This window comes from Pseudorca crassidens, chromosome 3, assembly GCF_039906515.1.
Source record: "Pseudorca crassidens isolate mPseCra1 chromosome 3, mPseCra1.hap1, whole genome shotgun sequence".
Classification (NCBI taxonomy): Eukaryota; Metazoa; Chordata; class Mammalia; order Artiodactyla; family Delphinidae; genus Pseudorca; species Pseudorca crassidens.
The window spans coordinates 108512443-108584531 of NC_090298.1; the positions used below are offsets into that span (position 1 = coordinate 108512443).

General features: G+C 37.8%; 1 long non-coding RNA gene across 1 annotated transcript; it reads right to left on the reverse strand.

Annotated features, from left to right (window-relative positions):
- Window positions 1-23931: 23931 nt before the first annotated feature.
- LOC137220793 (uncharacterized) lies at window positions 23932-47825 on the reverse strand. The gene is made up of 2 exons (XR_010941798.1): window positions 47598-47825; window positions 23932-24215 (listed from the first exon to the last, which is right to left on the reverse strand). It is a non-coding gene; the product is annotated as an uncharacterized lncRNA (long non-coding RNA).
- Between the last annotated feature and the right edge of the window lie 24264 nt (window positions 47826-72089).

Sequence of the window (72089 nt, forward strand, 5' to 3'; positions counted from 1 at the left end):
TTTGCCTCCTTAGGTAGGTTTATTCCTAGGTATTTTATTTTTTTTTGATGCATGGTAAATGGGATTGTTTCTTTAATTTCTCTTTCTGATAGTTTGTTCTTAGTGTATAGAAATGCAACAGATATCTGTATATTAATTTTGTATCCTGCAAATTTACTAAATTCATTGATGAGCTCTAGTAGTTTTCTGGTTGCATCTTTAGGATTTTTTCATGTCATCTGCACACAGGGACAGTTTTACTTCTTCCTTTCCAACTTGAATTCCTTTTCTTTCTTTTTCTTCTGTAATTGCTATGGCTAGCTCTTCTAAAACTCTGATGAATAAAATTGGCAAGAATGGGCACCCTGTCTTGTTCCTGATCTTAGAAGGAATGTTTTCCACTTTTCACCATTGAGTATGATGTTAGCTGTGATTTTGTCATATATGGCCTTTATTATGTTGATGTATGTTCCTTCTATGCCTGCTTTCTGAAGAGTTTTTATCATAAATGGGTGCTGAATTTTATCAAAAGCTTTTTCTGCTTATATTGAGTTGATCATATGGTTTTTATTATTCAGTTTTTGGGGGTTTTTTTTACATCTTTATTGGAGTATAATTGCTTTACAATGTTGTGTTAGTTTCTGCTATATAACAAAGTGAATATTCTTCAATTTGTTAATATGGTGCATCACATTGATTGATTTGCAGATATTGAAAAATCCTTCATCCCTGGGATAAATCCCATTTGATCATGGTGTATGATCCTTTTAGTGTATTGTTGGATTTGGTTTGCTAGTATTTTGTTGGGGATTTTTGCATCTATATTCATCAGTGAGATTGGTCTCTAATTTTCTTTTTTTGTGATCTCTTTATCTGGTTTTGGTATCAGGGTGATGGTGGCCTAATAGAATGAGTTCAGAAGTGTTCCTTCCTCTACAATTTTTTGGAATAGTTTCAGAAGGATAGCTGTTAACTCTTTTCTAAATTTTCTAAATTTTTGGTAGACTTCACTTGTGAAGCTGTTGGTCCTGGATTTTTGTTTGTTGGGAGTTTTTTAAATTACAGATTCAATTTCAGTACTGATAATTGGTCTGTCCCTATTTTCTGTTTCTTCCTGGTTTAGTCCTGGGAGGTTGTATCTTTCTAAGAATTTGTCCATTTCTTCTAGGTTGCCAATTTTATTGGCATATAGTTGCTCATAGTAATCTATTGTGAGCTTTGTATTTCAATGATGTTGGTTGTAACTTTCATTTTTCCTTTTTTATTTTATTGATTTGGGCCCTCTCCCTTTTTCTCGTGATGAGACTGGTTAAAGGTTTATCAATTTTGTTTATCTTTCCGAAGAACCAGCTTTTAGCTTCACTGATCTTTTCTATTGTTTTTTTAGTCTCTATTTCACTTATTTCTGCTCTGATCTTTATGATTTCTTGCCTTCTGTTAACTTTGGGTTTTGTTTGTTCTTCTTTCTTTAGTTCCTGTAGATGTAAGGTTAACTTTTTTATTTGAGATTTTTCTTGTTTCCTGAGGTAAGCTAGTATCACTGTAAACTTCCCTCTTAGAACTGTTTTTGATGCATCCAGTAGGTTTTGGATCATCGTGTTTTCGTTTTCATTTCTCTCTAGGCATTTTTTTTTTCTTTCTGACTTCTTCAGTTACCCCATGGTTGTTTAGTAGCGTATTGTTTAGCCTCTTCATGTTTGTGGTTTTTGCATGTTTTTTTCTTGTAGTTGATTTCTAGTCTCATAACATTGTATCCAGAAAAGATGCTGGATATGATTTCAGTTTTCTTAAATTTACCAAGGCTTGTTTTGTGGACTAACATGTGATCTATCCTGGAGAATGTTCCATGTGAACTTGAAGAGAATGTGTATTCTGCTTTTTTCAGATGGAATGCTCTCTCTTGTCTCTATGTATATATCAATTAAGTCCATTTTGTCTAATGTGTTATTTAAGGCCTGTGTTTCCTTGTTGATTCTCTGTCTGGATGATCTGTTAAAAGTTCCCTACTATTGTTGTGTTACTGTCAATTTCTCCTTTTATGTACCTTAATATTTGCTTTATATATTAAGGTGCTCCTATGTTGGGTGCATATATATTTACAATTGTTGTATCTTCTTCCTGGATTGATCCCTTGATCATTATGTAGTGTCCTTCTTAGTCTCTTGTAACAGTCTTTATTTTAAAGTCTATTTTGTCTGATATGAGTATTGCTACTCCAGCTTTCTTTTGATTTCTACTTGCATGGAATACCTTTCCCCAGCCCCTCACTTTCAGTCTGTATGTGTCTCTAGATCTAAATTGAGTCTCTTGTAGGCAGCATATATACAGGTCTTGCTTTTGTATCCATTTAGCCACTGTGTCTTTTGGTTGGAGCATTTAGTCTGTTTACATTTAAGGTAATTATCAATATGTATGTTCTTATTGCCATTTTGTTCATTGTTTTAGATTTGCTTTTGTAGGTTTTTTTTCCCCTTTCTTCTTTTGTTCTCTTCTCTTGTGATTTGATGACTATCTTTAGTGTTGTGCTTGGATTCCTTTTTCCTTTTTGTGTGTATATCTATTACAGATTTTTGATTTGCAGTTACCATGAGGTTTTTAGATAGTAGTCTAATATCTATCTATCTAGATAGATAGATAGATATGATTTTAAGTTGCTGATCTTTTAACTTCAAATGCATTTAAAAACCCTGTATTTTACTCTCTTCCCCTCATGATTACTGTTTTTTATATCATACTTTACATCTAATTGTTTTGTATATCCCTAAACTGCTTATTGTGGGTAGAAATGATTTTACTACTTTTATCTTTTAACCTCCCTACTAGCTTTTTGTGTGGATGATTTCCAAACTTTACTGTATGTTTGCCTTTACCAGTGAGTTTTTTTCATTTTGTAATTTTCTTATTTCTAGTTGTGGCTTTTTTTTTTTCACCTAGAGAAGTTCTCTTAACCTTTATTATAAAGCTTTTTTGGTGATGCTGAACTCTGTTAGCTTTTGCTTGTCTGTAAAGCTTTTTTTGATTTCTCTATCAGATCTGAATGAGAGCCTTGCTGGGTGGAGTATTCATGGTTGTAGGTTTTTCCCTTTCATCATTTTAAATATATTGTGCTACTCCCTTCTGGCCTGCAGAGTTTCTGCTGAAAAATCAGCTGATAGCCTTATGAGAGTTCCCTTGTATGTTATATGTTGCTTTTCCCTTGCTGCTTTTAATATTCTCTCTTTATCTTTATTTTTTGTCAGTTTTAATTGCAGTGTGTCTTGATGTATTCCTCTTTGAGTTAATTCTGTATGGGACTCTCTGTGCTTCCTGGACTTGGTTGACTGTTTCCTTTCCCAGGTTAGGTAAGTTTTCACCTTTTATGTCTTCAAATATTTTCTCAGGTCCTTTCTCTCTCTTTTTTCTGAGACATCTATAACATGAATATTAGTGTGCTTGCTGTTGTCCCAGAGGTCTCTTAAACTGTCCTCATTGCTTTTCATTCTTTTTTCTGTTCAGCAGCAGTGATTTCCACTACTCTGTTCTCCAGCTCACTGATCCATTCCTCTGTATCATTTAGGCTACTTTTAATTCCTTCTAGTGTACTTTTCATTGTGTTTTTCATCTCTGTTTGGTTGTTCTTTATGTTTTCTAACTCTTTATTTAAAAATTCTAACTTCTTATTCTGTGCATCCATTCTTCTCCTGAGTTCTTTGATTTTCTTTATGATCATTACTCTGAACTGTTTCTTGGGTAGATTGCCTGTTTCCACATCACTTAGTCCTTCTTCTGGGGTTTATTTTGTTCTTTCATCTGGAACCTATTCCTCTGCTGCCTCATTTTGCCTACGTTGCTATTTATATTTTTATGTATGTAGTAGGTTAGTTATGTTTCTCAACTTTGGAGAAGTGGACTTCTCTAGGAAAGGTCCTTTGCATCCCAGAAGTGTCCTCCCCTTCTGTCACCCCAGGTATATGCTCTAGGGGTTCCCCTTATGAGGGCTGTGTGGGTCCCTCTATTGTGGTGGGCTGACTATGTGGGTTTTCCGGTAGGTTTGGTTGGCCCTTAGGCTGGTTGGTTGCCAGGCTCTGCCTTGTGTGGATGCTGCTGGCTGCTGTTTAGCAGGGCCTAGTCATGAGGTGGCTGGGTGCAGAACAGTCAGATCCAGTCCCTGAAGTCTGGCCGCAGGCCCCAGGGATCCCAGAGTTCATTTTAAATTGTTGGGGGGGGTAGTGTGGGGAGGGTTTCCTGACACAGTTGGGCATGAGGTCTGGGATGTCCCAAAGCTTGTGTTGGCCTGCTAGTGGACAGGACCAGGTCCCGGGTGAGCTGTGTCCACAGGCTATAGGATCATAGTTTTCCTGTGTCTAGTGTATACCCCCTGGTGTATGAGGCTGGTCTAGAGGATTCTGCAGGCTTCCTGGCAGGAAGGGCCAGTGCCTGCCCATTGATAGTTGGAGCTGGGTCTTGGTCCTCTAGTGGGCAGGGCTGTGTCTAGGGTCATGTCTAGAGGTGGCTCTGGGGTCAGGAGGTCTTTAGCCAGCCTGTCTACCAATGGGTGGGGCTGTATCCCTACCCAATTAGTTGTTCAGCTTGAGGTGTTCCAACAATTGTGCCTACAGGCTGTTGGGTGGGGCAGGTCTTGGTGCTAATGAACCAGTATGGCAGCCACCAGCAACAATGTTCACATGATAGAATGTTCCTAAGTATGGCTGCCACCAGTGTCTGTGTCCCCAGAGAGGGCCACAACTGCCCCTTGCCTCTCTGGGAGACTCTCCAAAGACTAGAAGGTAAGTCTAGCCAAGGCTTCTATCCAATTACTGCTTTTGCCCTGGGTCCCAGTGCACATGAGATTTTATGTGTTCCCTTTAAGAGTGAAGTCTTTAATTCCCCTAGTCCGGTGAGGCTCTCAAAATTAAGCCCTATTGGCCTTCAAAGCAAAATGCTCTGGGAGGCTCATCTTCCCAGTGCAAGACCGCTGAGATGGGGAGCCCAACGTAGGGTTCAGAACTCTCACTCCTTTGGAAGAACCTCTGTAATATAATTATTCACCAATTTGTGGTTCACCCACCTGGGGGTATGGGATTCGATTATATAGAGAGTCTACCCCTCCTACCTGTCTCGTTGTAGTTCCTTCTTTATGTCTTTAGTTGTAGAAAATCTTTTTTGGTAGATTCCAGTCTTTTTCATCAATGGTTTTTCTGCAGAAAGTTGTGATTTTGGTGTGCTTGTGACAGGAGGTGAGCTCAGGGTCTTTCTACTCTACCATCCTGGCCACTCTCTGTACAGTGTTAATTTGAGGCTGTGTGAATACCTGTTCCTCAACAAATTTCCATTCAATGGTTTGAGCAGTCATTAATGATGGTTTCCTGAGTCAGTTATCATATTGGTAGTTGCAAAACTGTGATTTTATCATTTCTTATACATTTATTAGTTTATATTCTTCTGTAAAGAAGAATATTCCCATCTTACTAAGACTCATGAATTTCTTTTATTCAGCATATCATAATCTATTATTAATCTTTGGTTTTTTAAAATATTCAAATTGTCAAGCAAGAGCTCTTACAGAAGAGTTCCTTTGTCCGTTTGACATCTCTTCATCAGTTTTTTGGCACTTCCTTAGTTTCTTTACAACACATTATTTCAGGCTTACTTTGAATATTTCCTATCTCATATCTGGTATTAGTTCCAAGGGATCCTGATTCCTTTTAGTGAAGAATTGTATTTAGAATCCTTTATATATATTTTTTCACATCTTTCTTACAGAAGAGGTAGAATAAAAAATCTGATCTTTTTACCTAACATGCTTTGCTTAAAAATATATCCCAGCAATTGCTTTGTATCTGTTCTTAGAGATCATTCTTATTCTTCTGTACAGCTGAATAATATTCCATGTACCATAGTTTTTCTCCTATGTTTGGGCTTCTAGGTTGTTTCCAATATTTTTCTATTGCAAAGAACACTAAAATTAGTAAATGTGTACATAAGTATTTTTATATTATTGAAGTTACATATCATGGTAGGGTCATAATAGTGGGATTTCTGGGTGAACAAATAAATACTTATATAGTTGGTTAGATATTTCCAAGTTCACCTTCATAGGGATTGCACAATTTGCACTCCCCCTAGCAATATAAGCAAGTGCTGATTCTTCACAATCTAACCAGCAAAGTGTGTAGTCAGGCTTTTGAATTTTTGCTAATTTGATAAGTGAGAAATGGTTTCAGTGTGGTTTAAATGTGCTTTTCTTTTATTATGGGTGAAGTGCAGCATTTTTTCATATATCTAAGGTCTATTTTTCTGTATTTATAATTAACTGTTAATCTTTTTCCAGTTTTCATCAAGTTTTTTTCTTTCCCTCTCTATTTTTAAGAGTTCTGCATGTATGGATATTAGTCTTTTACAGATGGTATATTTTAAATATTTCTTCTGGTTTGGCAATTGTCTTTTGACTTCCTTATAATTTTTTTCATGCAATGTATTATTTTAAAGTTTCATTCATCAATCTTTTAAAACTACATCTGGATTTCTCACATACATGTTATAAAAATGAAATCACATGTATCTCCTTCCAAGACTTATGTTTTCAGTTTTTTACTGTTAGATCTCTGATCCATTTGAAGTTTTTTCTGGTGTTTGATGCAAAGTATGCGTCCAGTTTTATCTTTTTCCAAGTGGCTATCCAGTACTTCTCATATCATTTATTAAAAAGTCTATTTTTTCTTTAGTGCTTTAAAATAATGTCTTTTTCATATGTTAAATTTCTACATGTTTTGGAGTTCATTTCTGGATTTTTCATTTGTCAGTCTATCCATGTATGAGTATTATACTGTTTTAATTACATATAATTTCTAGTTTGTTTTAATATCTTATAGAGTTAGTCCTAGAGTTTACCTTCCTTTTCTCATGTTTATTTTTACACATGAAATCACAATAAATCTGTCCAGATCTAGAAAAAAATGGTATTTTTATTTAGATCACATTAAATTCATATATAAGCTTAGAGAGTATTGCTGTTTTTATGACACTGAATTTTTCTGTCCAAGAACAAGGAATGTATTTTTTGTGTCTTTTAGAAGTGTTTCTTTCTTGGCTCCCTCATTAAGTGTTACATATTTCTTGTTAAGTATATTCCTAAAGATTTTCTGTTGATATTGTAAATGGGATTTTTTCTTCTATTGTAACTTCTGATTATTATTGTATAAGTGAAGGCTTTTAATTTTTGTATATTAATATTACACACTTCTAACTTAGTGAATTTATTGAGTAATATTTACCATTGATTCTTTGAGTTCTCCTGTTATAATGTCATATCATCTTCAAAGAGATCAGTTTACTTCTTCATTTCCAATCCTTTTTCCTCTAATTATTTTTTTCTTATTTGATTTCACTGGTCAGTGCCCCAAGTACAATGTTAAATAGTGATGGAAACAGTGGGTATGCTTACTTTGTTCCTTACTTTAGTCAGAATAACTGTTGTTTCTCCATTAAATAAGGAGCTGACATTAAATATAAGGTCTCTAGACCTAGCTCCATGTCAATCTCCACTTCCACCTCCACCTCTATTCCTATACCTATCTCTGTCCCTGTCAATATTGTTGTCATCATCTTCTTTCTAAATGGATAGATAACATCCAGAGTAGGACTGTAAAATCATGCTGTATACAAAGTGTAGAACCTACACAGTACTAAAATTATTAATAACTAAAACAATGTAGACAATAGCAAAATACAGGTTATTTTTTTGGAATGGTCTGAGACCATCAACACAATTCTCCAAATGTCCTTTCTCTCCCTTATAAGGATATCTTCTGGACTGGATTTAGCATACAAAGTTTTGGGGTTTTTTTGTTTTTTGTGGTACGCGGGCCTCTCACTGTTGTGGCCTCTCCCGTTGCGGAGCACAGGCTCTGGACGTGCAGGCTTAGCAGCCATGGCTCACAGGCCCAGCCGCTCCGCGGCATGTGGGATCCTCCCGGACCGGGGCACGAACCCGTGTCCCCTGCATCAGCAGGTGGACTCTCAACCACTACGCCACCAGCATACAAAGTTTTAATGAATGTGTATGCAACATTACTTGAACAGAGAGCCATTTCAGCAGAACATACCCATTGTGTGCCCCTTTAGGTAGCTTGTGTGACTTTTTACAATAAATCATGCCTTACAAATCCATATCTGATTTGATATATCAATAAAATGAGCAATTATTCTACTAAAATGTCTATCTTACTAAAAGTATTTTAGAGATAAGGACTCTTCTTGGTCTTTCTGCTAGTAAATAGCACTAATGTGTTTGTAGGAGGTCAGCTTGTTTGCAAGGAGATTGACTGGGTCATTTTTTCTCCTTCCTCAGAAGTCTCCAGTAAAAAAAGAAGAATATGATACAAGATTGTTACATATTTTTTTTCTTTTTTTTTTAAGGATAAGGAAGTATCAATTCCCTGTTGTTGAATGTTTCCATAAGGAATAGATGTTGAATTTTTTCAAAGGTTTTTAAGCATCTTTTGAGATAATTATCTCATTTTTCTCCTTAGATCTCTTAATTTATTATATTAGTGGATTTCTACTATTGAGCCATTGTGTTCATTATGCATTATTGTTGTTTACTGTTATGTGTGTGAGTGTATGTGTGTGTGTGTGTGAGAGAGAGAGATCTGTGTTCATTATGCATTATTGTTGTTTACTGTGATGTGTGTGAGTGTATGTGTGTGTGTGTGAGAGAGAGAGATCTTACACAAGTTTAGGTATTAGTGTTACACTTGCTTCGTAAAAGAAATTTGGGAGTTCTTCATTTTCTATCCTCTGGAACAATGTTTAAATATGTTTTTTAAAAACTAGGTGATATCTCCCTGTGAAATCATTTCTGGGCCTTGTGCTTTTTTTGTAGGGTAGAAATTTGATAACTTTATTCTGTCTATGGAAAATGGTTTGCTCAAGCTGTCTATCTTGATTGGAGTCAATTTTAGTAAATTGTGTTTTCCTAAATAATCATTGATTATTTTATATAGACATTAAATTTTTTGCATAAATTGTGTAGTCTGTTCTGATTGTTTTAATTTCTTCTGCTTCTTAAATTCTGTTTATATTATTATGTTATGTTTATATTATTATTATTCTTTAAGAAACAGAGGAATTTCAGATTGTATTTCCCCCTTTACTCAAGAATTATTTCACACAGTGCTTCCTTTAATAGATATTGAGGAATTTTCTGATTTTGTTATTAATTTTTGGTTTTACTGCATTGTCATCAAAGAATGTTTTTTCTGTTATTTTTATTTTATGGAACTTACTGAGCTTATCTTTACGACTTGATATTTGGTAAAAGTTGTACATGTTCCATTTGTGTTGAAGAAGAAGAAATATTCTCTATTTGGGCTTACAGAGGACAGTATCTATTCTGATACTTACCTTATTGGTACTGTTGTATAGGTCTTGTATATCCTTGCCTATTTACTGTCTACTTGATTTGTTTTGGACTGAGAGTTATGACAGTGTCTCCTCTTTTTAGTGGGTTTCTCTCTGTTTACCCTTTACTTCCTTTTAATTTTTGCTTTATGAATGTGATTTCTGTGTTTCTGGTACATAGATTTTCATGAATATTGTATCTTCTTTGTGAATTGTGGCTTTTAGTTTGTCAAGAGAAAATTCAGAGAGGTTTACTTGATGTGGATATTTTATTGAGCAAGAAACAAACTGCTCATGAATAGGGAGACTTCAAACCAGAAAGTGGTATGAACCTCAGAGGCTTGTTATTACAGGATGGCTTATAAAGTGAGAATGAACAAGTTGTTTAACCTCACAGTGATTGGTTGTTAGAATGGAGGTTTCCAGACAACAAGGGATTGGTTACAAGTGATTTTCTTCTATCATTTTAGGAAGATAACTTAAGTTTCCTTTGTGATTATCAGATGTCTTTACAAGAAATAATCTAAGTTTCACTTCCATTCACTTACAAGAACCTATGTAAGTTTCACATGCATAAACTAGATTGAGTTTTGCATATGTGGCTAAACTAGTTTTGTCTGCTTGGGAGACCTTCAAGCCTAATTTCCATTTTATTTTAACAAGTATTACATACTGTATGTTTTTTTTAACATCCAACGCCTTTTGGTCTGAATTCTAGTCTGTTTGATATCAGGAAATAGCTCCTGTTTTCTTATTGTTTTCATTTGTCTTTTATACCTTTGTTCATCCATTTATTTTTAGGCTTTCTGAATTACTTTATTAGAGGTAATATCTCTTGCGTACAACATAAAGTTGGCTTTTGCTTTGCAAAAATTCCATGTTTTATTAAATAGACATCTAAGCAATTGTTATTTTATCTTAAGGCAACGGGGTGTAAGGAATTACAGGAGTCAGGAGATTATCAGTTACATGCAGTAGGAAGAACACTTTATGTTACCACATTGCACTGTTTCTTTCCCTTGATATATGTTATGTAGTTGGTTTTAATTGAGTCACTTTAAGGGCAGAGTGAATTTTTTTAAGTTTGCATTTTGCAGGAAAATAAGCACCAAAAAAGAATGAAAAAAGGATTTGGAACATGTTGCTCTAAGGGCGAATCTCAAAGAATATAAAGTATTTAAAATTTGGGAGATCAGGTTCTACTTCTACAGTATATTTCCTATTTACTATCAGTAAATCTTTGGATTACCACGTTAAACTCTCTAAACCTCAGTTTCACTATAGAGAAACTAAGGATAAAATTAGCCCTGCTACCTTCCTTTCAAAAATTCTGTACCCATCAAAATGTCCATCTCCATTATCCATTTTTCATAAGGTCTCATTCCATTACCAAACTCAGGTCTGGCTGCTCGCCACTCAAAAATCAATACCCGAGAGGCAGTTATTGGTCAAAAGGAAAGTTGCTGTTAATCAGAATGCCGGCAATCTGGGGAGAAAGGCAGACTCATGTCCTCCCAAAACCCAACTCTGAAGATTCTGCTCAGCCATGAAAGTTCTTAAAGGGAAAAGGAGAAGTAATCTCAATTAATCATTGAGATAGAGGATCAAATTTGTAGCCATCTCCCACTGCGTGGAGGCTTGTCAACTCCTTGTGATCTTTCTTTAGATGCTATCTTGTTCACACAGTTTGTTCATGAGATTACTAAAGGGGAAGCTAGGGAAGAAATCTGATCATCTGATAATTACTTATTCTTCATTTCTTCTTCTTTGATCTAAGGAAAGAATCAGCAGGTTAGGCAAGGTATTGTGTGATCAAAAGATTTGAAAAGTGTGCTTGGGCCAGACATGAGTGGAGCATGGGGGTGCATGGTTTAAGGTTAGTTACAATATAGCTTTCCTAAAGTGGCAAGGGAAAAGGGATTTTCTGCTGAGAGTGGTTTCCTGCAAAGAACTGCTTACAGATTCCCCCAGTCAGATATCATTCCATTTCTATGGGATTGGGGACGAAGCTGTATCTTCTGTAATTGCTTTATGCTGAAAAATGGCGTTGAAGTCTTAGAGTGAAAGATATCGATATGGGTTTGAGGCATCTCTTTGCCGACAGTTTTAGTTGCCCCCTTACATATACGGGCAGAACAAAGTACAATTATTTTGCTGCCCACAAAGGTATAGATTATTATGAGTGATAGTGTTAATCCCATTCTCTTCAGGCCAGTTTTTAGAATTGTGCTAGCCATAGATGCAGTACTGCTCAGGATGGAGCAGCTTATGTCACGGCTCCAATCTGACCATTATGAAGTTAGCTTTTTCCCTCTGGTGGCAGTTATAGTATCTGTAAAATAACTCAGGAATGCATATCAGACCCTGAGTCTGCGACTCTGTTGTCCTAATCATTAACTGCTTGAGCCTGCTCTTCTGTAATTCAGGGAGGCCTGGGAGATTTCAGCTTTTCTACAAAGAGGCAGGGGACATAGAGGGCCTTTGTACCAGTGTTGGGGGTGGGGTGACAGGGTGTGCTGCAGGGTTCTGCTTGGTTCCAACTCCCTAACAAAAATTTGGTCATGCTACTTATCTTATATATCTCCTATAATGACTTTCCTTTCTCTTTATGTATTTAAATAATTGAAATATTTTTATAAAATAATAACTCTAAACACCTTATACTTGGTAGTATTCTGCTCTACCCTTCTTCTGAGCTCTAGTCCTCTGGAGGTAAACACTCAGAATTTTCTGGGTTTTGTTTGTGTATGTGGCAGGGGGCAGGGGGTGGTACTTATTTACCTTCATTCCTCTAAGTAATATGAACACACTACTATTTCTTGGTTTATCAATTTGAGACAGTTGCTTCCTATTGCTTCTCCACTATGAAAAATGAGGATTAACTCAAATGGAACATCATCTTTTCTTCCCTTCCCAATATTTAATAGTTGTAACATTATTTTTGATTTTTCCTACTTCTAGCTTTAAATAATGTGCTTATATCTCTCCTTACTGCTCCATCAGTTTTAGGCACAACCAAACTTATTCCTTGCACCCTACCATTCCCTCTCAGCACTCCTTCCTAATTGCATCTTGAACTCTTTCAGCTCCACCTGTCATATATATGGTTATGGTTGATACAGTTCACATTCTCCTCTGTTAACATAATTACCTGTTTATGGAAAAGTCATAGGAAGAGATTGATTTTAAAGGATGAGCTCAAATGAACAGTATTTATATTATTGTCTTATTTTTATATTGGTAATATATTCCAGTTACATCCCCTTTTCTGGGTTTTAATACTTGTGCTCCTCAAAGGAGTATGTTCCTAGGATCAAGGTTAAATAGATTACTTTCATTTAAAATCTACCTTTGTAGCTTGTTTCATTTTTGGACTGTAAGTTTCTTACATTTCTGTTTTCTTGTTGAGAGAGTTTATCATTTCCCAAATATCTTCCACCTGTTTTCAGGGGTTACCAACTGTTTGATTCCATTTCATTCTTCTTCTTGGAGATACTCTTTTAGGAGCTTCACTTTCTCTTCTAACGTGGACCCATTCAAGGCTGCTATTCAACTAGTGCCTACCAGTACAACTGTACCTGTTTGAAAACAATGAAATATTTGTATGTCAGAAGCAAAATATTTTAATAGTATCTATAACAAATAGTAAAATTAATTAGATACATAAGTTTACATACAAATGCATTAATTCAAGTATTGTCACAGGATGCTGTGATGACCACTGTAAATGGGCCTCCCTTCTATCACAGCAACTTCTGAGAAGCTACCTGCCACTTAGATCCAGGTAGGCAATATAGCATTCTTTACAAAGTACTCTGTGGTTTAGGCTAGTTGTTCATTTTTATACTCTAAATAATTTTATACTTTGTGTGTTAACACCCTAATCCTTGCACAAAGTTGTTAGTGAATTGTTTTAATATTCATAAAATCAAGAATTAATAATGAAATATTAAAACTATCTTTTCCATTAAAAAAAAAAACACTGCCTTTTCCCTTTTTTATTTTTTTTGCCTCCTGGGCAGTGCTGTCATTTCATTTAAATGTCTGATTTTCCTTTTATTTTCAGAGAGTATACCTGAGGTCTTTTCTTCATAAAAAAATGCAGAGATGATAAAATCTGAGTCCTTGCATTTCTGCAAATAAATTTATGAAACAGTCAAACTTAATTGATAGTTGGGCTGAGCACAGAATCATAAATAACATATCTATTTTTTCACACTCTGAAGATATCACTTCCTGTTTTCGCATCCATTGTTGCTGATCCTCTTAGCAGATCCAGTTTTTTTACCCACTGTATTTTAGGTGCTAATGCTAATCTGAGACTGATTGTTTTGTTGATGACATTGCTCAAAGGACCCTTTCAATATAAATATTATGACTCTGAGGTATTTTTTTATATTACTTGTTTGATAATTTCCTCCCTCTTTTTTCTCACTTCTTTCTTTTAGACTTCCTAATAGCTGAATGATGAAGTGATGTTCTCTCTCTCATGATGCTGTATTTCTCAACATTTTCGCTTTGTTTCCGTTCTTCCTTCACATGCTAAGAAATGTGTTCCATGTAATTATCCTGTTTTCTATTAAATTTTTCATTTTGGAAATCATTACTTCTAATTAATTGTTCACTTTGTCATTGTTCCCTTTCCACTGCACAATATACAGATAAGCAGTAGTCAGTCCACTTATATGATAACTGAATTTGAAACCAGGCGACAAGTATCCTAGTAAGAATGTTTCACAATTGCTTTTCTTATGCAGATTGTCTACTTTTCTCTTCCTTTTCATGCAATTCCTTCATTTACTTTCCTATTCCTTTTTAATTTTTTTTCAGTCTTCATCTAAGATCTTTAGTTTTCTTTCCGTTCTATATAGAATTCTCTTATCCATTTTTTTGTTTGTTTCTTTAATGTTTCCACATGGCAGAATATCATGAAATCTAGAGTAGTGGCTATCTTAAAATGATCATGTATTTCACATTTTATTTTCTAGCATAACTTGATGCACCCTCTTCCTTTTTCTTCTTCCTGCTTTCAGTTTGAGTGTGAGTGAATCTTTTTGTGGAATTTTAGGCTTCCAGTGTCTCCATGCTGGTTTGCAAAACAGTAAAACATGTATAAAAGATGACTAAGATAAGGACGGTTATATTTATTCTATACATAATTTAGGTAACCCAAGGAAACTTGGAAGCATTAAAAATGAGTACTGCTGACTGTAGGTTAATTGTAGATCAGGAAGGGCATTTTCTATTGAAACAACGCATTTAAGAAGTTTGAGACATTTTTAACTCTATTATCATAGCTTTGAAAAATCTGAAGAAAGATGCAGGAAGTGACTTTAATAAATTAAATTTAATAATTCTACACATAACTTTTTCTTAAAGATTTATTACTTATTTATTTAATTTATTTTTGGCTGCATCGGGACTTAGTTGGGGCAAACAGGATCTTCGTTGAGGCATGCAGGAATCTTTCATTGCATTTTGTGGGTTCTTCCTTGTGGTGCACGGCCTTCTCTCTAGTTTTGGCATGCAGGTTTTCTCTTTAGCTGTGGCATGCAGGCTCCAGAGCATGTGGGCTCTGTAGTTGCAGCAGGTGGGCTCTAGTTGAGGCGCTGGAGCTCAGTAGTTGTGGCACCCTGGGTTAGTTGCCCCGCGCACGTGGGCTCTTAGTTCCCTGACCAGGGATCGAACCTGTGTTCCCTGCGTGTAAGACATGTCTTACACGCAGTCATATAAGTGGACTGTCATATAAGTGGACTGACTACTGCTTATTTGTATATTGTGCAGTGGAAAGGGAACAATTGGACCATAAGGGAAGTTCCTATAACTTTTTTATTATTCTGGAAAAGTCATAATTGTCTACTGAATATTATGATCCTCAATTAAGAATAGTTTAAGTTTTTTTCTAGTTCTGTTTACATTAATCAGCATCACTGTTTTGCAATAAAGTAAGATCAGAGAACCACTTGGGGAGAATAATCTTTTCTAATATATGTTAGTTGAAGTTGCTTTAATTAAGTCCAAATTGCATGCTAAATACAAAATGACAGGTCCCATAGCAGGCCTAGCTGAAAGCCAAATGCAGTCCACATCTTATTATTATTATTAAATTTTGGCATTCAAACGTCTCCCTCCTTTCTTTCCCCGCAAAAGTCATTGTTCCTTTGCAAAAGGTGAAATAAGTGCACCAAAAAAATCTATTAGATGAGAAACCAACTTCTTGACTCCTCTGATTTACAGAGTGTTAGCAAGAAAATTCACAAGAAAGCAATACAATTAATCGTGGCCTCAAATGCCTCAGGACCCACCGTAGCCTGTCAAAGGTCATTGTAAAGAACATACATCACAGTGCCATCTGATATCTCTTTATAGCCAGTTAAATAGAAGCGGTTACCTATTTCAGTTGAGCCACAAATTCAATTCCCTGCAGTAATTTGAGATAAATTTCTTTAGTGTGCTCTTGTATTTTCCCCAGTCTATATGTCATTTAGGACTGAGCAAAGAGGAATAGTTTGTGTAGCTGAATGCCTGGACAAATGTAAAACGAGGCAACGTATGTGATTATTCCTCCACCAGTTGTGATATTGTCTTGCCCACAAAGGTAATAATGCTGTGCTACTTGGAACCGTGAATTCTGCTGCCAGATGGAAGCTGCACTAACCATCTAATGGACCCATCATCCAAACCTTGGAAGAGACAGAAACACCTTTCACCCCCACGGTCCTTGAAGTGTAATAGAAATACTTGCTGGAGGCATAGGTTCCTTTGCATTGTTTCAGGAAGAAAGGTGTCTTTCTTGAGGACAAAGAGGAGGGAAGTTTGTGGAACTGTGATCTTTCACACAGCAACTGAAAAACTTATTCTGGGATACAGGGAATGAGAGTAAGAGAAAACCTGACAAGAATCAGTGTCTGTGTTTCGTGACTCAAAAAACAAAATGCAGTATCTTTCATTAGATGATAAAGTGAGAGGTTAAACTGCCACTGCTCCTTTCTCTTCTCTTCATCTGGGTTCAAATTAATTACAGTTTTAGTTCAGATCTATGGTACAATGAACTAGAATTCTCTTATCTACAGAGTCACGCATTCAGGCCTATGCTCTAGTGAGGAATGCTTATCATGCTATATATTTCTTTTTAAAATCATCTGTATTGGACTTCCCTGGTGGCGCAGTGGTTAAGAATCTGCCTGCCAATGCGGGGGACGCGGGCTCGAGCCCTGGTCCGGGAAGATCCCACATGCCTTGGAGCAACTAAGCCCATGCGCCGCAATTACTGAGCTTGCTCTCTAGAGCCCGCGTGCCACAACTACTGAAGCCCACGCGCCTAAAGCCCATGCTCAGCAACAAAAGAAGCCACCGCAATGAGAAGCCCACGCACCACAACCAGAGAAAGCCCGGGTGCAGCAAAGAAGACCCAGTGAAGCGAAAATAAATTAATTAATTAAAAAAAGAAATCATCTGTATTCATTTCAAATTTAGAGATTTCCCCACCCCACAAGATTTTGCTGGTCAGGATTCTCAGGTAAACTTCAGTCAACACCTATTTGAGCACCCAATAATGATATGAAAACCTGGACACAGGAATTTTCAAACTGATGATCTGGATACATTATCGGTACAGACACATTGACCACATTGAATATTTCTACCTCATCCACACTGACCAGTCTAGGTGCCCCAATAGGCCTGACCCAATAGTTCATACCAAGCATCTAGTGTGAGTATACCCTTCATTCCCTTTACCATCTCAGCTAGATCTGACGCATTGATGTTGGGGAAGAAGTTGAGTTTGAGATGCTTAAAATTTCCAGCAGGCCAACTTCTCTCTACTTGTATTTATAAAAAAATGTGGTCCTCAGTTAATTACTCTAGGCTCTGAATGCAAAAGCTTCCAGGAATCACATAAAAACAATGCCTGTTGTTCTTTCTTTTCTTTTGTAAAGGTTGCTGCTTACTGGACGCTGGCAAGTAGTGTTTGGCTTGAGACAGGAGTACAATTCAGAGTATTTATTTACTCAATCTTTTAGAAATCAATCTTGGAAGTTCTACAAAGATGACTCCTATTTTAAACTTAACAATGCCTATGTATAAGAATTGGGCATTTTGATAGAGTCTCCTTCTGTAACTTGTTTTTAGTAATGGAAAAATATATGAGCCTATGTCAAAATTTTAATCATTGGACTCAAGTGTGATGTCTTAGAGGAATTACGTTGCCAATAGTGTTTTTAATGAAATATATTCATGTACTCATTTGATTAATAATTATAAAGATCTCTAGTATGGTATAATTTACATTTAGTACAGGTGGCTCAGGTGAACAAATTTGAGTAACAATTCCTTTCTGTTTGCTGCAGCATCTTTTCATTTCTTTGTTACAGAAGGAGTTATAGGATACCTGGCATAACTTCATCAGCCTCACCTATGGAACGTTGACTGCTTTGCCTGTAACGTGTTTGGTATCACGTTTAACATGTTTGATCAGTTTTACCTATGACAGTTATGGTTTTGTGCTCCTGTAAAACTGAAGGTCATTTTAAAAAGAAAGATGATTTGCTTTATCTGAGAAAGAACAGACAGAATCCTTTCACGAGGCCTTCTTTTTTTTTCTTCTTTTTCTCAGTGGGAATGAAAAAGAAGCTGCCTTAATGGGTGCTATTCATATTACGCTGCCACCATTACTCGGCTTGCTCTCAAATTAGGTGTGGGCATGCATGTATTCTTGGAATAAAAGAGCCAGTATCACCTGAATACTGCTTTTCACAAAATACAGAGATAAAATGACTTGTCTCCTTTACTGATTTCCTAGGCAGAAGCATAAACACATGTCATAAATACTCATTCAGAATTGACCTTCACGAAAACTTCTGTGAATTAACGCCTCACACAGATGCTCTGAATTTAAAGATTAGGTGATTTAAAGTAACACAAAAATACTAGACTCTGGTTAAACTTTAGAAAGTTATTCATCAATTCTGTTATTCTTTCCCATCCTAAGAACAAATAATTTAGTATCATGTTCTTATTCCAACTTCTTCTCTATAGCAGGATCTCTAGGGTATCTAGTTTTATTTCCACACATAACAAGACCTCTCTCACAAGGAATGAGACTTAAGCACGTCAAAAAGTATTTTCTATGAAGTTTTGTGACACTGTAATGGAAATTCTGTTACTATAATGAAGATAACAGATACCTTCTAGTTGACAACTCAGAAATATTAATGGGAAAATGAATTGTGATTTGGAGTTAAATCAGCTGTAGATTTAACTTCTGCTTGCTTTGTCACTGCATATTATTTTCAAACAGTGTAAATTACTAGGAACAACTAAAAATTTAAAAGGATTTAATATCATACAGTGACAGGAAAAATAGAGAACATGCTTAGTGGCACATTAATTAACGCTAAATTCAAATTGAATTCTATATAACAGTCTACAAATGCATTGGGGAGTTGGTTTTTAATCTTTGCAAACATAGTGAATAATATAAATTAATGATAGGGCACTGAGAATGCTGTTAGATGTGTTAGAATATCCAAAGGAAAGCAACTGCTTATTAAAAAATTTCTCTGCAGGCAAAGTACAACTCATAATTGACAGCAAAAAGGTAGAAAGAAAGGCAGTGTCATAAGCCTTATGAAGCTTTTGCTCAGAACTCTAAATTAGAAAAGCTTTCCTTCCACACTTCCACCCCGTGGAACCTATTGAAACCCTATTTTTGTGTCTGAAGTTCACTAATGGAAAGGTGCTGAAAAAAGACGGAAATATAGACAGTAAGTCCTTTCTTTAGGAGAGAATATAAACATGCGTGCACAGGCAAACAGAAAACCTTATGGAGGTACATATACCTTTAACTGCACACATGGCTTTATTTGAGGGCCATTGTGAGAGATTCTGGCTATCAGGACCCACTCTAAGGTCAGGCCCTTCCAAGGAGCAAACTCATCTCATTGACCCCAGAAGTCCTGACTTCTTTCATCTGATCCCATCAACTCTTAAGATTTGGTTAAAACTGGAAAGCCGTCTCTCCTTTCTCTGCTCAGATTCCTGGATTTTAATTTGTCATCCTGTTCTCTTTTCTCCCCTTTCTTTGTTTTCTCTTGAAAATCTTCCCTGCCCCTGACCTGACACAAGCTCATGCCCTCAGATTCTCCTTACCAAGGAACCTGTGCCTTTGGCCAGGTGTCTCTACGCAACTACATGTGTGGTTATATCCGTTGGGGGCTTCCTGTTCTCCTCTGGTGTCTCCACCTCTCTTGAACAAATTCTTCAGGCATAGTTTGATATTAACCCTAATTACACAAGGGTATGTCTGGGAATGAGAAGCAACTAATATGAAAATAAATGCTTGTGGGAAAGATGTGCAAATTCACTTGGAAATGTTAAGCAAATGTCAGTTTATTATTCTAAGCTGAAATGCAAATATACCCCATCTTGATTTCACCTTGACCACTTACTAAAACTTAGTGAAATTATTGGCATGTTAATGGATTTTCTGTCAGGTATTTCCATGAAACAACCTAGGCTGTTAAACCTTTCAATAAATAATTTTGAGTCACACAAGTTTAAATATGAATAATTAAGGCTTTTTTTATACTATACGAATTGCATGGAGATATAGATACAATTGTAAATATTCCCTGAATTGTTCCTTTATGAATTAGGATAGTGATAACATTTGAACTTTGAAATGGAAAGAAGCAAACCTCACATTCAGCCATTGTCTTTCACTAGTTTGAGTTTGTGGATTCATATGTGTTGTATTTTGTAAAAAATAAAAACAGTATGAGAAAAGAGCTTAACAGGGAGGAAAACTGAAGAAATATTTCCCTCAAGTTAGTTCTTTTCTGTAACAAATATATAAATATACATATATATATATATATTTTTAAGAAGCTTTCTCAACTTAAACTCACCACATAAAAATTGGAGAATATCATGGAAACTGATTATTTCTGGAATATCCCAGAATATTACTTATTAAATTTTTCCTAGGAAAATCCATTTTGATTTAAGCGTAAACTCTGGATCAGATACTTCTATAGGCTATGAATATATGGATTATTTACCAGGGTAGGACTTTTTAGAAGTTGTTCGTACATAAAATGTCCCATCCTTGATACATAAACCTGAACTGGAACTAAACCTGCAGGGTATTCATGACAATTCATGCAAAGTCAGAATTATGCAAAGAAGTGCACCCTTGCCTACTAAAAATGGAAAACACTGTCGCTACCAATGTCCCTGCTCACTATTAAGACAGGCAGCCTTCAGCAATTAAAAGTTTTTCTTCAAGAAACTCAATATGCTTATTAAGCATCTGCGCTTCGTGTCCCTGAGGGAAAGTTTACCTTCCTAGCCTACTCCTCCCTCTTCCTTCAGATTCTTGGCTCCCCTTGATTACTTTCCCTCCCCTTGATTACTTTTGCTGCTTTTTTCTGCCTCTATGTTTTTCTCAAACCGTATGAGTGTTTCGTCATTAAAAGACCTGCTTACGTTTTCCCTCTACCTTGAAGCTTTGGCAGATCGCCTCAGAGCTTGTTCCCCCAGCTGCACGTATGAGCTCTTGTGGTCTACACAGATCATTTATTGGGGCTTTATCATTAATGCCTAAGTATAAGTAGGTTTTTTTGGCATTAGTTTTTCTCTCCATTCAGGTGGCAAACTTCCTAAAGTGCACAAGGATCCTGATTTTTTTTTTTTTTTTTTTTTGCGATACACGGGCCTCTCACTGCTGTGGCCTCTCCCGTTGCGGAGCACAGGCTCCGGACGCACAGGCCCAGCGGCCATGGCTCACGGGCCCAGCCACTCCGCAGCATGTGGGATCTTCCCGGACCGGGGCACGAACCCGTGTCCCCTGCATCGGCAGGCGGACTCTCAACCACTGCGCCACCAGGGAAGCCCAAGGATCCTGATTTTTAAAATCACCCCCACCTTCTACTATGTGCCTTATTTGTTGTGTATACAGAATAGAAACTAGTTTTTTGATTGATTGCAAGAAGGGATTAAAAATACCCTGAACAGGGCTTCCCTGGTGGCACAGTGGTTGAGAGTCCGCCTGCCGATGCAGGGGACATGGGTTCGTGCCCCGGTCCGGGAAGATCCCACATGCCGCGGAGCGGCTGGGCCCGTGAGCCATGGCCGCTGAGCCTGCGCGTCCGGAGCACAGGCTCCGCAACGGGAGAGGCCACAACAGTGAGAGGCCCGCGTACCGCAAAAAAAAAAAAAAAAAATACCCTGAACATTTCACACAAATGTTCATGTTCTCTGAGTCCAGCTTGAACTCTGCTTAAACTGAAGTGTTAGGTGTTTATTCATACCCCATATGTACAGTGCTACTCAAAGAGTAGCCTGCAGACGCCTGGTGGGGCATGAACTGTTGGTTAGCAGTCCCTGCCCCGATAAGGAGTTGCATCACAATGTAAATAGACTATGTCACTAAGCACACTGTAGAGTTCAGCTGACTTTTTTTTGTTTTTTTATTTTTTGTTTTTAGATTTATAAGAATAATCCTTTATTTCATCATTGAGAAATATTTTCTATTTTGCAAGGTAATTTATAAAGAGGCCAAGTTTCTAGATCCGAAGAGGTTATTTTCCTAAGGATGTATTTCAGGAAATACCAGAGGATTGCTTGCTTTCATTTTACTGTAGTTGAAAACATATTTTTAATAAAATGGAGTAAAAAACAACCCACAAACTTTGTGTTCTAGAATTTCCTTTTGTATTACACTCTTTTCACAGTCTGTTCCCAATAAATGTTTATTTCAATTGGAAATTTTTAAGATCAAAAGGAAATAACAAATACTTGGTCCAGATTTACCTGTCTCTCAGAATGTTAGTTACTTTAACATCTCAGTGTGTAGAGTGTCGATCTTCTGTTTGAGTTTAGTTTGTATTTATATGACCTGTTTAGCTTATGGTGATCAAATATTTTGTTTTGTCATCACCTAGAATTAATATTATTATTTCTTCAGAATCATCTCCTATGACACTTGAAGGAGTTCAGGTCGACAGGGAGTTCATGAATTGTCTGCTTTTGAACAACTTGTTGTGGAATTGGTATGGCATGACGACAGCTGGCCTTTTTTGAAACTCATTTCTAAAATCCAGGTAATATTACTAGACTTTATGAAATGTGTTCATGTATATTATCTGATTTAGTCTGCATGGCAACTTTTTTTTTTTTTAAAGCAGGACTTTCTCAGTGAAGAAAGCAATGACAAACTGAGATAAAAATTCTGTTTTTATAATAAGGATAACAGACGCCCTCTAGTTGACAGTTCTGATATATTAATGGGAAAATGAATTGTGATTTATTTGATTTACATTCCAGAACAAGCTTATCTCATGTCAGACCGTAACAAATGGTTCACAACTGCCGCTTGGGCGGCCCTGGTCTTACTTGATGAGTACGTTAGAGTGTAAGCACATCACATATCATTTGTATAATGCTATGCATAAATTGTACTTTCTTGAACGTATAATTTTCTTAAGACTGTTTCTTCATCTACAAAATAAGGATAATCATATTGTCTTTATAGAATTTTCATAAGGATTAAAAATTTTTAATGTGTGAATAGCTTTTAGCCTAGGATCTGATATGTATTATCACTAAGTGAATGGTGCCTATGATTATTAATTAAGCTATATCTTATGTGCTACGTGCCATTCTAGCAGAAAATATGAGTTAATTATGAAATGTTAACATATTTATTATATTTAATTATTAGTATAATTAAAAGAAAACATTTAAGTCTACTAAATATACTTTTAAGAAAGCAGTGAACAGTTTCTCATGGCAAGACACAGACTGGAAGATATGAACAGGTTCTATCAAGACAAAATTGCTTTCATAAAAAGGAAATCCTGTCATATGCAACAATAAGAATGAACCTGGAGGACATTATGCTAAGTGAAATAAGCCAGCCACAGAAGGACAAATATTGCACGATTCCGCTTATATGAGGTGTCTTAAGGAGCCAAACTCATAGAAGTAGCAAGTAGAATTGTGGCTGCCGTGGGCCAGCGGGAGGGAAAGTGGGAAGCTGCTATTCAACAAGTATAAAATGTCAGTTATACAAGATGATTTAGTTCTAGAGATCTTCTGTACAACATTGTACATATAGTTTAAAAGGCTGTATTGTACACTTAAAATTTTGTTAAGAGGGTATATTTCATGTTAAGTGTTCTTACCACAATTTTTTTAAAAGGTGCATACTGCATTGTAGGCACTTTTATGCAGTACCTCAGGTTCAAAATAGGGGAAACTATGTTATGCATTGTAGAAATTCTAAAGTTAATTTCTTTTTTATTTAACTTTTATTTTTAATGAGGTTTACTTGACATATATTAGTTTCAGGTATACAGCATAATAATTCCATATTTGTAGATATCATGAAATGATCACCACAGTAAGTCTAGTTAACATCCATTGCCGTACACAGTTATAGAATTTTTTTCTTGTGATGAGAACTTTCAAGTGATTATTAGCAACTTTCAAATATGCAGTACAGTATTGTTGTTTTAAAGAAACTCTTAATGCATGTATCCATTTATTTGAAAGGCTTTGTTGAGATACAATACACATACTATACAATGGACCACTTTTTTTTTTTTTTTTTTTTTTTTGGCTGCACTGGGTCTTAGTCGCGACACGCAGGACCTTCGTTGTGGCATGTGGGATCTGTAATTGCGGCATGCAGGATCTTTTTTTAGTTGCGGCATGCAGGGTCTTTTTTTATTTGCAGCATGCAGGGTCTTCAGTTGCGGCCTGCAGGATCTAGTTCCCTGATCAGGGATCAAACCGGGGCCCCCTTCATTGCGAGCACAGAGTCAACCACTGGACCATCAGAGAAGTCCCTGCAATACAGTATTATTAACTGTAGTCGCCATGCTGAGCATTACATCCCCATGATTTATTTACTGTATAACTGGGATTTTGCACCTTTTGACTCCCATCACCTATTTGCTCCACCCCCCACCCCACCTCTAACAACCATCAGTCTGTTCTCTGTATCTATGAGCTTGATGGTTCGTTTGTTTGTTTTAGACTCCACATATAAATGAAATCATACAGTATTTGTCTTTCTCTGTCTGACTTATTTCATTTAGCACAGTGCCCTCATAATTCCATCCATGTTGTCACAAATGGCAAGATTTTGTTCTTTTTTTATGCCTGAATAATATTCCACTGTGTGTGTGTGTGTGTGTGTGTGTGTGTGTGTGTGTGTGTGTGTACATACATACCACATCTTCTTTAAACATTCATCCATTAATGGACACTTAGGTTGTTTCCAGATCTTGGCTCTTGTAAATAATGCTACAGTGAACATGGGGGTGCATATATCTTTTTGAATTTAGTGTTTTCCAGAAGTGGAATTGCTAGATTGTATGGCAGTTCTATTTCTAATTTTTTGAGGAACCTCCATACTGTTCTCCACAGTGGCTGCACCAATTTACATTCCCACCAACAGTGCAGGAGGGTTCCCTTTTCTCCACACCCTCTGCAGCATTTGTTATATCTTGTCTTTTTGATGATAGCAATTATAACAGATGTGAGGTGATATCTCATTGTGGTTTTGATTTGCATTTCTCTGATGATTAGTGATGTTGAGCATCTTTTCATATTCCTGTTTGCCACATGTATACTTTCTTTGAAAAAACTGTGTGTTCAAATCCTCTCCCCATTTTTAAATCAGATTGTTCCAGGTTTTTTTCTGAGTTGTATGTGTTCTTTATATATTTTAGATATTAGTGCCTTATCAGATATGTGATTTTAAAATATTTTTCCCATTGGGTGATATTTTTCCCATTGGTTGCCTTTTCATTTTGTTGATGGTTTCCTTTGCTGTGCAGAAGCTTTTTAGTTTGATATAGTCCCAACTTCTTTATTTTTGCTCTTTGCTTTTGGTGTCAAATCCAAAAAGTGTATCACCAAGACTATTGTCAAGGAGCTTACTGCCTATGTTTTCTTTGAGAAGTTTTATGGATTTTAATCCATTATGAGTTAATTTTTATGTATGGTGTAAGTTAGTGGTCCAGTTTCATTCTTTTGCATGTGGCTGTCCAGTTTTCCCAACAGGATTTATTGAAGGGACTGTCCTTTTCCCACTGTATTAAGGTTAATTAAAGAAACACATGTCCAGCATGTCTGTGTCTGAAATTTCTGGGTAATCATCATGTCTCAGATGTTTAGTGTACACAGACCAAACACACTGTTTATAAAGCAGACGTTGTAGAATGCCTATCAGTGTGGCCAGACTGGTTATTATGTAGAAAGTAGAGATTCATTCATCAAATATTTATTAAACACCTATTCTGTGCCAGGCACTATTCTTGGACCTGGGAATTCAACAGTGAATTAAAAAGTCCTAAGTCCCTTCCCCTTGCCGCCACACTCTCATCATTTCTGTGTCTGCAGTGGTTTACTGTGGCCACCAACGGCACTTGTGGTTAGACTCATTAAGGTCTGGAAGATTTAGCTTGGGTTCGTGAGGTTTGGGCCACACCTTTCGATTTCTGCCTGTTCTGCTACTAGGTCTGGGCGAAGGGTACTTCTCTTCGGCTGGAAGGGCTGTGGACCACCGACAGCCATTGCTGGGGTGGGGGTGGGCGTGCAAGGCTTCAGGCTCCCACAGGGACTCAGTTCCATGCCCTCCCTGGCTCAGCCCAACCCAAAACAGCCCCTTATTCCCAAGGCAAAGTCCTTTTATTCCTTTCCTTTTTTCCCTAATGAAGTTTTAAAAAAATTTTCCTGTGACCATTTGTAGACTATATCATCCCTCCTAAATGTATACACTATACTTGATGGTATAACTTCGATGCTTTAGGTACCATTTAATTTCATGCAGTAGTAATCAGCTATTTATGATTATGATTATGTGTACTAGCTCCTGAAATTTTTAAGGATCCTGCTTGGTCCCACAGAGCAGTGATTTGATGGTGTGTTAAGCCCATCAGTGAGATCAGACTAGTTATTATGTAAAAGTAAAGAGTGCTTTCTTTGCTAAGAACAGTATTTATTTTCTAAGCCAATGGAATCTCTTGGATTTTTAAATCTATTCACATGAAGTCACTAGAAGTAATATCTAGGGATATATATTTGTATCTCCATTTTATAATTTAGAAAATTGATACACATATATATATATATATACATACAAAAGTTCTCCCTCCATGCATATTACATCTTGTCCAGAACTATTGAAAAGTTTATTTTACAAGTCAACTATGAACAAATGGTAGGAGGCAAGAACCTTTTAAGTTGCTTCTGTGGTTTCTCTTTGTTTTTAATATTTAATACACTTTTTAAGATGTAAATCAATTACTCCAGTGATTTCCTGTGTTTTTCCTTTGTAATTGAAAGGTTTTGACTTGGCTAGATGTCATCCTTGCTAGTTTCCTTTTCTATTCTTATTGGAACATATGTCATACATTCAGAGTGAGAATCTCCTCAAAGAAGATGCATGAGTATCTGTGGCTTACTTCAAAACTTTTGGCAAAATTTGTGTTAATGGACATCTCTGGTGACAGTTCAGGGAAACAAAATAAGAAGAATATTGTCAGATAGTGCATTACAGTAATAATGACTGCTGTACTAATGATACTTTCAGAATTAGGTGATACCAGATTAAATGTCATAAGGCAGCGGGGAAATAACAAAGAATGAAGTATCTACTTTTTCATTTGTAAATAAATAAAATCAAATTCATTGAGGTCTTAGGTGGGGAATTGTAGGCCAGAGCCACTTGTGACTAGGTTGAAGGAACAGGATGATTAGAATTTTAAAATATCTACTTACCGGTCCTTCTCTTACACTATACACTGCTAACAACTCACATCCACTAAGTTTTAATGTTTCTTTACTACAAAGCAAAAATGTAAAAGAAATAGGAGGTTATTTACAATCTCCGTTAGGAAGCTGATGCCTAGAGATGGACTCTAAGCTCAAATGCCAGGCCCTTGACTAGGGATGTAGGTAACTACACACATTTGAGAAGTTCTGCCCGAGTGAAGGTGTGTGTTCCTGCATCATTCTAGAAACATATGTCACTCAAGGAAATCATGACATGTATGAAGATAGCTGCTGTCTGATGTGTTCAAGTATAAACAGGGGCAGAGTGAGTCACCCCTGGATGATGAGTTACTGAGGGGCCATTTGGAGGAAGGAATAAGCGCATGAATCATCTGTGGGTGTCTTGGAAAAGGAACAACACATCATATGAGGTCCTAATTTTGAGACCTGGAATTTGACCACTGCAGATGTTGGTATCTTCTAGCATTCACAGTGCACCACTGCAGTCTGCCATAAATCGAGATTGCTTTTAGTCATCAATTTTCAATCCTGAGACTCACACTCCAGCACACAGGATTTAAACCCAGTCTTCCACTGGGTCCTAGGTCCCTTATTTTTTCCACTTATGGAAAGTGCAGGGGAAAACCTGGGAATTCTTGGAATACTGCCAGAAGGGTAGCAGCAAATTTGGGAGATCAGTAATTCTTCTTTTTTTTAAACATTTTTATTTTTATTTATTTATTTGGACTGCACTGGGTCTTAGTTGCGGCATGCGGACTTCTTAGTTGCAGCATGCGAACTCTTAGTTGTGGATTGCATGCGGGATCTAGTTCCCCGACCAGGGATCGAACCCAGGCCCCCTGCATTGGGAGTGCGGAGTCCTACCCACTGGACCACCAGGGAATTCCCAAGATCAGTGATCCTTAAATATAATGTTAAAAATACTAGCCTCGCCAGATCAGTTGCAGAGTATATAACAAAATAAATTATGACTAACGTACTTAAGTGTCTCAGTAATCCCATGTATGGGTGCAAATGGCACATTATTATCCATATTTCACTGGTTTGTGCCCTATTTCCCCATCCCACATCGAAGCCCAACTGCAGAATATTTGTAACTCAGCCACAATATCTCCTCTCCTGTTCCTGGGATCTCTGGAGTACCTCACATTCCTCTCAGTGACCACCCCTCTACCTGCCTAAGGAACTTTCTCCCACTCCCCAGGTGCTGAATAATGTACTACCCTATTGCCTTCCCTCTGTGCCTGGAGATTTCTTGCATTTGATTTAGAAATGGGACAGTACCTGCCCCCAGGTATTGCTATTAAGTTGCTATTAAGCTTGATCCCCAGAGTTCCAGAGCAGCAGATGTTGGGCCCTGAGTCTGTTGTGAAAAACCCCCTTCATCTGCTTACTGCTATCTCTGTGAGAATCAGACCTAGTACTTGGGACCAAGGACACCTCAGTGCTCTTCTGCATGTGCCTGGCTTCCTTATCTGTTACCTGGCATCCACACTAATAACAGATTTTACCCAGAGGCCCTTTTACCCCATGCTTACCAACTGAAACCAAGTTGGGCCTAGGTGATACCCTACTATCAGCTCAACATTGTGAGCTGATGACACTGAGCTTACACCAAGATGTAAAAATCTACGGATCCATGTGGACCAGTAAACTTTTGTTGTGGCTGAGGTTAGGCAAGTGTGGAATGAGTGAGGAAAAAGAAATGATAAAATTAATTAATTTGGGGGCAACACTGTGAAGGCCCTTGAACACCTTGCTGTGCTTGAATATTATTTGGTAGATAAATGGAAATCATTAAAATGTTTCATACAGGTAAGTATTATGGTTAATTCTGGATTTTTTTAAAGATGATCCTTGGCAGCAGTGAGAGAACAATTAACCTGGGGACATGCAAGGAGACTAATGCAAAGACTGATGCAATAGTACAAGTAAGAAATGATGAAACTTGATAAAAGTCGTGTACTTATATTAATAAGAATGCTGATATTTATTGTTTACTGCATGGTAGATATCAAACTGAAAGCCAAAAGTAAAAAATGAAATGGTAAAAAGCATGAACTCTTCAGTCAGACTAGTTTTGAATCCTGGCTGAACATTTACTGTTTATGTGACCTTTGTTGAGTTCTTTAACCTCTGTTTTTCAGTTTTCTCATCTATAAAATGAGATCAGTAATAGCACCTATCTCATAAGTTGTAATCATTGAGTTGATATGTGTATTTAGAATAGTGCCTGGCACATAGCCTTTTTCTTATTTCTATTCTTATTTTAATTTTTACCATTATTTCACAAGATCACATAGCTAATAAACAGTGGAGCTGGGATTTAAATTGTGGTTGTCTGACTTCAAGTCTCCACTCTTAAATGCTATGCTCTATAGAAAGACAAATCAGAGAGAGGATTAAAAGAGTAGTAACATAACCAAATATAAAACATAAGGGAGGGCTTTCCTGGTGGCGCAGTGGTTGAGAGTCCGCCTGCCGATGCAGGGGACACGGGTTCGTGCCCCGGTCCGGGAAGATCCCACATGCCGCAGAGCGGCTGGGCCCGTGAGCCATGGCCACTGAGCCTGTGCGTCCGGAGCCTGTGCTCTGCAACGGGAGAGGCCACAACAGTGAGAGGCCCGTGTACCGCAAAAAACAAAACAAACAAACAAATGAAAAACATAAGGGAGAGGGAGGTGTCCAGAATGACTAAAGTTTCTTATTTGGGCAGCTTTCCAGGAGAGAAGGGAAAATAGAAAACCAAGGGGAAAAAAACTTTTTTGAAGAAGGGATTGATTAACCATGTCATATGCAGTGGTATAAGGAAAGCTCAATTAGTGCTAACAAGTGACTAGATTTCCAAAAGGATAGATGGAAAGAGAAGTAGATACCTTTTTAAAAAAAAAATAAATTTATTTATCTATTTATTTATTTTTGGCTGTCTTTGGCTGTCCTTGTTGCTATCTGTGAGCTTTCTCTAGTTGTGGAGAGTGGGGCCTACTCTTTGTTGTGGTGTGTGGGCTTCTCATTGTGGTGGCTTCTCTTGTTGTGGAGCACGGGCTCTAGGCACACGGGCTCAGTAGTTGTGGCTCGCAGGCTCTACCGTGCAGGCTCAGTAGTTGTGGCGCATGAGCTTAGTTGCTCCACGACATGTGGGATCTTTGCGGACCAGGGCTCGAACCCGTGACCCCTGCATTGGCAGGCGGATTCTTAACCACTGCGCCACCAGGGAAGCCCCAAGAAGTAGGTATCCTTGATCAAAGAATTTTACTCCTCTAACTCAGAAGTTAAAACTTCTTGGCACAGCATTGCTTTGGTCAGGGAAGAAGAAAGTTCTTACCTAGCAATGGAATGAAACATGATTCCAGTGATAATTGGAGAGATTATTATCTGCTTTCTTCTTTGTTTTTGGAGGGAAATATCTATCTTCAACTCTGTGAATTCCAATTTTGTGATTCTCTTTTTTTATATAGAACCCCAACATTTTAATATGTTTGGGATATCCCTGGATGAATAAATGGACCTAAGAAAATTTTTTACCAACACAGACTCAATGGATTTATTTATATCGTTTTTATAAATGAGCTTTAGTATCAATAGTATACTGATGCAGAACTAGAGTTTGACTTTCGCTCTTTTAAAAATGGCAAAACGTCCTTGGATTATTTGTCTACTCTTAATAAGAGGTTGTAAAAGATTTTTCTTTACCTTTTGAGTAATCCACTTACAAGGCACAACGGAATATGTGTCTTAGAATTATGTTCCCTGTGGGGCTTCCCTGGTAACACAGTGGTTAAAAATCCACCTGCCAATGCAGGGGACATGGGTTCGATCCCTGGTCTGGAAAGATCCCACATACAACAGAGCAACTAAGCCCGTGCATCACAACTACTGAGCCTGCGCTCTAGAGCCTGCGTGCCACAACTGCCGAACCCGCGTGCCACAACTACTGAAGCCCATGCACCTAGAGCCCATGCTCTGCAACAAGAGAAGCCACCGCAATGAGAAGCCCACGCACTGCAACGAGCCGCAACTAGAGAAAGCCCACACACAGCAACAAAGACCCAACGCAGCCAAAAATAAAATTAAATCTTTTAAAAAAAATAGAATTATGTTTCCTGTACACTATGTTGACATTATCATATCATTGATTATGTAAGAGAGCCAAGTCTTGTCATATTTGAAAGAGTTAAAGGTTTTTTTACAATCACATTACCTCTTATATTTACTTTTTAAATATTTTATTGTCATCTGGATTAAATAAGTAGCTATTTTTCTCAGTGACTCATGATCCTATTTAACCAAGTGTTCAAACTTGACTTCTGATATTTTTTTTCACAAAATAAAATACTAAAGGAACTTTTCTTTCTTTCTTTTTTTAAACCCATTTTATTGAGGTATGATTGACATACAAAACAGCTGTACATATTTAATATATACAACTTGATGAGTTTGGAGATAAGTATGCATCTGTGAAATCGTCACCACAATCTATGCCATAAACATATCCATCACCCCCAAAAGTTTCCCCCCATTCTCTTTATTTATTTTTCTTGTTATTATTATCACTATTATGATGATGATTATTAGAATACAACTTAAATCTACCCTCTTAGCAAATTGTTTTTAATAAATTAATTTATCTGTTTATTTATTTTTGGCGGTGTTGGGTCTTTGTTGCTGTGTGTGGGCTTTCTCTAGTTGCGGCGAGCAGGGGCTACTCTCTCTTGCATACATGGGCTGCTCATTGCGGTAGCTTCTCTTGTTGCAAAGCACGGGCTCTAGGCACGCAGGCTTCAATAGTTGTGGCACATGGGCTCAGTAGTTGTGGCTCGTGGGCTCTAGAGCTCAGGTTCAGTAGTTGTGGTGCACAGGCTTAGTTGCTTCACAGCATGTGGGATGTTCCCTGACCAGGGATGGAACCTGTGTCCGCTGCATCGGCAGACGGATTCTTAACCACTGCGCCACCAGGGAAGCCCTACCCTCTTAGCAAATTTTTAAATATATAATACAGTATTATTAACTATAGACACTATGTTGTATTATAGATCTCTGGGATTTATTCATTTCATATAACTGTAACTTTATACCCCCTCCCCTTAACCCCTGGAAACCACCATTCTATTCTCTGATTCTGTGAGTTTGACTATTTTAGATTCCTTTTATAAGTAGTATCATGTGGTATTTGTCCTTTTGTGTCTGGCTTATCTCACTTAACATAATGTCCTCTACTTTGTTTATGTATTTGCAAGTGGCAGCATTTCCTGTTTTTAATGGCTGAGTAATATTCCATTACATGTATAGACCCCATTTTCTTTATCTATTTATCTGTTGATGGACATTCAGGTTGCTTCCGTGTTTAGGCTATAGTGAATAATGCCACAGTGAACATGAAAGTGTAGATATCTCTCAGAGATCCTGATATTAATTCCTTTGGATCTATACCTAGAAGAAGGGCATGCTGGATCATATGGTAGTTCTATTTTTAATTTTTTGAGGAACCTTCATACTGTTTTCTATAGTGGCTGCACCAATTTATAGTCCCACCAAACAAATTACCTTGCCAATTGCATTATTTTTGTAATGAACTCTCATTAGATCTTTAACCACATCCATTTTAAGTCATATGTCATCCACATTTTTTTTTTTTTACTTTGATGTTTCCCTGAAACATCAGTTAGCTCTAGGTCAGAATGCACTGTCTTCAGAAAACACTATGCCAGGTACTCTAAGACACAAGCTTCTGATGACATTGCTTAAATGACTTTGAGACCATACCACCGGACTGAGTCAGAATTTCTATAACTGTAGTGGAGATGCTGATGGGTTCATGAGACTGCTAACCTGTGATCAAGCAGGAAAAGAATTAATTACATAGTACTGAATGAACTGATGAAGGATGATTATGGGTTTTGTTTGGAATGGAGTATGGGCTCTAGGCATGCAGGCTTCAGTTATTGCGACGCGTGGGCTCAGTAGTTGTGGCTCATGGGCTCTAGAGTGCAGGCTCAGTAGTTGTGGCGCATGGGCTTAGTTGATCCACGGCATGTGGGATCTTCCTGGACTAGGGATCGAACCCGTGTCCCCTGCATTAGCAGGCAGATTCTTAACCACTGCTCCACCAAGGAAGTCCCAGACTTATTTTGTGATTGAGGATAATCTTACTTTGCTTATCTTTGAGTGAAAGAGCCTAGACTGTAGAGAGAAATTTTATGTTGCAGTAGAAAACTGTAGCTCACCCTTGTGAGTTATTAGACTCTAGTCCTATTCATTGTCTTCCATCTATTATTCACCTCTCTGTAGGTAAAATAGTTCTGTTACCTACCTGTACATTACACTCAATCCTGTCATTTTGCACAAATTGTCATTTCTTATCAAATTAAAAAATTTTGCAGTTTCCTTCAATATCAGACTCCAGGTCTACAAACTAATGTTTCCAGTTTTTCTCCCACTCTCCTGACTTGGCATCACTGAGAACTCAAATCTGCCCAGATCTTTATTAGGATTCTGTATTGCTTCATAGCTGGCCTGTGCCCCCAGGATTAGAAGTAGTCCTCTTAACTAAAGCTGGATGACTTGAGGTTTATACCAGAGCAGATCATGTATGGGCAGACTTTGTGCCTGAAGCTGCTGCTGTGGGCCACTCAAGAAGTTCATAGGAACTATCGCGTCTTCCATTCTCTGCTGCAGAAAATAACCACAGTCATGGATGATCCTACCAAAACCTCTCTGATGTCTATGTCATCACCAAAAACATTCAGAGTGCAAATCAGGAAATGCATTGAATTACCACTGCTGTCCTCACTCTATAATCTAAATATGCTTCAAGCCCAGTGTCTTGGGATCTTTTGAACTATGTGAGCTCTGGTCTCCAAAACTGGGTTTAAAGTCTGCTCCAACTACTATTCTGTGTCTTTCTTTGCATTTCTATAGGAATCCACCCCCACACACACATTAAATGCCTCATTGCTTGTACCATCCAGCAAATATTCTCTACTGCCAAGGCTCAGCAGATGGTTCCAGTAGGCCTTCAACAGCAGAAATATGGTGAAATGAACTCCGTGGACTAGCTTTCCTCAGTTGTTCAGTGGAAAACTTGGATTCCCTTGAGCAAAAGAGGGCACTGCCCAAATGATCTTAACCTTCCCCTCAGCTTGGCCAGTCTTTAGACAGGGTTCTTTCTGTCTCCAGGTCTCTGACCTCTCTTTCCTTAGAGCATTCACTTCAGAAAACTTTAAATATATTTAAAGTTATAAAATAGAATTATATTTAAATAATTTTAAATTATTTTCTGTTTCTTTAAGTTGTAAATAGTTTCTAAAAGCCTCCTGTCAGTTTTACAATCCAGAACTGTCTTTCTCAAGGACCTGGAAGCCATCCCTTTGAAATATAATTGTCAGTGAAGATAGTGACCCTATCTTCCAGTTTCTTTGGGAGGGTAGGAGGCTACCTTTGGTGATGGCTTTGATACAAGTTATAAAACTACTTTCTGTCGCAAAGATGTGAGAAAGTTTATTTTTCCTTTGAGTAAAGTCAGTTAGCAAACACAGCTGGCCTGTGTTCTTCTGCTCATCCCAGCATTTAAAAACCCTCCTGCCCTTGATTTCAGTAGAGTTGAGTTCAGACAGCTTTTGGTCTCCTTTCCATATTCGTAATAACTTCTTAAATTTTCCTTTGCCTGCTTAACTTTGTCAGCTTTTGCTTTGACAATATGAAACCCACAAGACCTTTTGGTTGTCCTCAGTTGTGCTTAGATGTTATATCACACATAAAAATTATTTGGGGACTTCCCTGGTGGCACAGTGGTTAAGAATCCACCTGCCAAATTAGGGGACATGGGTTTGAGGCTTGGTCTGAGAAGATACCACATGCCATGGAGCAACTAAGCCTGTGTGCCACAACTACTGAGCCCACGCGCCTAGAGCCCGTGCTCCGCAACAAGAGAAGCCACCGCAGTGAGGAGCCCGCACACCACAACGAAAAGTAGCCCCCACTCGCCGCAGCTAGAGAAAGCCCACGAGCAGCAACGAAGACCCAACACAGCCATAAATTAATTAATTAATTAGTTAATTAATTAATTTTTAAAAAAAAGAAGTCGAGGGAGACAGGAGATAAAGGAATCCTGGCTTCGTTTTAAAAACAAAAATTTATTTTGGACCCACAAGTCTAGAATTTAAAATTTAGCAAACTACAGGCAATAAATGTTTTTAATTCAAATACAGGATATGACTCACAACGCAGGTAAAAATTTTTTCATTTACCTGTGGTTCCATATTACCAGATGGGTTGCTGTTTTTTAATCCAAGCAGGATTCTTTGTGATTTGGTCAAAAATATTTGTACTTCCTTTTTTCCTGAGATGATGGAGTTGGGATTTATGAAACCCCGAATGCTGCTCCCTCATAAGCATCAGCACCCACCTGGGTCCCTGAAAGTCCTGTTAAAGCTAGGGATTTGATCACATACCTGGACTCCTACCTTGGCTAGTTGTAATGGCATATATATGTATAAGCCCTGATTTTTTCCTTTCACTCTTGAGTTTAAAGCTTAACCTGGAGGCAGACTCAGGAAATCCGCTTCATGGTTTAACACCAGCAATATATAAAGGATAAGGGAGAGGGCAGGTGGAATGATGCAAGAGAGAGCAGCAGGGGAACATATACCGCACAGTGGAGTATCTTTGCTTCAGCTCAGTTCAATTTATAATTCATTTCTACTCTCCAGTAAAAGTTGTATGCCCCCCTTCATTTGACACCCAGGCATAAGTTCTTTTCCATAGGAGTAAAGGTTTGATTGTGTAGAATGCATCATGAATAATATTTGAACAATTTTCCATGAGGAACTACTTCTAAAACTTTTGTAATAATAATATTCATTACCTATTTTTAGTGTTTTATGTTGTTCTTTAATGCTTAATTTTCTGCCCTAGCTTATACCCTCTTAAATTTTTTACTTGCTTTACCCCATCTTCTGAATGTAAGATTTTTTTACTTTTATTTAGTTACATTAATTGAATCCTAAAATTTTAAATGCATTTTTCTTAAATGTTATCTAGTATAAATGTAAATTTTGTTTTCCTACAGGTTTTCAAATGAAAGACCACATGATCAATGCTTTATGAAAAAATTTCAGCATAATCAGACCATAAATGCCATTCTGATAAGCAGAAAGGTAGCTGCAATGATTCATTCCCCTGAGGCTGGAAATCTTCGCAGAATTTCAACACTTGCAGAGAGAGAATCCTGAGAAGTATGGTTTTGTTTTCCTTGTGGCTTTATTTCTTAAACTACACAAACTACTTAAGCAATTGTTCATTGCGTCTTTGCAGCCATTTCCTTCTTCATGAACAATTGACTTGTCTGATAATTTCATTAGTCAATACATTTTAATGACTTTTCATGGCTTATATACTAAAAAAGTAAAACTACATGTTTTAATCTTGAAATAATGGATGTGCTTTGAGAAATATTTAAAGGAAAAAGCAAAACCAAATGATTTTTCATTGATTAGCACATTGCTTTTTCCTAAACTTGTTTGATCTCCATCTCTCCTTACCACCTCTCCTATATTCTTGTAATACCTATTTATGCCCTGCAGTTATAGTACTCTAAAAAACACACTTCTGGAAACACTGAATTAGATATAGTCTAATCTAGTCTATAGTCTAGTCTAAAAATGGAATGACTTCAGGCACATTTTTTCATTAAAACTCTTTTGTTGAAAATATACAATTTAAGTTCAAAATTATATGCCACCTGACAGCATTATAGCACAGGTAGTCAAGAGAGAGAAACGCATTGCATTTGTTCTGCAACTGTGATTGAATTTTCAGGGTGTCTGTACTTTACTGGGAAACTAAAGATTCAAAATTGGATCTTCAGCTTTGCATGTTCAGCTGTTCAATTATATCAGTTGTATTCTTGTATTCAGTCTCTGTGAAAATGAGTCACATGACCAAGCTCTTGAGACCTCAATTTAGAAAATGGTTTGTTAATCATAATTAATGATATATTTTTCTAAAAATGTTTTATGTAATACATATTTTTCAAAATGTTTCTTTTATCTGTAATAACAGTATTTCTTTGTCAAGTAACCTGTTAGAGATTTGATTTCATTTACTGCACTGTGATTTTCCAGGAGGAAGATAAAATATGCAACTATAGGAGTTTTTGTGGAATAGACTAGAAAATGTCGCTGACAACATTTGGGATTTCAAGAAAGCACCAATGTAACAGCAGACCTTTCTTCTCATTTTTGTCAATGAAATTAAACCTGAAATCTGAGACCTAATTAGACAACAGAAATTATTATGGGAAATAGTGCTGTTACAACTGGCATGACATTTTGAAAGGCCTTGAGAATAAAACAAGACAGGCCCCAAATAAACTTATGGCCTTCCAGATCAAAAAGGTAGGTGACCCACTTCCTAACAGACCACCTATTAACAAGGACAATTGTAGATATTGTAAATAAAAAGAACACTAGATAAAAAACATTGATCCATCTTACAAAAGAAAACCAAGACAGAAAAATCCCTCAATTAAGATCAATGAGAACGCTCTGGGAAAGGAAAAATCTCCCAATATACTGCCTTCACCTTAAACATTTAAGGTGAATTAACTATAAATATAAATGGTCAACTACGTCAGTACCTGGTAGATACCAGCACTTCTCTTTCTACATCAAATCCTGCCACATTTGCTCAATCTCTTCCTTGGAGTAAACATACCACACAGGTGGTGGATATTTTAAATACCCACAGACCTTCCCTTTTTCTCAGTCCTTGCACAACGACTGAAAAGTATTTCTTTCTGCTTTGTGACACCAGTCCTCCAACAGGGAGAGGCTTGCTTTGCAAATGGAATTGTCACATTAAATGCACACCAAAGGGACGATTTCTAGAGGCTCCAAAGGACTCTTCTTTTCATAGTCAAGTGTGTCTGCTCTGGATATACCTTTGCCTTCTCAATTACATTTGACCCCTGTTGTTGTCCATCCATAATTACCCTATTTCTCTTTTCTTTCCTCTTTCTGATAACTGTTAGGTCAGAACAAACTTATTCTAATGCCATTCTTAGATTATCCCAAACAGTAGCCACTGCTTTTAATCTTACCGACTGCTGGATATACCATCCGTCACCAGACAAAAAAAACCTCTGCACAATTCTAGTCTCATCAAATGATAACAAAGGGAATGATAGCTAGTAGAATTTCCACTTGCACCTACATAAACAAATGACCTTAAAAACCTACCTATGACTTTGATGGTTACCCCCTCTCAGAAAAAGGACAAATTATTACAACTGATCAGTTAGAGGTAATTTTAAATCTGAATTCAGCAACCTTCATTGAATGATGGGCCAAGAAATTGTCACTTAGAACAGACTAATAGAGATTCAAATATGTAACCAAGCTAAGGTAAGGCCCTAATTCTCATCTCATGTTTTGAACAACTCCTTTTTTCCTCTGCTCCTACTGGCTACTACTTCCTTTACAGCCAGAACGTCTGGTCCAGTTTGCCTCAGACTAGACCTCATGTGTTTTAGGAATAATACTCGGAAATCTAATTCTATAAATCACCAAGGGTGAAAATTCCAGCTTAGACATGAGCTACAAAATGTGGCTACCCCTGATTATTCTGGCACTCTACCTGGAAGAATTACTGACTCAGTGTTGACGCAGTCAGAGCAGTGTTCCCAGTGGTGAGCATCTTACAAATAGAAAAGACCGAAAGAAACTTTTCACTAACTCTGGCAGAAGTTATTAATGATACCACCTCTTCTTTAGACGGACAACAAATCATTCTCAACCTATTGGCATGAGTAACTCTAGATTTCTTATTGACTAATCATGATGGCATCTATGCCATTGCTAAAATTTCTGTGAGGGTTGGTCTGTTAGGAGCTTACTCTGACATGCCAAAGAAGACACTCCTGGAATAGATATGGTATGGATTGGAGAGATCTAGGTTTATTATTTTTTCATTTGCTTGTCAATTATATATCTGAAGTTTGGGGAAAATACATTCTTTTCTCACTGCATTGGAGTGACACAACATGTAGAATAACTCTATATGTGTTTATATCTCAGTTTTTTATTCAGCTCCTTACTCTGTTCCATTGATCTATTTATCAATCCTTAATTAATATCACACTGTCGTATTTACAGTGAATGTCAGATTCATTGTATCTTTGCAATAAGTCTTGATATCTAGAAGTATAATATCTCAAGTTTTATTCTCCTTCTTCAGGGTTATCTTTGTTATTTTTGGCCCTTTGCATTTCCATATACATTTTAGGATGAACTCACTAATTTCTACCCAAAAAAAATCCTACCTGGATTTTGACTGAGATTATGCTGAATCTATAGATTTTTCATTATTGAATCTCTCAATTCATGCACCTGGTATATTCATCTAAGTCTTTGGTAGGTTGTTTTTCTGTTTGTTTGTTTGTTTGTTTTAACTACATAGCATCTGTCTCCAACAAACTACCTTTATTTTCCTCTTTATTGACTTATTTTTATATGTCCTTCCACTGAAAGCTTAAAAAGCTGATTAAAAGCCTGTAACAAATGAGTTAACTTGTTGAATTTAACCTTCTTTGGTAGAGTGATCAGGTAGGTTGTTTGTTGAGAAACTCTGGTATACAGTATTTTTAGATATTTTCTCTTGGCCTAATCAGTTTTCCTAAATATAAGCCTTTTATCTTCTCTTTGGAGGGTAAAGTACTGTCTATTAGAGTTCTAGGGAGTGAAGGAAATTGGGATCTCAGTAAACAATCTGCATAAGATCACTTAACCTATCTATTTTTGTTACTGCACCAATGCCCTTAACTTTGCCTTATGTTCCCTAGGCTAGATGCCCTGTGTTTACTCTCTCCAGTCCTGAATTATCATGGGTAGAGTGGAATCAGTTGCCCAGAAACATATAATGGTGAGTAGGTTCAGAAATATCTTTTTCATTCAATTTTCATTAAATCAGTATTATTTAGCATTCCCTTTGAACTCCATTTCAGAGGTATTTTGTACTGCCGGTTTCCAAGTCTTTGAATATTCTGCAGTGAAAATCAGATTGTTTCTCGGTTTTTGCTCTTATTGGCTTAGTATTCAGCTCTGTACTCTGCTAAGTTGCTTATTGTGTATCTCTTTTCCAGCTTCCAAAATTTTGTGTATGTTTTCTCTTTTTTTGTTCTTTTCTGAGTTTATTTTTTTAATCCCTTTTTAAAATTCCTTGCAGTTTAAAAACGTAATAAAAAAATTTTTAAGCCCTTACTGTATTTTTAGTTGCATTTGAGGAATAAAATTTGATACCTTTGTTCAGTTAGCCACCTTAATTTGGAATGTGACATCTCCATTTTCAGAATATTCCTAAAATTCCTGACTGAGATGTATTTAGCACCCTAGTTATACCAGCATCGTGCTTACAAATACATGTTTAAATTAGCTATGCTCTTTTAAAAGGGAGTTAAATATCATCCATATTTTAATGATCGTTATGCTATTTTAAAGGGAGAGTTTCTGACCTTTTTCTAAAATTTCAGATATATGATAAAGTTAGCTCTTATATTTCCCTCAGCACTGCCTACACACACACACACACACACAAACACACACACCACAGATTGTCATTTTAGCCTAACATTTACTTTTTAGTTTTTATTTATGTTATTAGCATTTTTTGGGATTACATAATAAATCATTTTAGGGGTCACATAAGTTTCAGCAGTATTAAAAACAGATATTATTTTTGAAGTAAATAAGCAATTGATCAAATTCTGATTATTTATATTATGTACACCTAACAAGAGTACATTTATCATATTGAAGATGTTAAGCTGTAATTGTCCATTAGTGATGTTGTCTTATTTAACAAGACAGCTATTATAGATGTCTGGATAAAAGACGATATAGGATGGATTACGAGGGTAGTTTGGACAAAGAAAGAAGTGGACAAATTCAAGAGGTATTTTGGAGGTAGACCCCAGAGGATTTGCTGATGGATGTAAAGGGTGATAAATGGAGAGGATACAAGGATGGCTCCTAGCTTTTGGTCCTTGCAATTGAGTGGGCTGTGCTGCCATTTATTAGGATGGAACAGACTGTGAAAAGGTAACCTGGGAAGGGAATAAGTTAACAATCTGTTGTACACATAATTACATTTAAGATGCTTTTTAGGCACTAAGCTGTATGAATAAGGATGTTAGGGGAAAGGAGCTGGAGTTTAGAGAAAATCTCCCTCTCTCTCTTTCTCTCTCTCTCTCTCCACCTATATATATAATGTATACATATATAATATATATAATATAATTTGCTAATTTTATAAGTATATTAACAGAAACAGATTTTTCATATCCTGGCACCCAAACTACATCTCCTACCTTCCCCTACACCAAAGAGACAGCTTCACAGGTGTGGTAAATCAGATGGAATGCTACCCGGGAGAGCAAAATTATATGAGCACATAAGCACAAGGAGGTTGGCAATAATATATAACAAGGCATAGTTAAAAAAAGAAAACTGGTCCAGCACACATTCACTATTTGCCTAAAACCAGTTTTCTGTATCCTTTAGTACAGAATCAATACAAAGTTAATGTGAAAACTCTAGCGGCAAATATCAGGCTGAGTTTCAAGCAAATCCTGCATCATGAGATCTGGACTGATAATGTAAAGCTCATTATTTTTCCAGGAGAGAAAAAATGAGAAATCCCCCAAATCTGCGTCCATTAGATTAATTTAGAATTGATCTTTGCCTTCTCTCTTGTTCCCCCATTTATTCCTTTTAGGAATATGTGAATCATAAAATTTGTGTTAATAACTTCAACTTGAAAGCAATTAACTTGTGATTAAGACATTACAACCGCTGGAGCTTAAAACATTAAAATAAATCCCAATCTACATGATGAAAGTGCTTTTATTCGTTCCTTTTACAGCTAAAGAATGGAAATGAGTATGATGACTTCCCTACACTTTTAGATTTTACTGCCTAGTATTTTCCTCTCTCAGTACATCCAGATTTTTATGGTCACTCACTCCAGATAATTGCATAGACTAAGAGCTCAGCACAGTTCCCTGAAAAATAGTTATAACCCAAGCCCTTCCTCCAGCCTGATTCCAACACATTAATGGGCTAGGATACTTCTGTGGAGGATTGCTGATCTAGATGATAGAGACAAGCATATAAATAATTCCAATGAAGTGTTAAAAGTTCAAGGATATTGCAACCAAAATCAGTAGACTCTCTCAGCCCAGCCCACTAAGGAACTTCTGGCATGTGCCTTCCCTCCCTGCCACCCCAACCCTGTTAGGCAGAAGCAGGTAATAAGTAAGGGCAGAGGACTAAGGAATCTGACAGGAAACTAATCCATGGAAGCATCCGTAGAGCTGTGAGGGAGATAGAGAGTGAGAAGACTGGGAAAGTGGCTAGTTTGAAAAGTAGTCCTGTGGATTATTTTTTAATACATTTATTTATGTATGTATTTATTTGGCTGCATTTGGTATTCGTTGCTGCGCATGGGCTTTTTCTAGTTGTGGCAAGTGGGGGCTACTGTTCATTGCGGTGCATGGGCTTCTCATGGCGGTGGCTTCTCCTGTTGCCGAGCACAGGCTCTAGGCGCGCAGGCTCAGTAGTTGTGACACACGGGCTCAGTAGTTGTGGCTCGCGGGCTCTAGAGCACAGGCTCAGTAGTTGTGGCGCGCAGGCTCAGTAGTTGTGGCTCGTGGGCTCTAGAGCGCAGGCTCAGTAGTTGTGGCGCACAGGCTTAGTTGCTCCGTGACATGTGGGATCTTCCCGGACCAGGGCTTGAACCCATGTCCACTGCATTGGCAGGTGGATTCTTAACCACTGCGCAACCAGGGAAGTCGCAGTCCTGTGAATTTTGAATTGAGTCTCCTCTAATATTCTTCAAGAGACATAAGTGAATATTCGAATTAATTTTAATTACTTCTGGTTGATCAATTATTTGAATGTGACAGTGCTGAGGTTGGCAACATGGAGCCTTTGGATTCACTCAGGTTATAAGGGAAGTACATACGGAAGGTCTAGGATATGATGAAGAGAAAGGGTTGAGAAGAAAAGTTAAGAGGGGCAAATCAGGTTTGCAAGCATGAGCAGTAGCAGAGACGAAGAATGCTAAGATATGACTCAGCTTCATGGTTCATGGCTCAAGCCAGACGCAGAGAAAGAGATGGGAGAGTAGCAAGTAAACAAGCCTAGCAACAGTCAGATGCTGACTGTTTTTCCCACCTTCTCTTTAGAAAACCACGTATTTGGGTGTACATGTCGTAGGGACACTCTAGACTTAGCAAGAAGCTAAGCCACTTAGAAGAACAGAGAGTGGAGACAGCATAGGTGAGATTAACCTATGCATATTTGATTGCCCTAATGTGTCTTAACTAGAGTATTTGTAAGCCTGACAGGATAAACTCAGATTTTGCTCTTCCTTTGAAGAAATAACTCTCTGTAATATACCAAAAACTCATTAGAGAATTAAGAAGCAAAATTTCTGTCTCTAAAGGAGGCTAAAACTGCTAAAATAGAATCCTGGGCATCCATCCCAGTTGCTTTTAATGGCACCAGGAAACTAAGATAATCCTCTTCCTCCTTGCTTTGGCTCATTTTACCAGCCCTGAGCCTTTCTGAAAGCCAGCCCTTTCCACTTTTGTCCAATAACATTTCTTTGTGCTCAACTGACCAGTTTAGGTTATTTTCTGCCTCTTTGGGATTTTTTTGCTCCAGGTCCCCTGTAGTTTTAAAATTACATTCTTCTAACCATTATTTATCTTTCACTTTCATAAGTCAACTTTTATTCACACTTTAATCTACAGCTAGTTACACAAATTAGAAATGAAAGGGTCATCCTTGCCCTTGCCTCTCTCTTTTACTGGCCTTATTCAGTCATGGGAATTTAACCTTCTAAGTATCTCAGGTTTATCCACCTGCCCACGCTGCCTTGGTTTAGGCCGTCATCACCCCTGGTCTGAACAGCTGCTACACCATTACTGAGTGCTCCTTCCTACAGCCGCAATCATGTCACTGCCCAGATTTAAATCCTTTAATGCCCTTCCCCGCCCTACAGGGTAAAACCCCAGCTCTTAAGCATGGTGGACAAAGTCTTTTAGGCCTGGTCCCTGTTGGCTGTCCCTGTATCTTCTTCTCCCTCTCCTAGACACACTCCCTCTGTGAGTCAGTAATACTGAGCCTCTGGAAATTCTCCAGATGCACCCAGCTCCTTCCTAAGCTCTGTGCTCTTGCACATGCTCTTCCCACACCCAAGATGCCCAACCTCAATTGTCTGCCTTCAAGTCATGACTTAAAACCGCCCTAATTACTCAGGTGGACTTGGGAATTTCCTCCTGAACTCCTCTCACTCCTTGTCTACTCTTCTGCTACAGCACTTGTCACCCAGTAGTATCATTATCTGATTGTGAACTCAAGTTCTTCTTGCACTGTGACCTTCTTAAGGGCAGAGACAGCATGGTGCCTGGCATAATTGTAAAATGAGTAAATAAACAAAGCAGAAAAGGGATCACTTAGAACACAGAAGGGCAGTTTTGTCACGGTCCCAAAGCCTCAGTTCAGAGTCCCCAGAGATCAGTGACACATCAGGGTAATGGCTTAGGGTTGTCTTTATGTCTTTAAGGAACAAAATCTAGACAGACGGTCTCTGACATGAAGTTCTATATGGTTCTTGTTCAAGTCTATTAGATCATTTTTATGGTCTCTTGTTCCATGCTCATATTTTCAAGTCACCCTTTTTTTGGAGGGAAAACTTATAATAAAAACATACCTTGTCTCTTCTACTTGCTGTAGCAATCAAACTAAAAGTTCTCAGTCACTAAGGTTGAATAGATTCCTTCAGGCTAAACCACTCCCCAGGATTCCTTCTTTCACTTTATTTTTTGACTTCTGTAGATTCTTTCATTTCTTGCCATCTCAGCAACTCATTTAACATAGTGATTGTTATGTATTATGTAGCTTTTGCAGTCATTTCATTGGGAAAGTCCTCATGATAGCTAATCAACAAGCTTGCCTTCCTTTTGTCCATGTAAACAGACCCAGAATATCCTGATCATGGATGGACACATAGCAGAGGCTGAGACTTAGTCTCCAGTCTCTCTGGGCCCTTGGTTGGTCCAGGCTGAGCATGTGCCCCAAGCGAAGACAGAGAACTTCTGCAGGAATTTTCTAATCCCAGACAAGGGCAAAGGGATTTTTTTTTCCTCTCTTTGGTTTTGAGCTGTGAGAATGTGATACCAAGCATCTTTGGTACTCATTTTTTCCCCTGCCATGAGATGAAAGCTTGTTTGCTATGGAAGTGGTTAAAGCCAAGCAAAGACCAGCAAAGATGAGAGATGAGTTGAGAAAGAGTGATAGAGGGGAAAGAAAGAGCGCTTTGGAGGTATTAGGTTTTCAGTTCCAATTCCTGAGATCCTTGGAGCTTCATGAGTTCCTACAGCCCTTCCTTGGATACTATGACAAAACCAAATATCCTTCCTATAAACTCCTTTTTTATGCTTAATTTAGTATCAGTTGGATTTCTAACACTTTTAGCCAACTCATTCTAATATAGGTCCTCCTTTTTTAATTTTTGCTCTGAATATATGATATTGCAAACACTCAAAGTTTTCACTAATACCAAGAGTCCCTGCTTTTTTCTTTTTTTTTTTTTTTCGGAAGACCATTGTCTCTTTCAAATGGAGTTCTGACTGACCACACTACCGTAGCATTATGGCATGGGAATGTGACAACCTTTTGGGGTAGCAGAGGATGTGGGAATCACTGGTTTATCCTGGTCTGTACTGGCACCCTGCTTTTTGAAACTAAAATAATAGAGTGGCAGAGTTCTTATAAAACCAAATGATGATAGAATTTGTATCAGTCAGGGCCTAGTCAGTAAACAGAGTAATTTAGTAATTAGATAGGAAAGATTTAATAGGAAGAATTATCAACTTGTAACAGGAGATTGGAGTAACAGGAGATTTACCCCTTGGTAAAGAGGACTTAAAAATAAAGCAATAGCAGCTATAAGGAACAGCTACTACCCCTTGGTCTGAGGCAGAGTACCCAAGGAAGGAACACATTTGGGATATTCTGCTTCTCCCCATCTAATGCTGATATTCAGACCTCTTTGGGGAAGGTGCAGCTATAACCCTCTGGGTGGCAAAGGAGTTCACTAAGAAGCTGTGAGCCAAGATTGGAAAGCAGGAAATAGGTTACTGGGATGCTGAAGAAACTCACTGGCAAGCTTCCCGTGGAGAGGGGCTGCTGTTGAATTTTCTGGGAAGTTAACTGGTCATCATTGGGACTCATTGGGAAGTCACTCACCCAGGGGGAACAGGGTGCTTGCTGGGAATCTGGCTGGAGTATCTACAGAACTCATGGGAAGGTGTGTGTGTGCAGAATGCTGCTGAGCTTGCAGAGATGTCATCTGGTGCACCCATGGAACTTGCTGGAAAGATACCTGCCTGGGTACCCCCTGACATCTGCTGGAGGTTAGCTCTGCTGGTTGTCCTGCATGCTAGCTGAGTCACTTCAGTGCCCTCCATTGGCATAGCTTAACATCATGCCAGCTGTCAAAGGAGGAATACACATAAGATTTGGCTCTAATACAAGGTTTGTACAAATTAGGTTTCTGTATAGGGCAAGGAGCAGCTGAAATGCCACATTTCAGAGTCTATTTTTTTTTAACTGATGTGTAGTTGATTTACAATGTTGTGTTAGTTTCTGCTGTACAGCAAAGTTATTCAGTTATACATATGTATACATTCTTTTTTCATATTCTTTTCCATTATCGTTTGTCACAGGATATTGAATATAGTTCCCTGTGCCATACAGTAGGACCTTGTTGTTTATCCATTCTATACATAATAGTTTGCATCTGCTAATCCCAAACTCCCAATCCATCCTTCCCTACCCACCCCACCTTGTCAACCACAAGCCTGTTCTCTGTCAACAAGTCTGTTTCTGTTTTGCACATAGGTTCATTTGTGTCATACTTTAGATTCCACATATCAGTGACATCATATGGTATTTGTCTTTCTCTTTCTGACTTACTTCACTTAGTATAATAATCTCTAAGTCCATCCATATTGCTGTAACAAGCATTATTTCATTCCTTTTTATGGCTGCATAGTATTCCATTGCATATATGTACCACATCTTCAGAGTCTACTTTAGAGTCTACAAGTAAAGACAGTGTGTGGTCTTGGAGCTGGGTGTGGAAGCATCTGGGAGAGCTGGGCCAGAGGTCACGGGACCAGTTCTGGGAGCTCAGACATTATCACATGAGCTATGAACACACCTTGTCCTGCCCTTCATTTGTAGATAGGTGAGACCTGGTTAAAGTGATCCTGAATGGGAACAATGAAGGTAAAATGAGGAGAAGAAAGCCCACCAAAAGGCAGTAGACAGAGTGGCATGTGTAAAAGCAGAGAGGCTTACCATCCAGGTCCCTAGCCTTTAGGCAATGCTGGGTATACAGCATATTTCTGAGCCTCAGTTCTTCTGTAGCGCCAGCTGGCTTATTTCCTGCTTCCTTTTTCTCTTCTCTGTGGTGTTTCAGCTGCTTGTCTCCACAGTCCAGTGCAAGCACTGAATCCAGGTCCTTAATAATGTGCTGATTGCTACAGGTGATTCTGACTAGATGTAATAATGCAGAATTAAATTCACCATTCTAATGAAAGAGGGAAAACAGAAATCCATTATATAGGAATTCAAATTTAGTGCTAGTATAAATTGCAAGTATTTTAAAAGAAAAAAAAAAGAAAGAAGACATTACAATTGATATCACAGAAATACAAAGGATCGTAAGAAACTACTATGAACAATTACAGGCCAAAAAATCAGACAACCTAGGAGAAATGATAAATTTCTAGAAACATACCAAGACTGAATCATGAAGAAATAGAAAATAGAAAATTTGAATAGACCAGGTAATAGTAAAGATGAATCAGTAATTGAAACTCTCAACAAATAAAATCCAGGACCAGATGGCTTCACTGGTGGATTCTACCAAACATTCTAAGAAGAGTTAATACCAATCCTTTTCAAACTCTTCCAAAAAATAGAAGAGGGGGGAACACTTCCGAATTCATTTATGAGGCCAGGATTACCCTGACACCAAAACCAGACAAGAAGCCCAGAAGAAAAAAAAAATTACAGGCCAATATCCCTAATGAACATAGATGCAAAAATCCTCAACAAAATGGTAGCAAACTGAATTCAACAATACATTAAAAGGATCATACACCATGATCAAGTGGGATTTATTTCAAGAATACAAAGATGGTTCTATATCTGCAAATCAATCAACGTGATACACCACATCAATAAAATGAAGGATAAAAATCATATGATTATCTCAATAGATGCAGGAAAAACCTTTGACAGAATTCAACATCCACTTATGATAAAAATTCTCAACAAAGTAGGTATAGCAGGAAAGTACGTCAACATAATAAAGACCATATATGACAAGCCCACAGCTAACATCATACTCAACAGTAAAAACCTGACAGCTTTTCCTCTAAGGTCAGGAATAAGACAAGGATGTCCACTCTTGCCACTTTTATTCAACATAGCGTTGGAAATCCTAAATCAAAATAATTAGGGAACAAAAGGAAATAAAAGACATCCAAATGAAAAGGAAGAACATAAACTGTCTCTACTTGTAAATGACATGATATTATTTATAGAAAACCCTAAAGACTCCACCAAAAACTGTTAGAATAAATGAATTCAGTAAAGTTGCAGAATAAAATATTAACCTACAAAAATCAGTTGTATTTCTATACACTAATAACAAACTCTCAGAAATAAAAGTCAAGAAAACAATCATATTTAAAACTGCATCAAAAAGAATAAAACACCTATGAATAAATTTAACCAAAAAAGTGAAAGACTTGTACACTGAAAACTGTACATTGATGAAAAAAATTAAAGAAGACACAAATAAATGGCAAGATATTACATTCTTGTAGATTGGAAGAATTAATATTCTTTAAATGTCCATGCTACCCAAAGTACTGATTCAATGCAATTCCTATCAAAATTCAATGGCATTTGTCACAAAAATAGAACAAACAATCCTAAAATTTGTATGGAACTGCAGAAGAGCCCAAATAGCCAAAGCAACCTTGAGAAAGAACAAAGCTGGAGGCATAACACTTCCTGATTTCAAACTACACTACAAAGCTATAGTAGTCAAAACAGTGTAGTATTGGCATAAAAACAAACACATAGATCAGTGGAATAGAATAGAGGGCCCCAAAACAAACCTATGCATACAAGATCAGTTAATTTGTGACAAAAGAGACAAGAATTTACAGTGGGGAAAGGTTAGTCTCCTTGATAAATGGTGCTGGGAAAATTGGAGAGCCACATGTTAAAGAATGAAGCTGGACCACTTTCTTATACCATACACAAAAATCAACTCAGATTCAATTAAACACTTGAACATAAGACCTAAAGCCATAAAACTAAAAGAAAACAGGGAGTAAGCTCCTTGACTTTGGTCTTGGCAATGATTCTTTGGATTTGACACCAATTCTGAACAGCAGAGGAAACAATCATAAAACAAAAAGTTAACCTACAGAATGGGAGGAAATTATTTGCAAATCATATATATGATAAGGGGCTAATATCTAAAATAAATAAAGAAGTTATACAACTCAAAGCAAAAAATAAATAATCCAATGGGCAAAATTAACAATGAACAGAGGAACTGAATAGACATTTTTACCAAGAAGATATACAAATGGCCCAAAGGTACATGAAAAGGTGCTCAACTTTACTAGTCATCAAGGAGATGCAAATCAAATCCACATTAAGATATTACCTCATTCCTGTTAGAATGGCTGTCATCAACAAGACAAGAGATAACAATGTGGAAAAAAGGGAACCCTTGTGCAGTATTGGTGGGAATGTAAATTGGTGCAGCCACTATGGAAAACAGTATGGAGGTTCCTCAAAAAGTTAGAAATAGAATTACCATATGATCCAGCCTTTCTACTTCTGGATATGTATATGAAGGAAATGAAATAACTATCTCAAAGAGATATCTGCACCCCCATGCTCATTGCAGCATTATTTACAATAGCCAATACATGGAAATAACCTAAGTGTCCATCAACAGATGAATGGATAAAGAAAATGTGACACACACACACACACACACACACACACACACACACAAAATATTGTCATTCAGCCATAAAAAAAGAAGGAAATCCTGTCATTTGCAACAACATGGATGGACCTTGAGGGCATTATGCTAAGTGAAATAAGTCAGAGAAAGATAAATACCATATGGTCTCAAATATATGTGGAATTTTTTTAAAAACACCAAACTCATAGAAAAAAACAATCAGATTTGTGGTTACCAGAAGCAGGGAGGTGGGGGAGAGAAGGAATTAGATGAAGGTGGTGAAAAGGTACAAACTTCCAGTTACAACATAAATAAGTACTAGGGATATAATGTACAACATGATAACTATAGTTAACACTGCTGTATGGTATATATGAAGTTGTTGAGAGATCCTAGGAGATCTTATCATAAGGAATTTTTTTTTTCTTTCTTTTCCTTCCCTTTATATGTATAGGAGATAATGGATGTCAACTAAACTTGTTGTGATAATCTTTTTTTTTTTTAAGTTGCTAAGAGAGTAGATCTTAAAAGTTCTCATCACAAGAAAAAAAATTTATGTGAGGTGATGGATGTTAACTAAACCTATTTTGGTAATCATTTAGCAATAAATACATATAGCAAATCCTTAGGTTGTATATACCTTAAATGAATACACTGTTATATATCAATTATATCTCAATAAAACTGGGGGGAGGTAGGACTTCCCTGGTGGTGCAGTGGTTAAGAATCCACCTGCCAATGCAGGCAACAGGGTTCAAGCCCTGGTCCAGGAAGATCCCAAATGCCATGGAGCAATTAAGCCCGTGAACCACAGCTACTGAGGCTGTGCTCTAGAGCCCACGAGCCACAACTACTGAGCCTGCGTGCCACAACTACTGAACCCCATGCACCTAGAGCCCGTGCTCTGCAACAAGACAAGCCACTGCAATGAGAAGCCCATGCACTTCAATGAAGAGTAGCCCCCACTCGCTGCAACTAGAGAAAGCCTGCGCAGCAATGAAGACACAATGCAGCCAAAAATAAACAAAAAAAACACTTGGGGGGGTGATGAAGAACAGGATAATTTAAAAGTTTTTTTACAAGATTAGGTCAAGATGGCAGAGTAGGAGGACATGCTCTCACTCCCTCTTGTGAGAACACTGGAATCACAGCTAACTGCTGAACAAACATCGACAGGAAGACACTGGAACGCACCAAAAAAAATACCCCACATCCAAAGACAAAAGAGAAGCCACAATGAGATGGTAGGAGGGGCGCAATCACAATAAAATCAAATCCCATAACTGCTGGGTTGGAGACCCACAAACTGGAGAACACTTATACCACAGAAGTCCACCCACTGGAGTGAAGGTTCTGAACCCCACCTCAGGCTTCCAAAGCTGGGGGTCCGGCAATGGGAGGAGGAATTCCTAGAGAATCAGCCTTTGAAGGCTTGTGGGATTTGACTGCAGGACTTCAACAGGACTGGGGTAAACAGAGACTCCACTCTTGGAGGGCCCAGACAAAGTAGTGTGTGCATTGGGACCCAGGGGAAGGAGCAGTGACCCCCATAGGAGACTGAACCAGACCTACCTGCTAGTGTTGGAGGGTCTCCTGCAGAGGTGGGGGGTGGCTCTGTCTCACTGTGAGGACAAGGACACTGGCAGCAAAAGTTCTGGGAAGTACTCCTTGGCGGGAGCCCTCCCAGAGTCCACCATTAGCCCCAACAAAGAGCCTGGCTAGGCTCCAGTGTTGGGTCCCCTCAGGCCAAACAACCAACAGGGAGGGGACCCAGCCCCACCGATCAGCAGACAAGCAGATTAAAGTTTTACTGAGCGCTGCCCACCAGAGCAACAGCCAGGTCTACCCACCACCAGTCCCTCCCATCAGGAAACTTGGACAAGCCTCTTAGATAGCCTCATCCACCAGAGGGCAGACAGCAGAAGCAAGAAGAACTACAGTCTGCAGCCTGTGGAACAGAAACCACATTCACAGAAAGGTAGACAAGATGAAAAGGCAGAGGGCTATGTACCAGATGAAGAACAAGATAAAACCCCAGAAAAACAACTAAATGAAGTGGAGATAGGCAACCTTCCAGAAAAAGAATTCAGAATAATGATAGTGAAGATGATCCAGAACCTCGGAAAAAGAATGGAAGCAAAGAACCAGAAGGTGCAAGAAATGTTTAACAAAGACCTAGAAGAATTAAAGAACAAACAAACAGAGATGAACAATACAATAATTGAAATGAAAAATACTCTACAAGGAATCAATAGCAGAATAACTGAGGCAGAAGAACGGAGAAGTGACCTGGAAGACAGAATGGTGGAATTCACTGCTGCAGAACAGAATAAAGAAAAAAGAATGAAAAGAAATGAAGACAGCATAAGAGACCTCGGGGACAACATTAAACGCAACAACATTCGCATTATAGGGGTCCCAGAAGGAGAAGAGAGAGAGAAAGGACCTGAGAAAATATTTGAAGAGATTATAGTTGAAAACTTCCCTAACATGGGAAAGGAAATAGCCACCCAAGTCCAGGAAGTGCAGAGAGTCCCATACAGGATAAACCCAAGGAGAAACATGCCGAGACACATAGTAATCAAATTGGTAAAAATTAAAGACTAAAATTAAAAATTAAAGACTAAAAATTAAAGAATATTATTGAAAGCAGCAAGGGAAAAACGACAAATAACATACAAGGGAAATCCCATAGGGTTAAGAGCTGATTTCTCAGCAGAAACTCTACAAGCCAGAAGGGACAGGCATGATATACTTAAAGTGATGAAAATGAAAAACCTACAACCAAGATTACTCTACCCAGCAAGGATCTCATTCAGATTCAATGGAGAAATCAAAAGCTTTACAGACAAGCAAAAGCTAAGAGAATTCAGCACCACCAGAACAGCTCTACAACAAATGCTAAAAGAACTTCTCTAAGTGGGCAACACAACAGAAGAAAAGGACCTACAAAAACAAACCCAAAACGATTAAGAAAATGGTAATAGGAACATGCATATCAATAATTACCTTAAATGTGAATAGATTAAATATTCCAACCAAAAGATACAGGCTTGCTGAATGGATACAAAAACAAGACCCATATATATGCTGTCTACAAGAGACCCACTTCAGACCTAGAGACACATACAGACCGAAAGTGAGGGGTTGGAAAAAGATATTAAATGGAAATCAAAAGAAAGCTGGAGTAGCAATACTCATATGAGATAAAATAGACTTTAAAATAAAGAATGTTACAAGAGACAAGGAAGGACACTACATAGTGATCAAGGGAACAATCCAAGAAGAAGATATAACAATTATAAATATACATGCACCCAACATGGGAGCACCTCAATACATAAGGCAACTGCTAACAGCTATAAAAGAGGAAATTGACAGTGACATAATAATAGTGGGAGACTTTAACACCTCACTTATACCAATGGACAGATCATCCAAACAGAAAATTAATAAGGAAAGACAAGCTTTAAATGACACAATAGACCAGGTAGATTTAATTGATATTTATAGGACCTTCCATCCAAAAACAGCAGATTATACTTTCTTCTCAAGTGTGCATGGAACATTCTCCAGGATAGATTACATTTTGGGTCACAAATCAAGCCTCAGTAAATTTAAGAAAATTGAAATCATATCAAGCATCTTTTCTGACCACAAGACTATGAGATTAGAAATCAGTTACAGGGAAAAAAAATGTAAAAACCACAAACACACAGAGGCTAAACAATATGTTACTAAATAACCAAGCAGTCACTGAAGAAATCAAAGAGGAAATCAAAAAATAAATAGAGACAAATGACAATGAAAACACGATGATCCAAAACCTATGGGATGCAGCAAAAGCAGTTCTAAGAGGGAATTTTATAGCTATACAAGCCTACCTCAAGAAACAATAAAAATCTCAAATAAACAATCTAACGTTACACCTAAAGGAACTAGAGAAAGAAGAACAAACAAAACCCAAAGTTAGCAGAAGGAAAGAAATCATAAAGATCAGAGGAAAAATAAATGAAATAGAAATAAAGAAAACAATAGCAAAGATCAATAAAACTAAAAGCTGGTTCTTTGAGAAGGTAAACAAAATTGATAAACCATTAGCCAGACTCATCAAGGAAAAGAGGGAGAGGACTCAAATCAATAAAATTAGAAATGAAAAAGGAGAAGTTACAACAGGCACTGCAGAAATACAAAGCATCCTAAGAGACTACTACAAGCAACTCTATACCAATAAAATGGACAACCTGGAAGAAACGGACAAATTCTTAGAAAGGTATAACCTCCCAAGACAGAACCAGGAAGAAATAGAAAATATGAACAGACCAATCACAAGTAATGAAATTGAAACTGTGATTAAAAATCTTCCAGCAAACAAAAGTCCAAGACCAGATGGCTTCACAGGTGAATTCTATCAAACATTTAGAGAAGAGCTAACACCCATCCTTCTCAAACTCTTCCAAAAAATTGCAGAGGGCGGAACACTCCCAAACTCATTCTGTGAGGCCACCATCACCCTGATACCAAAACCAGACAAAGGTACTACAAAAAAAGAAAATTACAGACCAATATCACTCATGAATATAGATGCAAAAATCCGGAACAAAATACTAACAAACAGAATCTAACAATACATTAAAAGGATCATACACCATAATCAAGTGGGATTTATCCCAGGGATGCAAGGATTCTTCAATATATGCAAATCAATCAATGTGATACACCATATTAACAAACTGAAGAATAAAAACTATATGATCATCTCAATAGATGCAGAAAAAACTTTTGACAAATTCAACATCCATTTGTGATAAAAACTCTCCAGAAAGTGGGCATAGAGGGAACCTACCTCAACATAATAAAGGCCATAAATGACAAACCCACAGCAAACATCATTCTCAATGGTGAAAAACTGAAATCTTTCCTCTCAGATTAGGAACAAGACAAGGATGTCCACTCTCACCACTATTATTCAACATAGTTTTGGAAGTCCTAGCCACAGCAATCAGAGACGAAAAAGAAATAAAAGGAATACAAATCAGAAAAGAAGAAGTAAAACTGTCACTGTTTGCAGATGACATGATACTATACATAGAGAATCCTAAAGATGCCACCAGAAAACTACTAGAGCTAATCAATGAATTTGATAAAGTTGCAGGATACAAAATTAATGCACAGAAATCTCTTGCATTCCTATACACTAATGATGAAAAATCTGAAAGAGAAAGTAAGGACACATTCCCATTTACCATTGAAAGAAAAAGAATAAAATACCTAGGAATAAACCTACCTAGGGAAACAAAAGACCTGTATTCAGAAAACTATAAGACACTGATGAAAGTAATTAAAGGTGATACCAACAGATGGAGAGATATACCATGTTCTTGGATTGGAAGAATCAATACTGTGAAAATGACTATACTACCCAAAGCAATCTACAGATTCAATGCAATCCCTATCAATTTACCAGTGGCATTTTTTTACAGAACTAGAACAAAAAAATCTTAAAATTTGTATGGATACACAAAAGATCCCGAATAGGCAAAGCAGTCTGAGGGAAGAAAACGGAGCTGGAGGAATCAGACTCCCTGACTTCAGACTCTACTACAAAGTTACAGTAATCAAGACAATATGGTACTGGCACAAAAACAGAAACATAGATCAGTGGAACAAGACAGAAAGCCCAGAGATAAACCCACGCACCTATGGTCAACTAATCTAGGACAAAGGAGGCAAGGATGTACAATGGAGAAAAGACAGTCTCCTCAATAAGTGGTGCTGGAAAAACTGGACAGCTACATGTAAAAGAATGAAATTAGAACACTCTCTAATACCATACACAAAAATAAACTCAAAATGGATTATAAACCTAAATGTAAGACTGGACACTATAAAACTCTTGGAGGAAAACATAGGAAGAACACTCTTTGACATAAATCACAGCAAGATCTTTTTTGATCCACCTCCTAGAGTAATTAATGGAAATAAAAACAAAAATAAACAAATGGGACCTAATGAAACTTCAAAGCTTTTGCACAGCAAAGGAAACCATAAGCAAGACGAAAAGACAACCCTCAGAATGGGAGAAAACATTTGCAAATGAATCAACCTACAAAGGATTAATCGCCAAAATATATAAACAGCTCATGCAGCTCAATATTAAAGAAACAAAAAAACCAATCCAAAAATGGGCAGAAGACCTAAATACACATTTCTCCAAAGAAGACACACAGATGGCCAAGAAGCACATGAAAAGCTACTCAACATCACTAATTATTAGAGAAATGCAAATCAAAACTACAATGAGGTATCACCTCACACAAGTTAGAATGAGCATTATCAGAAAATCTACAAGCAACAAATGCTGGAGAGGGTGTGGAGAAAAGCAAACAGTCTTGCACTGTTGGTGGGAATGTAAATTGATAGAGCCACTATGGAGAACAGTATGGAGGTTCCTTAAATAGCTAAAAATAGAATTACCATATGACCCAGCAATCCCACTACTGGGCATATACCCAGAGAAAACCATAATTCAAAAAGACACATGCACCCCAATGTTCCTTGCAGCACTGTTTACAATAGCCGGGTCATGGAAGCAACCTAAATGCCCATCGACAGATGAATGGATAAAGAAGAAGTGGTACATATATACAATGGAATATTACTCAGCCATAAAAAGGAACGAAATTGGGTCATTTGTAGAGATGTGGATGTATCTAGAGACTGTCATATAGAGTGAAGTAAGTCAGAAAGAAAAACAAATATCGTATATTAACGCATGTATGTGGAACCTAGAAAAATGGTACAGATGAACAGGTTTGCAGGACAGAAATTGAGACACAGATGTAGAGAACAAACGTATGGACACCACGTGGGGAAAGCCACGGCGGGGTGGGGATGGTGGTGTGCTGAATTGGGCGATGGAGTTGACATGTATACACTGATGTGTATAAAATGGATGACTAATAAGTACCTGCTGTATAAAAAAATAAATAGGGCTTCCCCGGTGGCACAGTGGTTGAGAGTCCACCTGCCGATGCAGGGGACACGGGTTCGTGCCCCGGTCCGAGAAGATCCCACATGCCATGGAGCGGCTAGGCCTGTGAGCCATGGCCGCTGAGCCTGCGCGTCCGGAGCCTGTGCTCTGCAATGGGAGAGGCCACAACAGTGAGAGGCCCGCATACCGCAAAAAATAAATTAATTAATTAAATTTTAAAAATATATATTTTTTAAAGTTTCAGGAGACTTGAGACTTAAAACTTCTTTTTGTAATCTCAGGGTATATTTATGTATATATGTGATTGGGATGAAAAAGACAGAATTTTTTTACAAGTCCCCAGGCAACCAAAATAAAACTCTAAACTGAAACATGGTATATGTCTAAGAAGCCTTTTACTGAAAAAGTATCTACCAAGAAAATGTGAATAATGCTGAATTGAGAGTGACTGGAAGCCCCACACGGTAAGGCAAGCAAGACAGTGTTGGCCCAGGAAGTAGTAGGAGGTGTGATTTGCAAGGGGTGCCCAGGATTCTCAGTGGCACCAACAGGGAGAAAGGCTTCTTTGATCATCAGGGTGTAAAAGGTGGAAAAAAGAAAGAGCCCTGAACATTTTGTGAGTGAAGAAATTTGACCATCAATCTACGAGGTGTTTGTCCCATGAAATTGCCGTTGGCTGAGGAATAAGGCTTTGATAAGTCTAGGAATTCATTTTGCATAAATGTCCATATTTTATTTAAACTACTTTGCAAGAGACTACTCTTCCCATTCATAGAGAAAGGAAGAGTAGAGTTAATGATCCTAAACAAGAGCCCAAAATTTCAATTACTCTAGATTGGCACCCAACTACTTAAGCTTGGGAAAGAAATGAATTATATATTTCATGCTGTCCAAATCTGTGGGAGAGCAAGGTATCCCATAGGAGGATTTTACTCCATTAAGCTTTGTTGCAATCCATAAGACTAACCAATCGATGTGTGTGTGTGTGTGTGTGTGTGTGTGTGTGTGTGTGTGTGTGTGTGATGTTTGGGGGAAAATAGTTCAAAAATACTGCATGCAGAAGCAGTTTGAGGTTTCACAATTTGTTGTGGATAAGTCATGGCTTGGATGTTAAACCTACTGATAATTTTGGTTTGGTTGTCTTAGCATTTCCTAGGGCCCATGAGAGATTGGGATAAAATTACTATGGAAGGTTGAAATTAATAAAATGTATTATTTCAATTACAGGGGCTTTGGGTTTTGTTTTTCTTCTTTTTATTCCAAGTATGGAAATGGGATATAATTTTTTTCTGGTGCAGTGCTTAACTCCACTTCTTTGATGGGTAATTTTCACCTCAAAAACATCAAAGTGTTTTCCCACCCCATCTAAAACTGGAAAATTTGTAACCTATGTTTTCAGAGACTTTGAAATATAAACTACATCCAGCTGTAGGAGCAATGTGGAAATGGATTGATCACAGTTTGAAAATAATCAAGCTAGACCAACAAAATCTCTAGCCAAAAAGTCTGTTTGATTTAACTATCCCGTTGGTATTATGAGTTATTAAAAAATGAAGAGTCTCCCTGGCTGCAGAATAAGTATACCAATTCCCCACTTCCTTCCATTTTTGGAAACTTCTCAGAAATGTAAATGCACAGAGGGAGAAAATATAATAAATATGCTCCCTTGGTGAGAATGAAGGGAAAGTTAGGCAGTAAATAACTCAGTGAGTTCATTGTGAATTCTTAAAACCTCTCTTTCAGGATCATACTCTTTTATTTTTTTATTTTTTTTAACATCTTTATTGGGGTATAATTGCTTTACAATGGTGTGTTAGTTTCTGCTTTATAACAAAGTGAATCAGTTATATATATACATATGTTCCCATATCTCTTAGGATCATCCTCTTTTAAATGCAAACTCAAAGCAAAAAAAAGGAAGTTCATCTCAGATTTGTCATTTATGACAGCAGTGTGGAAGGATTAATAAATGTTATGAGACTTCCTGAAGAATAAAGACACTTTTCAGAGTGAATAAAAAGTACTTTTAATAGATACAAATCCCATTTTCATCAGTATAAGTTTTGAATTTCCCCCAAGGTGACTAGAGAGATAAAGGAGCCAGCCAGGATAACTAGTTGGTTGTTTTATTGTAGTATATTCTCCAACACGAATGGCAGTTCAAGGGTTCAGTTTTCACTATTAACTGACATTGTACCTTCTTCATCTCCACACTCCCTGTTTCTAACTCCTTCTCCCTTCTAACCAAGTTGATGCTTGAGAAGTGAAGCTGGGAATGCTTGCTGCAAACATCCGCATATATTCTATACATAGGTTTTTGAGGTGTGTAGCATAGAGAAGTTTTGCAAACCTCTGGTCCACATAATGGTTATCTCTGTGGCCTGGGATCCTTGCATCAACATTCTCATCTCTACTGAGGCTCTGTTGTCAGAATGAGGCTTGCTAGTTGATTGTCTGTGATTTAAGCCTGTGGTCTCAGATGGAGGACCCCTAGAGCTCTCTTCTTCTTTTATATTCTTCATGATTTAATGTCATTGAAACCCAACTGAGATTCTCCCTGGCTACATGGGACTTTTACTTGCTTACTTTGGGATGCATCTGCAGCTGATTCGTAATTGTCTCTATTCACTTCAGAATATTTACTAGCATGTACCATTCAAACTTCTGCATAAATCCTCCTAGGACATTTTCATGTGCATATTTCAATTACTTGGGGATTATTCCAAATTATGTAGAGCCCAATAAGAAGATCTGCTAGAGTATGACTGAGGTTGGTCTGGGGCTGAAAGGCTCAGTTATCTAAAACACGTTCTTGAAGTGCCAGTACACCCTGTTTTATAGCATATCTGTCTCTTCTGTAATCTTTCTTGAAATTGATATGTCTGGATTCATTAACCCTGTTCCCACTCAGGAGAAAACTGAATTGGGTTAAGTTGGTAAAGGAGTGACTGTGAGTGATACTTCCTGTTTATATATAAGTAAAGCAACAGATAAAACAGCTTAGTAGATAGAATCCATATAGTCAACTTAGACATTTTTGTATACATATTTTTTATCATGATATAATCTATATGGTGTAAAATGCACAATTTTAAAGTGTACAATTCAGTAGTTTTCTAGCGTATTCACAAAGTTGTGCAACCATCTGTTTAGTTTCATAACATTTTCATCATCCTAGACTTCTTTTTGACCTCAAAAAAGTACTTTTGTTTTGCAATGGCTTAAGAAGAAGATAGTGCTGTAGACAGAATAATGCATCCCACCCCAACTGTCTATATCCTAATCCCCGGAGCCTGTGAAGGTGTTAGGTTACATGGAAAAGTTAGATTAAGATTGCAGGTGGAGGGACCTCCCTGTTGGGGCAGTGGTTAAGAATCCGCTTGCCAATGCAGGGGACATGGGTTTGAGCCCTGGTCCGGGAAGATCCCACATGCCGCGGAGCAACTAAGCCCACGCGCCACAACTACTGAGCCGGCACTCCAGAGCCCGCGAGCCACAACTGCTAAAGCCCGTGCGCCTAGAACCCGTGCTCAGCAATAAGGACAAGCCACCTCAATGAGAAACCCGTGCACCGCGAGGAAGAGTAGCCGCCGCTCACTGCAACTAGAGAAAGCCCGCACACAGCAACAAAGACCCAATGCAGCCAAAATATAAAAAATAAAAATAAAAAAAGATTGCATGTGGAATTAAGGTTGCTAATCAGCTAACCTTGAAATGGGGAGATTACCCCAGATTATCTGTATGGTCCCAGTGTAATCATAAATGTCCTTAAAAGTGAAAAAGAGAATCAGAAGACTGTTTGGCAAAGTCACAGAAGGAGATGTAATGACAGATGCAGAGGTCAGAATGTTGCAGTTGCTGATTTGAAGATGTCTGGAGAGGCCAGGAGCCAAGGAATGCAGGTGACCTGTAGAAGCTGAAAAAGATAAGGAAAGATATTCGCCCCTAGAGCCTCCAGAAGGAACGCAGCCTTGCCAACATGTTGGTTTTTGTCCAGCAAGGCCCATTTTTTGACTTCTGACCTGTAAGATGATACATTCGTGTCGCTTTTAGCCACTAAGTTTGTGGTAGTTTATATAGGAAACTAATACAGATGGGGAAGGATAGTAGTTGGGAGAACGAAGAAAGGAGGAAGAGAAAGGGAGAGAGACACCATTAGGTACTGTTTGCATATCTAGCCCCTTTGATGATGTCCCAGACTGAGTGCTGGCTTTGTCATTCACTTGATCCTACTGATCTTTGAAAGAGTGGTTGAGAGTAGATGCACTTTTCTCATATGCTTGTAGGTCACGTCATGTGCTTTGCCTGGTTAGAGTTTAGGAACTCCACTGTTCCTAATGGTGAAGTGAACGGACTAGAATTTTGACTGGTCTTGACAGTTTACTGAGTCTCTCAGAAGCTGTTAGGAAATTGAGTTTGTTAGTCAAGGAGAACAAAGAGCTGCACACCTCCATCCCCACCTATTGACTCCATTTCAGGTGAAGCTAACTGCACGAGAGAAACCCCTGACATCAAGAGGGAGTCAGGTAAGTAACTTGATTATTGCACTGTGACTCAGTTTGCCAACTGTTTAAAACCTGAAATCTGACAAGCTTTAAAAGTAAAAGTAATATGAATACTGATGTAATGTGCTTCTCATTTCTTTTTGAGAAAATTTAAAAGGTTTTGTAAAATCTGGTGTTAGTTATTTTTTTCTAAAAGCAAAAAATGAAATTAATCTTGAAATTCTTTATATTCACTTTCAAAAAGATGTTAAATATTCAATTATGCGTCAAGATATCTTACTTTGCCAAAATTTTGGCAACAGCTGGACATGCAACAGAAAATATAAGAAAGCTAATTTCTCCTAAATGTTGGTTTGAATAAATACAATGCTGGTGAAGGCTCTGAACTGACACATTTGTGGCCTGCAGCTGTAATATTGTCTTTGAAGACACGGTAAAGACTGTGTCACCTCAGCTGCCTTTGATTTGGCTTCCAAATTGGGAGCCCTGTGCGGTGCTCATACCTAGTGTCTCTGATCCTAAATCCTTAGCCTGAGAGCCATGTTGTTGGATAGTCTAACTCTGAGATTAGAGGGAATAACCCATGGTTATTTTCACAAGCTGCCAGTCTGCAACAGAGTCATACTGGTAAAAGTGTGGCTCTAGGGCTGTCTCCTAAGTATCCCACAGTACTGGGGCCCTGAGGTCCCAGAGGATTCTCACCCATAATAGCTTAAGAAATTTATTGGAAAGATATTGGGATTTGTCACAGAATGAAAGGAAGAGCTGCAGGAACTCATGCAACTCCAAGAATCTCAGCAATTGGAACTGGTAACCTGATACCTCCAAAGTGTTCTCTTTGTATGTCTATCACTCTTCCTCAGCCTATCTCTCACCTTTGCTGATCTTTGCTTGGCTTCAACCTCTCCCATAGCAAACAGGCTTTTGCCTCATGGCAGGAGGAGAAAATGAGTGCCAGAAACTCTAGTATCACATCCTCACAGCTCAAATCCAAGGAGAGGAAAAAATTCTCTTCCCCTTGACTGGGGTTAGAAGGCTCCTGGGGAAGGCCTCAGGAGTGGATTGTCTCCACTTGGGACACAGGCTCAGAAAGATTGGAGACTAAGATTATCTCAGCCTGTGTCATGTGTCCATCCCATGGTCAGGATACTCTGGGTCTGTTACAGGGATAAATGGAAGGCAAGTTTGTTGATTAGATATTGGAAGGACTTTTCCAATGAAATGACTACGAAAGCTAAATAATATTGAATACTTAATGGTCACCATGTAAAATGAGTTGTTGAGATGGCAAGAAAATAAGGAATCTACAAAAGGCAGAAACAAAGTGAAAGAAGGAATCCCAAGGAATGATTTAGCCTGAAAGAATTTGTCCAACCCTGGTGATCTAGTTCTTCAAACAAATATGCAGGGTTAAGGAAACAAAGGATTGCAGGAACCCAGGCTAACAGCGTCAGAGCTGTTATCAAAGCATGAGGAGAGGGAAAGGTTACCAGAACCCAAAAGGAGAAAGAATCATAAAGAGTAGGCCATCTCAAGAGGAGCAAGGACCTTAGCTGAGGAACATAGCCCTTGCAGGAAAGAATCCAGGTGAATAATTAGCCTCAATCTCATTCTCTGATCTCCACAGTGACTGTTGATCAAGCCCTGCTGAAGCCAGAGGGCTTGGGAGCTCTGTTGAAGTAATTCATAATCTGTTTAACCACATAGGACAGATTATAAGGTAGATCTGTAGGAACAAACAGTAGATGTTCAGAACATATATGTCCTAATTGGCCTGCTTCTAACCTTCCCCCTTTCCCACCTCTTCACAGTAAACAGAATGATCTTTCAAAATAAAATTCACCTCCTACCATAACCCCAATTAAAACCCTTAGGGTCTTCCCATTTTTACCTTGAGTTCCATAATGAATAATCTCCATACCTTGTCCTTCAAGGTTCAGTAAACATAATTTGGATTCTACCCACTCTCCAATCCAACTTATCCAGTTTCACTTTTTCCCTTAAAGTCTTACACTTACTGTTCCATCTTTTTGGGAATCTTTTCCTTGACTTTTCATGTGTCTAGCTTCTTTACAGCCATCAAGTCTCAGCATAAATGTCAGTTCCTCAGAGAAGTCTTCCATGACCACCCAATTGCAATGCTGAGTTATTTCCTTAATAACACATAATACAGTGTGCAGTTATGTTATTTATTCACTTGTCTGCCTGCTTATAATCTGCCTTGCATAGTACAACATAGATCCGTGAAGATGAGGAATTTTCTTATTTTATTCACCATTGTATCCCCAGTTACTGTACTGGTGCTTGGCACGAAGTAGGTGGTAAGGAATTATTTGATGAATGAATGAATGAATGGTTCCTTGTCAAAATAATCATCTTCAGAACCCCATACTGTGTGTCAATCAGTTATTAATATTACTAATTTCTTCATGTGCTTCTGTCACCATGGTGGTGCTGATATTAAGCAGTCATCTGTTTCAAAGACTCACTAGAAATCATAGCACCCTAGAAATCCTTCAAGACTAGGAAATGTAGTACAGTTCTTCAGGGAGTTTTTTGGAGGAAGAGACTGAGCAAACACAATGCTCTTGCTTGGGCTCTAAAGAAGCAGCAAAAGCAGAGGCTCAGATACAATGATCTTCAGTAAATTTCTTAAGAAAAGGAAAAATCAAGGAAAATTTGCAGGATTAGAATACCTGCTGTTGAGAATATGGAAATCATGTATGTATTCTTTGACTATTGTGAAAGCCCAGCCTCACACTAGAGCGTTATCGAAGTGTCAGTAAAGGGCTCTTTTCCTTCCCAAACAACAAGAATGTGGAAGGGGACAGGAAGTCCCCTTTCTTCTGCTGTGTAGAAAATCAATCATAGAAAGGTGGCATAATTAGAACTTCTACAAGTCAATTTATTTGGTCAACCTCCTCACAGATCAAAGCAGTGATGCTCATGGAAAGTGGGCCAAGGGGAAATATATTAACCATGTACACAGATAACTGATTAGTAATAGAATGAAGGTCTTCAGTCAAATTTGTCATTTCACTTTTGGAACCACAACACGATAAAACAATCTAAAAATGAAACAGAATAAAATAACTTTTTAATATTTCATCGTGCTTATGCCATACAAATGTATAAGCCTAAATGATATATAATAATGTCAATAAAGAGGATACAGAGTTAGTTAATCAATTTCCTTCTCAATCCCATTACCCTTATGAAGTTATTCAATAGACCCTTGTGTACTCTGTGGACTGATAGGTGTGCTAATCTGGGCGGCTAACTCTTAGCCTTGAATCCAAGTTAATTCTGATCATGCCATGCCCTTGGACCAGCCATGCCCTAAGGACAAGGCATTCCATACTGAAGCTGACAGCCCTAATAATGAATATCCAACACAGGTCAGTGGATTTTTTCGAAACCTCTTGACCCAATGCAGAGGGATGCTTGGTGCCTTCATGGTAGAGGCATTTCCCAGAAGCCTGGGAAGAAAATCAGGGATATTAATCTTTTGGTTTTCAATTTATTCTGGGCAGGGCAAAGGCAAGTCTTGAACTCTTATCTCTCTTTGAATGTTCTATATTCTTTGTTGAATATTCAGAGACTTGAGGCTCAGAGGGATGTATGACTACAAGTGCCCTTTGGGCACTCCAGCAGAAATTTCCTGACTGACTTCCCAAACCTATAATTTCCTTCAGAAGAACAGATGATATCTTCTTCCTGACTTGACTACAGTCCAGTCAAAACATTTGGGAAGAACATAATGCCATTCTTGATGTTTTAAGTGGTCAAAATCATATGCAAGACTTTGACTTCAAGTTAGTTTGGCCTAGGTCTTCATTCATTCTCCATTTACTAAATCATTCATTCAGTTGGCTGATCAACAAATACATGGTGAGAGCTGCTTTATCTGCAATAGAGGATATAGTGAGTGATGGACAGCCTCCATTTAATGGGAGAATTATAAACGTCATACACACAACAAGGCCATATATAAGTACAGACATTGCTATTGATTCCACCAGTGGGGAGAGATGACCGCAAATAAAGCAGTAAAGGAAGATTCAATTGAAAAAAAAAAAAAATGATACCAGGGATCCACTTGGACAGGTGATTATCATGTGAATGCAGAGAAAAAACAAGGTGCAGAAGAGTACTAAGGCATGAATACACTGTCAGACCTGCTGCAGAGGTTCTGATGTGGGCATAACAGAGGACATTATTGGAAATGTGTGTTTCAACCAGACTGGAAATCCTTGAATGCCAATTTGGGCTTAATCTACTAAATAACAGGGAAATTCTAAGTGTTCCTGAATAAAGGAATTATAATATCTTTGAACTAGAAATGCCTTTAGAAGTCAAAGTAGTGTTCTCAGAAGACTGATACGAAAATGGGTGGCTGGCTAAATTAGAGGGCAGAACCTGGAAGTGAGGAGATAAGACAGGTGGTAAGGGCTTAAACCTAGAGTGGTAACTTCAGAAGTGAAAAGAAGGAGTCTAATATGAGAGGAGTTGTGAAGTAAGAATTGACCATCTTTAATGACAGGTCATGAGATATAAGGAAGAAGGAGTCTAAGATAACTCTGAAGTTTCGACCCTAGTTGAACACAACTATGGTGGTATTCACCATTAGAGAAGTCTGTTGGGAGGGGTGGGGTTGAGGGTAGATGATGATGATACTTATAGTTAAGTTCAGGATATCCCAGTGCATTTCCACTAAGTAGCTGGATTTTATGACTGGAATCCAGAAGTGTTCAAAGCTAGGGATGTGGATTTGGAAGTCATTTGAGTAGAGGATTCTGCCAGTATTGAAATTATGGTCTGAGAATAGCCACTGACTTCTGAGAAGCCTCAGATATTGTGGCTCTCTTATGTGGACACACAAGAAAATTATTCCCTATGTTTTTGTTATCCCAAGAGAGAAGAGTAGGCAGAGTATACTCCACAATTAGTACTTTGCATTAGAAATCATAATAAATATAATAAAGTCAGTACATATAATATAGAACAGTAAGGCCTATTCTTATTTGTCTTTGCATTCCCTGTGCCTTGCACACAGTATGTGGCCCCCCAAAAATCTTGTTGATTAAGTTAAAATAAAAGCTAGCTTTTAAGATAGTTAATATACCTTTTTTTAAATTTTATTTTACTTATTTTTTTATACAGCAGGTTCTTATTAGTCATCAATTTTATACACATTAGTGTATACATATCAATCCCAATTGCCCAATTCATCACACCCCCACCCCGCCCCCTGCCGCTTTCCCCCCTTGGTGTCCATACGTTTGTTCTCTACATCCGTGTCGCAATATCTGCCCTGCAAACCTGTTCATCTGTACCATTTTTCTAGGTTCCACATACATGCGTTAATATACAATATTTGTTTTTCTCTTTCTGACTTACTTCACTCTGTATGACAGTCTCTAGATCCATCCACACCTCAACAAATGACCCAAATTTGTTTCTTTTTATGGCTGAGTAATATTCCATTGTATATATGTACCACTTCTTCTTTATCCATTCGTCTGTCGATGGGCATTTAGGTTGCTTCCATGACCCGGCTATTGTAAATAGTGCTGCAAGGAACATTGGGGTGCATATGTCTTTTTGAATTATTGTTTTCTCTGGGTATATGCCCAGTAGTGGGATTGCTGGATCATATGGTAATTCTATTTTTAGTTTTTTAAGGAACTTCCATACTGTTCTCCATAGTGGCTCTATCAATTTACATTCCCACCAACAGTGCAAGACGGTTCCCTTTTCTCCACACCCTCTCCAGCATTTGTTGTTTGTAGATTTTCTGATGACGCCCATTCTAACTGGTGTGAGGTGATATCTCATTGTAGTTTTGATTTGCATTTCTCTAATAATTAGTGATGTTGAGTAGCTTTTCATGTGCGTCTTGGCCATCTGTATGTTTTCTTTGGAGAAATGTCTATTTAGGTCTTCTGCCCATTTTTGGATTGCGTTTTCTTTTTTTTTAATATTGAGCTGCATGAGCTGTTTATATATTTTGGAGATTAATCCTTTGTAGGTTGATTCATTTGCAAATATTTTCTCCCATTCTGAGGGTTGTCTTTTCATCTTGTTTATGGTTTCCTTTGCTGTGCAAAAGCTTTGAAGTTTCATTAGGTCCCATTTGTTTATTTTTGTTTTTATTTCCATTTCTCTAGGAGGTGGATCAAAAAAGATCTTGCTGTGATTTATGTCAAAGAGTGTTCTTCCTATGTTTTCCTCCAAGAGTTGTATAGTGTCTGGTCTTACATTTAGGTCTTTAATCCATTTTGAGTTTATTTTTGTGTATGGTATTAGGGAGTGTTCTAATTTCATTCTTTTACATGTAGCTGTCCAGTTTTCCCAGCACCACTTATTGAAGAGACTGTCTTTTCTCCATTGTATATCCTTGCCTCCTTTGTCATAGATTAGTTGACCATAGGTGCGTGGGTTTAAAAGGCATTGGGAAGGGTTTACAGTGCTCAGTTTTTATCCTAAGTACATTTTGCTGAGAATTTAGTAAAAAGCCCACAAAAATTAGAAAAACTCTGGTTATTTTTTTTTTCCAAAAGGAATTAAAAATATGAGAATTCTTCCTTTTATACATTAATTCATCATTAGTAAGAGTTTTGGGGACCAAAAAAATCAACCTTGAATCTTTATTGTTACTGTTAATCTTCTAAGGCAGTACTAGTTCTATGCCATAAAACTTTGGACCTGCTTATATATTCTTTTTATTTGTCCTCTAAATCATAGAATCAAAATTTTAGAACTGGAAAAATCTTAGTGCTTATCCACTTTCAATGGTAAAAATTTAGAATTCTAGTAATTGTTTAACAAGTCTTATCTCCTGTGTCTTACCTCTCAAACCCAAACTGGACGTTTGTAAAATCTATATTCTTTGCTTGTTTGAAAACCCCTGTATTAGCAGTGTCTTCAATACATGGTATTTAACAAACACTTGTTGACTTGTATGCAAGTCTGCCAAACAAGCCCTAAACATATAAACACACACACACACATGTATACACACACATATGCAATACACACACTATAACTTGCTCAAAATAGGGATTAGAAAGTCTTTGGGGGTGGGTATTAATTAAACTATAGTAAAATATTGTTGGGGTCAGTGAAGGTCCTAGACTTTATGGAGAGCAAGGTAGCAAAGGAAATGCTATTTTTCATGTGAACTTTTCTGAAAGGATTGCCAAGACTGAAAAAACAATGTTAATAGTAAATGATTGGGTTTACAACTTGTCATTGGAAAATTTTGCCCATATATGCTCAGTTACTATATTTATTTTTTATTTTTTAATTTACCAGTGTCTCCACAGAGTCCTACCTACAGATTACTCTAGAAGTAGCAAGTTGATGGTTTCTCAAAGGGATCCTCTCAGTCACAACAGCAAAGACAGTGGCTCTCCCAAGCACGAGGCTAGGTTTCTGTTCCCTTCCATTGAGGAATGCATCAGACAAAATGAAAAGCAGTTTTACAGAGTAAACATTAAGTTGTTGTCCTTCTGATGTATATTGAACATATACACACACAAATGCTCAGAGGGTATGAAAATTCTTCAGAAGGACCTGTGAATTTAATAAGCACAACTTCAGACAAAGCATTCACAGGGTCTCATATTAGACTGCAGAATCAAATAAGGTGAAGGCCAGCAGACATGCATTCTAATGGCTCAGGCTGACTAGTGTTCATTTTATGGTCCTGCTCTGCCCTGCTGTGGGAATGCTGAGAAGTGCATGAGGGGACAGTGCTCAGAACTTGGAATCAGCGAAAATAAATGCCTTTAGTCAGAGAAATAAGCAGAGCACAAAGGAAAACACAGAGGCTTCTCTTTTAATCAGAAATCCACACTAAATACTCATATTTTCTGAGTATAGTGTTACTGGATGCAATAAGATAAAATATAAATGACTTAGAGGAAAAGTGATTTGCAAATGTCAGATGGTTTTTAACTCATCCACTTGTAAAGTTGAATTTAATGTTCAACTTATCTTCTAATTTTCCCAAGGTGAAATGTTGTTTGATGGTGTACAAAACATGGTATGGGTTTAAATATAAAAAGTAGGGACAATAATAATAATTAATATTAACTGAGCAATTACTGTATATCCGGCACCATGTAAATATTAATTTGTTTAATTTTCACAACAAACCCATGAGATGAGTACTAGCTCTTTGTACTTTTCAAAGTGCTTCATGTAAATGTTTTCTGTTGCTCCTTACACAGTGCTTCCAAGGGAGACCGGGAACTTCATCGTACACAAGACACCTTGAAGACCCTGAGGTGAGTAGGTAGGACCCAAACCTATTGTGAGATTCAGAATCCGAGTCCAAGTATCCTAGCTCCCAGAGCAGCTTTTATTTCATTTACACAAAGATGTGTGGTTTACAGCCCTAAAGAAAAAACATTTACCAGACCAATCCTGATTAAGAAACACCTATCAAAACTGAATAAACAAAAAGTATTATGACTGCATCTGACAATTACATGTTTTCTCTGTACTATTTTTAATTTTTAACATTGTCAGAAAAAACGATGCTGACTAAATTATGAAAACAGTAAGGCTTAATTATTTATTCTATTATTTACTAAGCAGGCTTGGTTTCAGGTAAGTTAATTAGCATTTAAGTCCCATATGAAGGCAAAAATGAACTTGAACTTTCCCAAAGTTTTTTCCCCCATTGATCTGACCTACTTACCTAAATCCTGTTCCTAAAACCTAGACGTGAGACTTCCTCAGGGGCTAATATGGTTTGGTCCTAACCAGCTATCCACTTCCAGCCTGTTTTTTGGGTTTTGTTTATGTTTTCGTTTTGTTGTTTTGTTTCAGTTTGGGGTTTTGTTGCTTTGGGGCAAACAATGACCATCATTTAGATTTGTAAACCTTCAATCTTGTGGTAAATTATATTTGAAAACTGCATTCTAAATTTAGCTTGATTTCACCAGCAAGCTTCTCAAGATCAAGATATTTTATGTATTTTCAGACTGACTGTGCTCATATGACAGTTTACAACAACAGCTGCAAATTAACAAATGCAAGGGCTGGATCAAATTAACATGGACTTGACAGAACAGGGTTCCAAACTTATAACTGGGTTACAAAGGTTTATCTGCGAGTTAACCAGATGGAAATTGTGATGGGTTTTCCAATCTAAATGTTAATACTAAAAACATTTATTTTTAGCATAGCATTTTTTTAAAATTTATTTATTTATTTTTGTCTGTGTCGGGTCTTTGTTGCTGTGCGCGGGCTTTCTCTAGTTGCAGTGAGTGAGGGCTACTCTTCATTGCGGTACGCAGGCTTCTCATTGCAGTGGCTTCTCTTGTTGTGGAGCACGGGCTCTGGCACGTGGGCTTCAGTAGTTGTGGCACGGGTTCGATCCCTGGCCCGGGAAGATCCCACATGACGCAGGGCAACTAAGCACACATGCCACAACTACTAAGCCTGGGCTCTGGAGCCTGTGAGCCACAACTACTGAGCCCGTGCACCACAACTACTGAAGCCTGCATGCTCAGGTGAGCAGCTAGTCCTGCACACCTGCCTTCCTGAGGTTTTCCCCTCTATTTAGTCTATCATTTGTACCCCACAAAATGCTACATTTCTAGCCTCTTCCCTGAAGAAAAATAGAGATTAATTACAGCTCCCTATCAGATCTATGAATTTTTTAATGTGTCACCTAAGTGAAATTTAATGAGTCCCCAAAGTACATGACTAAGGTTTATGAAAAGCACTCACCAAAAGTATAATTGTTCCATGTGAGTGGCCTACTAGAGCTTCTAACTGTATGCTGCACTTGGAAAAAAAAATACACTTCTGGAAAATTAACACTCTGCTACAAAACATGAATAAAATAAAGCCTTCTTTGCTCTACTTGAGTTATATCTTTATTACTTGCTAAGCCCCAGCCTCCCAATTTGGAATGGAAGCAGAAATTCTCAAACCTCATTAGTCATTCAGGGAAACTAAAGCAATTCACAAAGCCTCCAGGAATGATTCCCACCGTCTAGAGAATGGCAGTTGTCTAGAAGGGGAAAATCACTGTTGACAAGTGAAAAGACGTCTATCCTCTGGAATGCCATTGATATGACAAGAAAGATGTGCTCTCAAGGCACAGACACATCCTCTCCTCCAAGATAAGAGCTCCAGTAAGCATGGAGCACAGCATTTACAAATCATCCTCCTGTAAAAGGAGACAGGCATTCTGTTGTTCACTATCAAAAACATCATTGCAAAAATGTAGAGATAACACAGAAGGACAAGATGCTGAACTGTTAGGG